At 49.6% G+C, this 60,948-nt stretch overlaps 1 protein-coding gene across 1 annotated transcript; it reads right to left on the reverse strand.

Moving 5' to 3' along the window:
• Positions 1 to 7,251: 7,251 nt before the first annotated feature.
• Positions 7,252 to 38,961, reverse strand: NOL6 (nucleolar protein 6). The gene is given in 31 exon segments (XM_066986962.1): positions 7,252 to 8,103; positions 8,704 to 8,799; positions 16,822 to 17,019; positions 21,282 to 21,320; positions 21,322 to 21,372; positions 21,519 to 21,643; positions 22,897 to 22,934; positions 23,327 to 23,490; positions 23,727 to 23,863; positions 24,090 to 24,207; positions 24,510 to 24,650; positions 27,915 to 28,049; positions 28,051 to 28,068; positions 31,756 to 31,831; positions 32,551 to 32,699; positions 33,135 to 33,257; positions 33,636 to 33,801; positions 34,164 to 34,279; positions 34,797 to 34,898; positions 35,025 to 35,083; positions 35,409 to 35,441; positions 35,444 to 35,522; positions 35,680 to 35,804; positions 35,807 to 35,836; positions 35,960 to 36,094; positions 36,420 to 36,588; positions 37,179 to 37,312; positions 37,315 to 37,359; positions 37,618 to 37,711; positions 38,566 to 38,639; positions 38,880 to 38,961. Coding segments are annotated over 31 exon segments (3,162 nt in total). The 3' UTR covers positions 7,252 to 7,992.
• Between the last annotated feature and the right edge of the window lie 21,987 nt (positions 38,962 to 60,948).

Consider the following 60,948-nt stretch of genomic DNA (forward strand, 5'->3'; position numbering starts at 1 on the left):
GCCTCGACCGGACTTCTCCCACACCAAGATCAGTTTGTCCTGAGAAAAATAACATGAGAACCTTTTAAACCCATAATAAAATTGTGATTAGTTTTTCCAGGAGCTGGATCACCCTGAAGGGCTGAATGGTAACACAAGCTCTGAAAGCGGGCCCAACCCCATGATTGAAGGCGCTTCCCACACTCTCAAGACTGGACGGCGAAAAAGGCTTATAATATGACAGGTCGCCAAAGAGAACTGAATTGTGACTGTAAGTGGAAACCCAACGTGGGAGCTTGGAAGCGTGCATATACGAGTACAAACGGGGCAGACATCGTAACAGGACCACTCGGTAACAAGGACACTCTGTATTATCACGCCCCAAAGGGTAAAGATGGATGGGATGGTCATTTTCCAAACGGGACGTGGGCCCTAAAGGGACATTATTGGGTGTGTGGCAAACATGCTTACAAGAGGCTACCCGGAAACTGGTCGGGAATATGCTATGGGGGGTACATAAGACCCTTGTTCTTTTTATTGTCACAAACACAAGGAAATCATTTAGGAATAAGATTATATGATGACCTGAACAGAGTGAAACGATCTATTGATACTTCCTTATCTGGGGATAGTGCCCAAAAATGGGGAAAGGATGAATGGCCTCCTGAAAGAATCATACAGCATTATGGGCCAGCTACCTGGAACCCGAATGAGTTGGTATCAGGAGCCCGAGAACCTATTTATAATTTGAACCGAATAATTAGGTCGCAAGCTATCCTCGAAGTTGTAACCAATTAAACAGCGACGACCTTGGATCTTCTGGCTGATCAATCCACTCAGATGAGGAATGCTATCTTTCAACGTAGAATGGTCTTAGACTATTTACTAGCAGAAGAAGGGGGAGTGTGTGGAAAACTGAACGATTCTAATTGTTGTTTACAAATTGATGATAATGGAAAAGTGGTTAAGCAGATAACAAAAGAAATTAAAAAGCTAGCCCACGTCCCAGTACAAACTTGGAAGGGTATGGATTGGGATTTCTTTTCATGGTTGCCCGGTGGACCATGGGTTAAAAGGATGCTATTTTTATTTTTATGTGGTGTAATGACATTATTGTTTATACCTTGTATGATACCTTGCTTTACGTTGTTGATACGGCGGATAATAAATAGCACCCAGTTTGTGATGACTTTGGGAGAGAAAAGGTGATGTGTCGATAATGATGCTTAAGAAATGGACACCCTGAGAACTGACTGATGAAATCCAACTGCTACTAACAAAAGTTGAAGAAGAGACACGAATTGATGATATTAAAAAAAAAAAAAAGGGAGGAATTGTAAGGAATAGTCCAGCAATTCGTGCCACTAAGGGGTGTGAAGGGTTAACATTGAGGCCTGGGTTTAGGCGAGAAGAGAACAAAGGGATTTCTTCAGAGAAAAACTGCTGACTTTGCACGGACGTGCAGTAACTTCTGACAGCCGGCCAAGAGACCACTAGATAAGGAGGAAGAATATGAGCCTCCCTGTCCGAGCGGCCCCCGAGAAACTAACAGAGACTGATAAGCAGGCGCACCTGGGAGGACTTCGGATTCGGGAAACCAATTATAATAACCCTGCCTCTTCTAGAAGTAGTAATGAATATGTATTAGCCTAGGAGCATAAAAACCAGCCGCCTTACGTAACAGGTATGCGTCCTGGTGGAGCAGAGACTCCCGGCGCACCCAGCGCTGTTTGCTTGCCTCTATTCATTTAATAAATTGTAAACTTTGATTGTAATCCTATTTGGGACTCAGTCATTTATAACAAGATAATTTCTCTACTTAAGAAGAAATAGAAACGAAGACTGTTTCTGCAAATGAAAGAGTCCACAAAGCCATGAACTGAAAATTTCAACAAGTTAAAATCATGAGAACACTGAATCATTGTGAGGACACTGAGGGAACATACCATCTTGCGTCAAATCCAGACAACTATAAAAGAATTGCATTTTTTCTTCTATAGGTCTTCGGAAAGAAGTAACTGTAAAAAAAACCCTCTGAACTGAGCATGGAAGTGTGTCCTCTATCCTCATCCCTCAGCACTCAGAATCACAGAATCATCTAGGTTGGAAGAGACCTCCAAGATCACCTAGTCCAACCTCTGACCTAACACCAACAAGCCCTCCAATAAACCATATCACTAAGGGCTACATCTAAACGTCTCTTAAAGGCCTCCAGGGATGGTGACTCAACCACCTCCCTGGGCAGCCCATTCCAATGCCTAACAACCCTTTCAGTAAAGAAGTTCTTCCTAATATCCAACCTAAACCTCCCCTGGCACAACTTCAGCCCATTCCCCCTCGTCCTGTCACCAGGCACGTGGGAGAATAGACCAACCCCCACCTCTCTACAGCCTCCTTTAAGGTACCTGTAGAGAGCGATAAGGTCGCCCCTGAGCCTCCTCTTCTCCAGGCTGAACAATCCCAGCTCCCTCAGCCGCTCCTCTTAAGCCTTGTTCTCGAGACCCATGACCAGCTTCATTGCCCTTCTCTGGACTCTCTCGAGCACCTCCATGTCCTTCTTGTAGCGAGGGGCCCAAAAGTGAACACAGTACTCGAGGTGCGGCCTCACCAGAGCTGAGTACAGGGGGACAATCACCTCCCTAGACCTGCTGGCCACACTGCTTCTTACACAAGCCAGGATGCTGTTGGCCTTCTTGGCCACCTGAGCACACTGCTGGCTCATATTCAGCCGACTATCAACCAATACTCCCAGGTCCTTCTCTGCCAGGCAGCTTTCCAACCACTCATCTCTCAGCCTGTAGCTCTGCTTGGGGTTGTTGTGCCCCAGGTGCAGGACCCGGCACTTGGCCTTGTTGAACTTCATACAGTTGGCCTCAGCCCATCGGTCCAGCCTATCCAGATCCTCCTGCAGAGCCTTCCTGCCCTCGAGCAGATCGACACACGCACCTAACTTGGTGTCGTCTACAAACTTACTGAGGGTGCACTTGATCCCCTCATCCAGGTCATCGATAAAGATATTAAAGAGGACTGGCCCCAGTACTGAGCCCTGGGGGACTCCACCAGTGAGCGGCCTCCAACTGGATTTGACTCCATTCACCACAACTCTTTGGGCCCGGCCATCCAGCCAGTTTTTAACCCAACGAAGCGTACACCAGTCCAAGCCACGAGCAGCCAGTTTCTTGAGGAGAATGCTGTGGGAAACGGTGTCAAAAGCCTTACCGAAGTCAAGGTAGACCACATCCACAGCCTTCCCCTCATCCACCAAGCGCGTCACTTTGTCATAGAAGGAGATCAGGTTCGTCAAGCAGGACCTGCCTTTCATAAACCCATGCTGACTGGGCCTGACTGCCTGCTTGCCCCACAAGTGCCGAGTGATGACACTCGAGATAATCTGCTCCATGAGCTTCCCTGGTACTGAAGTCATACTGACTGCTTCCTTTGAGCTGTATGGTATTTCCAGGATATGTCTGGGAAGTTGAAGTCCCCCATGAGAACAAGCGCTGACGATTTCGCAACTTCTGCCAGCTGCCTGTAGAACTCCTCATCTGTCTCCTCATCCTGGTTCGGTGGTCTATAACAGACCCCCACCAGGATGCTTGCCTTGTTGGCCTTCTAGCTGATCCTAACCCATCGGGACTCAACCTTATCATTCCCAGCCTCGAGTTCCTCAACATCAAAACACTCTCTAATATAGAGAGCCACACCACCACCCCTTCTGTGCTGCCTGTCCCTTCTGAAGAGCCTATAGCCAGACATTGCAGCACTCCAGTCATGAGAGTGGTCCCACTATGTTTCTGTGATAGCATCGAAGTCATAGCCTGCCTGCTGCACGATGGCTTCCAGCTCCTCCTATTTGTTACCCATGCTCCGTGCAGTAGGGTAGATGCACTTCAGTTGGGCCGTTGCCCTCTGCCCCAGCCCTGACATCATTCCCCCAGGCTCATGTCTAATGAGCCTCATTTCATCCCTGTCCCCCTTCTTACCTAGTTTAAAGCGCTCTCAATGAGCCCTGCCAGCTCCTGGGCTAGGATCCATTCTCATTTTCCCCTTAGAGATAGGTGGGACCAAGCTGCAGCTATCAAGCCCCATGGTCAAAAAAAAAAAAAGATTTCTGTGTTGGCACCAGCCTCTGAGCCACGTGTTAATCAGGTGGGCTTTCCAGGTCCTCTCTGTACCCCTCCCTGCCACTGTAGGGATGGACGAAAACACCACCTGTACTCCCACTCCATCTACTAACCATCCCCATCCCCTAAAGTCCTGTTTGATAGCCTTCAGGCTTCTCTCAGCAATTTCATCACTGCCAGCCTAGACTATCAACACAAGATAGTAATCAGAGGGGCAAACCAGGTTAGGAAGGTTTCTGGCAACATCCCCGACTCAGGCCCCAGGGAGGCAGCAGACCTCCCTACGGGTAGGGTCAGACTGACATATAGGGCCCTCTGTTCCCCTGAGAAGGGAGTCACCTACAACGATCACCCTTCTATCTTTCTTGGTGGAGGCAGTCCTGAGGCGTGGAGTCGGCTTCCTCGCCCTAGGCATCCTCCTGGGTAGACTTTCTACCTCGCCCTCACCCACCGGTCTCTCAAGCTCCAGGGCCTCAAACCTGTTGTGTAAGGGCACCTGGGAAGGTGGGGCCGGTGGGGGGGGGTTGCCTGTGACACCAAGCAAGGGCCTGTTTCCATTCCTCCTCATCTCCTAGGTACCCTCCCTCTACCTGACAGTGACAGGGCAGAGGGTCCACCACTGTTTGGGGTGTCTCACCCCAGTGCCTTTCTTTCAGGCCTAGCAGGGAGTTGCTCCACCAGTCTATCTCCCGCTCACACTCCCTGATGGTGCTTAACCTCTCCACCTCCTCCCTGAGCTCTGCCACCAGGCTGACCAGGTCATCCACCTGCTCACACCTCACACACATGGTGCCTCTGCCACCCTCAGATGGCAGCAACAGGCCCAGGCACTCCCTGCACCCAGAGACCTGAACTGCCGCATTTTTGAGCGGGCACTCAGTCTGGGTCGCCACAGACTTTCTAGGAAGAGCTTTCTGCCTAGTGGAGACCATGGCAGTTTAGCCATAGGTAGACAGCCAGTAGACGAGCTGTTCTCCTGAGTGGGGCGGGATGCTCTGTCCTGTCTGAGCGCGCCCTGCCCGCGAACTGCTGCGCCACGTCCTGACTGACGTGGCGCGCCCTGCCTGTCCATCCTGTTCTCCGCACTCCTGGTCGCTCACACTCCCTAGGGGCTCATCACACCCTCTGCAAACAACACTTGCAGGAGGAACAACAGAAATAAAAGTTTATCTCATAGCACAACTGTCAGACTCAGCAAAATGACATATCAGAGACTTCTGCAGTATAGGTGGGGCAAAGCTTTTAAGCCACTTCCCAAGAATCATCCTGACACCTTTTTATATGTTAAGGTGTTTTTTGTTTTTTGTTTTTTGTTTTTTTTTTAGACATTCCAGCTATTTCAGTATATTCTTGTTAAATTCCTGATTGTTTGGGACATGTTTTCCTGGAGGTGAAACAAACAAAGTTTCCATGAGAAAGGAAACCAGTAGGATTTGACTGCTTTGGGTGGTTACTGAGGTTTATTATCGCAAAAGAAGACTTTAGATAACTTTTTCCTCAGTAATAGGCTAGGAGAACTTCTTTGATTTCATAGGGTTGATTAATAGCACTTGTGCTTGTCCATCGAACCTAAGAGTTTGTTATCCTTGACATGCCCACAAGGATTCTCCAGCAAGGAAGTGTTACTGCTGTCTGTGAACCCTCGTATCTGCTGATGACACCATGCAGCAGCTCTTCTACTAATTTGGGCAAGAAGGTGAGCCTGCTCAGAGCTGTAAACCCTGCAGAGCCTTTCTGCAGAGTCATTCCAAAGAGATTGCAGCCAGTAGGAAACACTTTGCTTTCTATCTACTTTAACAATAAATCACCCTACAAAATAACTTTACCTTTGATCATGTGCCCCCTAAGTCTTGGGCAAAGATACCCATGAAACCTTCTGGAGTGGAAATCCCATCTCCATGGATCAGAAAGGAGAGTCTGTTAAGAAAAAACAGCACGTGGAAGTGCCTTGGGTGGTGTCCACATTGAGGTGAGATCCACTTGCACCAGTGCTGTGAAGTTAATGGAGGGCAATAAGTTATCGCATGCTAAAGACATAATGACTACCCCAATTCTAAATTGTGCTTCAGCTTCTCAAAGCCTTTCAGACACAGCAGTCAAGGACTGGAGAGACAAGAAGCTTTTAAAACTGCAAAGGAAATGCAGTGAATGGAACTGGGATAGAATCAAAAGAGCAAAGAAAGCAAGCTCCCGCCCTTGCACTGTAATTACAGAGGTCTTGAATCTGCCCTTGTGAAGTGCAAGTGTCTCACCTCACCTGTCTCATCCCCATTCAATACTCTGTCCTCAAGCCACCTTCCAGATCCATCAGTTCTTCCACTCTTTCTCCTGCCTCTTGGTAAAGTCTTTTGCAAGAGGTGCTACCTCTGTAACAAAGCTACATGAACAAGAATGCTTTTACTGGCTTTCAAATAGCTTTCCTCACTAGCAAATACAGATACTGCGAATAACTGCATCTTTTGCTTTCTTTAAGCTACAGCAAGTTGTTTTTTTTTTTTCTCCCCCCTCAAGGGAACTTGTCTTTGGCAAGCAACAGCAGAAGCATCACAGCCAAGGTTTCTGTCTGCCCTTCTTGGAATCACATTTTGTCTGACATCTACCAGGTAAAATTCAAGACAGCACAGATCAGAGAGGTGGATGATGTTCAAAATGTTTGTTTGTCAGCACTGTGAAAAGTTAGCCTCAGATCTGAGACTGTAAAAAAGATTTTCTGAAGCCAGATTTTCTCGGAACCAATATGCCAGTCTTGTGATGCAGAATTATAGAAAAATAGATTTGGGGAGATCTGCCTAGCAATTAGTCAATACTGGGGGTTAGATTAGTGGATCAGTGTTGCTCAATATACTTTTGCTAATCCAGAAAAGGAAGTGAGCAGTTAAGTGACAACTGGATCATTGCTCACTTCCTTCTCAAGAGTGTTTATGAATAGATTGAATATCGGAGACCATAAATTAGCACTACTTATGAAAACAGAGGATTGGGGTGCAAGGTGACCTTGAGGGAGCCAAGAGGGGTCAAGCCCTATCCTTGTGACTGCAGACAGATGTTTATCTATCCTGTTATTTGATATTCCCATACTGGGAATCTTCAGCCTGCCCAGATGATGCATTCCAGCACTTCACAATCCTACTGTCCTTAAGATTTTGCTCCCTACATCTCCATTGCTACAGTGCACTCTCCTAACTTTCTGCACCTCTGAGAGAACTTCTTCCTTCAATTGTAATTCACACATTCAAAAACTGGCACCGGGCCCCTTTCAGTCTTCTCTGCAACCGCAATAGTTTGCTGTCTCTCACTTCAGTGTTGGACCCTAAATAAGTTCTCTTGCAAGTGCAGACTTTTTTTTGGAGACATTATATCTGCAGACAGCTCTATAGCACATAGAAATGTACTTTTAGTCACCTCTCCCAGACCGTTTAAAAACAGACCAGAGGACAATAGACCACAGATCAAAAAATCTCTGCTCTAGACTAAACAATCTGTTTCTTCAGTCTTTTTCCATGCATCATGTTTCCCACCCTCCAACCACTTCAGTTGCATTCCCCTGGACACTCTCCCACTGGCACATATCTTTCCTGAAGGGCAGTGCCCAGAGCTGGTCACATTACTGCAGCGTAGGCATTGTTTACAATAATGGATTGTTGGAACTATTTCAGGTGTCCTACAAGCAATGCTGCTGTTTATATATCCCAGGGATGTTTAATTTTTCCTTTCTTTTTTGCAACACCATGACTCTGTTGACTTATGGTCAGCTGATAATTACCATAGCCACCTGCAAAGCCTTCTCTATACACAGCTGCAGTCTTCCCAACTGTTTGTCTGCCTTTCCCCTCTTTGTACAGAAGATGGTTCTTGCATCCGTACTAAACCCTGCACCACCCTCCTTAAATCATATTCCTTCTCTAATGAAAATGGTGAGCAAAGAGCTGACAAGGCTGGGTATGACAGCTGTACAATGGTCACTCCTCTTAGAAAGGCAGCTAGAAATCCACAATGACATCTATGAGGAAAAAAAAACAGCATTGGAATTATTCAAAACATTGCTTACTTCCACCACTCCACAGAGACCTGACCACCACAGCAGACAGCTCACTGACAACCTCTATCCCATCTGCAGTGAGTCACATCGTTTTTTATTTACATTTTTACTTCCAAGTGGGAAATTCTCTCCACACCTCCTGATTCCTTCATCTTTGGAAGATGAAGCCCAAAGTGACCATGTTTCATAACAACCTGCACAAACAAGTGTGTGTTTGCGATGCTGGCACCACACAGCTTGGGTTATCTTCAGGGAACACGGAAGTTCACACAGACATTCCCAGACTGACTGACAGGCCCTGACTGACGTGCCACACCCTGCCTGCCCGTCCTGACGTGCCACCGGGAGCTGCCTTCGTACAGCCAGGTAGGGGGCGCTGCTGGCTCCGCCTACGCCTCGTCCGCCTCCCTCGCGGGGGCTGCCGGGTCCCGGCGGTTCCCTCGAGCTGCCTCGATGTCGGAAAAAAAGCCCTGCCTGTCCCGATCCCCCGCTCCGCTGCAGAACGCGTCTGCCCCGGAGCCGATCGCCTCGGCCACTCCCCAAGCAGAGTCAAAAACTCACCTTAAAAGGCTGAAAACTTAAAGGTTTCCACAACACTACAATCACTTCGCCACCATGCTTGTCATAAAAGAACAAGGCGAGATCACTGAAGGCATCCTGGGGAGAAAACAAAGAGGTTGTGCCAGACAGCCCAGAGGCAGAGCCAGAGCCCATCCCTTCCAGTGACACACAGTAGCTCTGCACAAGCACAGACCAAACCTGCAACACGCCCAGTGCATTTCCAAGAAGGAAAGCAGCATAAGGACAAGTCCTGAGTGCCTCCTGCTGCCTCTTCTCCTTCAGCCTTGATGTGCAGAGCCTCAGTTCTGCATGCAGATCTGATTGCTAGCTACCTCCGGCTGTCACAGAGAGCAGAAACATGTCATCACCCCCCCACAAGCCTGCAAGAGCACCCAGAGAACACAACCAGATCTAGGAAGTTGGATCCGTTGGGTGAAAACCCACTGAGGGTATTCCTCACCATGGTCCCCTTAGTAGCTCAACCTAGCACCATCAAGCTGCCCCAACCCAGGGTCCAGCAGCTGCATCCAAGACTGCACAGTGCAGCACATGGCAAGAGACAGGTCCTGCCCAGCAGGCGATCCTTCCACAGAAAGTTTTGCTACAAGGCAGCAAAGACAAACCTCAGTCAAAGGCCTTCCTGAAGGTCAGCATCTAGAGCTCTGCAATCTTGTGCAACCAGAGCATCAAAGCTCCTTCTTGGACAAACACCACATGAGCTGTCAATACCCAGCATCCCAAAAGGACACTTAGCAGAAATCTCAAGTTACACAAAGTCCTATGAGGTGTAAATAAATGTTTGATGGAGGCACTGAAGTAATCTGCTCTCCTTGCCCCTATGTTTCAGCAGCTATGTCAACGAGTGACCTCTCTGGACAGTGCTGGGCAGGAGAGCTCAAAAGGAGCTTGCAAGAAGAGCTGACTGAAGCCCACAGCCTGGCTTCCCCCAAGCCCACATGAGCTGGATTCCCAGCGCTGCAAGAAGGCAGGGGATGAGCACTGCAGCAGAAGTAAACAACACTGCACACAAGCAACTTCAAACCCAAAGGTCTGTCCCAAAAGCTCAGCACCCAACATGCTGGTACCTAGATACACATCCCAAGGGCAGCTGAGCAAGCAGCCAAGAAGCTGCTCCCTGATACCCGTTCATCACGGTGCAGACTTGCATCAGGCAATGCACACGCTTAATGGGCTGAGCAAAGACACCCCTGCAACACCAGTGCATGGCAAGTGTCTGCACATGGCCTTGCTAGTTTTGGAGTAACCTATTGCAAGAAACACAGAACTCTGTTCCCTCTTCATCCTTCTGATGGTCAACAGGACCACAGCAACCGCGTTCCCCTAGTTTCCCCAGCTTCATCTCTGTCATGCTCTTACAAAAAAAGGTCTCCTCTGGCATCATTGTATCATGAGGTTTTTATGATGACACGCATAAATAAAAAAAGGCAAGTTTGGAAGGCACCAAACATGGACACGGCGGAATTGCGGTAGGAGGAGGAAAAGGTGGACTGAGTTGGTATTACCACTGATCCCAAAGGGAGGGGTGGCATTTTAAGTGTAAGGAGCCGATAAGCAGGGAGGAGCAGCGTTGTCTGCAACCTTCACAACCAGATTTATGAGTTCAGATTTGAAGCAGCACAGAGGGCAACACGATTAGGCCAGCAAGCTGGGAAGGTCTGGAGACCTGCCAGCTCATCCCACTGCATGGGACCTTCAAGGGGGCAAGGCTGGTCAGGGAATTACCTGGTTTTTCAAGATATTTTGGCCACTTTCTAGAAATACACTGAGGAGGCAGCAACCTACCCTGGTGCTTCTCAGCTGAGAGCAATGGACAATGCTCAGAGCCCGATCAACAAGAAAAACTCCTAGTTGTGCCAAAAAGCAAGTTGCTGAGCTTTCCTTCCTTCCTGCCAAGGGCAAAGCACATGGCATGATGACTGCCAATGCACAGCTCTCTGAATCAAAGGGGACCAGAGCATGTTACAACCTGAAAAGGCCTCGTTAGTCTACGGGGTGAGGTCTTGAGTGCCATGTGATGCACCCTAGAAGTATTTTTACATTGGACAGGAACCAGGAGCATTTGCAGGAAAGGAACCCTCCCAGACTCAGCTCATTTCCCAATAAAGTCACTGATCTGCCTGATACCCAGCACCTTTTGTACATCCAGGAGGGAGCAGATAGCTGACATTAAAACCACAACATCCGATTCAAAACCCCAGCGAAGGGCGAGCTTCTGCTCCTGTGCTGCTCCCAGCAAGGTCCACATGACAGTGCTTCAGGCCGGCTTCCCCAAGCTGCAGAGATGCACGTCCAGCTCTTGGGAAACTGCAGCATTAAGAGGGTCTGGTGCATTAGTCACTGCGCTTCTGTTTGTACAGAGGCTTGGGAAGTAAAAGCAAACAGTTCACCTCCCTTTCCACATCCCATACTCTATGCCCTGTGCCACTGGGCTTGTCTCAGCTTGCAAACACCTCCCGCAAGGGAAAGTTTATGAGAAAAATGGATAAAGGTGGGGACCACCACTGAACCCCTACTCCCTTCTCAAGCTGCCATATCTTTGGTTGCAAGTCAGCTTTAAAGACCCAGGGAAAGCTCTCCCTGCTCAGAGGGATCCTGACCACCAAACCCTACACCTGGTTCCCAGTTTGTACAAGGGATCTGCAGGCTGTGACCCACAGGGGCCTCATCATTCAGCCAAAGGGCAACAAGTGCCTGGGAGAAGATTAGCCCAAGGTCTGTAGGGAGCCACCTGGGTAGGACTGAAGGGATGCAGAAAGGCGGTAAGTAAAACAATACCCTCATCTAAAACAGGATTACTGGATTAAGCAGCTGGGGCTGAAGCATGGATTTAGCTATGAGGTAAGCACTTGCTAGTTAAGCAACTACATTATTGTTGTTTAGGGGTGGGTTTTTTTTTTTTTGCCTAATCATTTATCCACCAGCTTTTCCACTGTGCTTGCTTACACCTGAAGATCAGGCTCTCATTGCACCACTTCTGCTACAAAATTAGGAGCCATTTGGGGAGGTCTCTGAGATAGGCCTAGCAGCTTTTCATAGCATGATGCAGTTGACGAACACACTGGCCACTTGAAACGTTCTAACCACTGAGCAAATATTTAAGTGCTCTCAATGAGGAACCTGACAGTATAAAACTGTTAAAAGCTACATACTTCCAACAAACTACAGGCGTGGTTAATGCTTTTAAGTCTTTGTCATGCTACCACAACCTGGCCCCAATACCCACGGTATATGATACACATGGAGCCCACAAACACACAGGAAGGAGTACTGCCAAAAAAAACAAACGGCTGGGGTTACTTTTGTATCACAGGAGTTTTAAAAGAGAAAAGAAACCTGAGCATTAGGTTTGGGATTTCCCTGGTAAGATGTTTTTTTTCAACCTATCCACGCTGTTCTACCTCCTAGCGCCTCACCAGAGCCACACGAGCATCCCCCTCCTGGGGGTTCAGGTTAGTGGCAAGTGTGTGTGGGGGGGAAAACAACAACAAAAAAAAAAACACAAAAAACACACACATCACCACCAAAACCCTACACCCACAATCTCCTGGCTGTATTAGTAAACATGCCTCATCCACTGGTCCACCAAGCAAAAGTCCCTTCCTATGGGAGGAGGAAAGCATTCCCAACACAGAGTAAGTCCAACCAAAAGCACCCTCTGAGCTCAGCCAAGCAGCACGAGGAACAGATGCTTTGATACACACCGGTGTACCCGTGTGCATACACACACCCTGACCCTGGGCACTGTGGTAAGGGTCACGGAGCTGCTCCGCAGCTGTAAAGGCAGGGAATTTCCTGCCACCTCTGTAGAGATCCAGTCAGGAATGTTTCCTCTGTGTCACAAAAACCAAAGCTTTTCCATTTTGTCTTTGTTTCTTCTGAAAGATGCTGTAGGAGGAGTTAGGCCAGTCAGTCAAAGCAGGAAGGGAGCTGTCTGACCTGAAAAAGATTTCACCAGTTCCAGCTACATCCCATAACCACAACTTGTATGCTGTAAGAGACAAGAACTTTTAGTATCATTAATTCCTTCTCAACATGCACTAGCAAGACACACATTCCTATACTGTGGGAGGAAGAAAGGAAAGGGCTGTAAGTCCTCCAGGTAGGTCTTGTCCAAAGGTGCAAGAAGTACAAGACATTGCTTTAGAGGAAGGGATGTTTACAGTAAAGCAGGAAACATACTCCTGCTCATCCACACAGGAAAGATCTCCTCTGTACAAGATGACATGAGCTCTGTAACAGACACATGCAACCAGAGAAAGCTAAGTCTCAGAGTGCTTCATATCCAGTAAGACCAAAGACCTTGTAAAAAAAAAGTCTTAACAACCATTATAGACACAAGGACTAACTCATTCAACTTTCCCTTCCATGAAGGAACAGTTCTAGACTTTTGCAAGACATCCAGAGTCTTTGGGCTTCCTGAGCTGCTGAATGGATGCAGATGGACATAAGCATAGCCACAGGGCTCACTGGATGCAGGCGGAAAGACTTTCCCTTAAAGAGCAGACACCCAAGCCACCCTGGAGCAAGAGCTGTGCTGACTGACCCTTTATGCCACATCCCCAGCAAAGGGAGCAGAACTGCAGGCGCTGCTCAATGGCAGCCACGACAAACCTGCGGTCACGATGGGGATCCAAAGGGAACCTTGGTTGAATCACTTAAAAACTTGATTTAGTCTTGCTGGAGAATCCCCAAGGACCTGACGCAGGGATTGTTCACCAAGGTGTTTGGGACAGTAGGCACTGGGGAGCCTCTCTGTGGGTTGTCTGGCACCTGCTTTCCTTCAAAAGCATCTGTCTGCAAAGCCTTTTCATCTGGACCAACTCCCAGAACAGGCCTTTTCCATCAAATCTGTCCTGGAATTTAAGAATTCACTGTCTGAATGCCATGACCAGGCTTCTATCTTTACCCAGAGCCTCTCAGGCACCAGATCAACTCAATCAGACCAGTTCCTGTAGCACATCTCCTTGAAACAGGAAAAGTTAAAGCAGTCAGGGCTTAGCACCTCCCCTCCTTTTATTTTCTCCTACTGGGGGAAGGTGTGCAGCAATCCTCCAGCTCCAGAGCACTCCTGCCTTGCCTACCCCTTTGATTTGAGAACAGGGTATTTCTCGGTGCAAACAGGTTGGGCAGGACAGAAGTGGGTGTCCTGGTTACTGGGCCAAGGTCATTGACTACTCCTTGTCCCTCTCAGCTCAATAACATGCCCAGACGCTTAAAAATCTGACCTTGCCACGTTAAAAGGTATTTCTTTTCCACCCATAAAAGAGAACAAAATCCCACAGCATCACTGCATGGCAGATGTCTCCCTCTGTTGCTGGGAAACCACCACAGCTACAACCCTGTTGCTCGATTCTGTGGTTTGTGCTATTAAGGCAGAGCAAATTACTCTGAGTCAAAGCCAGCCACTTCTGTGTCCAAAGGCATTCTCATCCAAAAATCTTCTGTAAGAATTTGCTGCTGCCACACTCCTTTCCGGTACCAACATCTTGCTGCATTCAGATCAGCCCCAGGGCTCCCAGCCTCCAGGACAAGGAGTTGAATGGAATGCTGCTCTGAACAGTAAAAAACAGGGTAGGGAGAACAAAAGGATGCTGGAGAAGCTACCAACTGAAGCCAGGTGAAAGCACAGCAAAAGCCTTGCATCAGGACCCCAAGACACAAGGCTGGGTGATTTCTGATGGGGTAGATTCTACCGACAGCTCTGCATCACCTGCTTGTTGGTGTCCATGCAGTGCAAAGTCTGCTTTTGAAGCCTTCTGGTATTGCTGAGCAATCCGAGAGCAAAGGTGCCCAGTAACAACTCTTTCACATGCAGCTGTTACCTCTTACCTGTTACCTTTCCCAGAAAAAATGCTTGTTTACCCAGAGATATTTGTCAGTCCTTTCAGATCTGCCTGTTACTGACCTGGAAGCTGCAAGAGCCAAGTGCACTGGTACTGCAGGACACCTCCCACACAATGGCCATGGGGTAAAACACAGCCATACCTACCTCAGAGCCTTCAACAGGAGGAAACGTCCCCCAGAAAAGGCTGCCGAAGCAGATTTCAGGCTCTCTACTCCAAAGCTTGCTCTTCTGAGAAACCTGTCATCAACTCCTGGCTCTGCATCCTCCCAAGCACCCTCAGACCAAAGAGAGACACCAACAGCATGATTCTCTCTGGGAGTGTTACACTGCTTCCAACAAGGCAAGGTGACCTTTGCACGTACCCGTGTTTCTTCACTGGGATGTTGGTATATTGGATTTAGGGCCAGCTATAATTTGTAACCCAAACCAAACCCTATTCCAAGTCTATTGTTACCTGTATTAGAGAAAACAGGCAGTAGAAATTCAGACACTTTGGATGTCGTAACTGAATGGATCAAGTCAACTTCTTAGGATAATTAAAACTGCTTTCCAGGAAAGATCTGCACTCTTTCCTTCTGGAGCCACTGCTGACATCTCTTTGAAGACAGCAAGTTGACTAGAAGCACAAAGAAGTGCTTTAACTGCAACACACCCTGATGAGTTTCCTGACAAGTGCCTCATTACACTGCCAGATTTGCTGCAGGTCTGTTAACAGCCTCCCCAGGGAGCCTGCTTTCCCCACTGGCTCTTCCAGGGGTCTCCAACTCCCCTTCGAGTAAGAAGTCAGCCTCTTTCCAGGTCTCCACAAGAGTCGCTCAGCCCTGACCTCTCTGGAGGTGCAGCAACTCTGGCCCCATGCACAGACATCTCCAGCATCTTGGCAGCTGCTGAAAGACTCCATTCAGCTCTAATCCTCCCTTCCAGTATGGGTTAGAGAAAGATTTCAGGCTTAAACTCCATTTCCTACCCAGGGATATGCCTTGTGTCCAGGTTTCATAGTGGCAGGTCAAACTCTAATCATTTAGAGAATGAAGAGGAGCCTGCCCTGATATTCCATCTCAGATCCAGACACCAGCAGAGAGACTGAAATACTAAGTTGTTCCCAGTCACTGGGCTTCCTCGTGCAGGGTATTCCTCCCCCTCTGTCTCACACATCCTGGACCCCAAGAAGTCTCCCAATGGTCTCTGCAATCTGCCTGGGGGACTTGCAGCTTCTCAACCACTTTCCTTCTCAGAAGCAGGAGGCCTCCCACTCTGCACTGGGCACCTCCTTTCCCTCTCCTCCCCATCCTTCCAGGCAAACAAGCAGTGCGCCACTTACAGTAGAACTGGGGGAGGATTTTGATGTCTTACTCGAGGTATCTTTGAATTGAGGACCTGCCTTCCAGCAAGCTGCCCCAGCACAGTTGCTGTGGTAGACTGAGCAATCAATGCACGTTGCAACAAGGGAAATGCCATTCAGGTATTAGGAAATAAACTTTCACTATAGCAGTGATCAAACATCGAGACAAAAGCGGAAAAATGTGGGAAGTCTCCATCCCTGGAGATATCAGCATTCAACAGGACTGGGCTCTATGCAACCTCCTCTAATGTCCAAGCTGGATCAGCTCTGAGTGGGGAACAGGACCAGAGATCTGCACAGCACCTTCTTTCCAGAGCAAGCTCCTGGCTCCTGTGTTCTAATACTGCTTTCTAGTACTGCTCACAACACCTCTGCAGGCAGGAGATCACTTGAGAGTCAAGCCAGTTTTTGATGAAAGGGCATCTCTGCCCCTCATCTCCACACATTAACATTTATTCAGCTACTGCAAGCACAGCTAGAAAGCCCCAAAAAGGCAGAGGCTGCACATCTGCTGCCCAGATGTCACATGGATCCCACTGCCACCCAGCTCCTTATGTTTCACTCTAGCTTGCTGAGACTTCGACATGACCACACCGTGGAAGAGCACTGGGCTGATGACTTTTGGATACTGATGTTTTCCATTTAGCCCCTTTACTAACTTCTCCTGCCATTGCGTGAGTAACCAGCCCCAGAGAAACAAATCTGTGACCAGTATTTGGCCTCAATGGTGCATGCATGTGTTGGCCTTACAGCAGCTTCTCTGGGCAGCCTGTGCCAGTGCCTCACCAACCCCTGAGTATGGAATTTCTTCCTGAAAATCTCAATCTACCCTCACCTGCAACAGCAGGCACTTAATGACCTGAATTAATGACAGACAACCCCCTGTAGCTCCCCAAAGGACTATGCTTACTCTCAGCTCCTGGAGGTAGCACTGTACAAGGTCATAATCCACCACAGGAAAGAGGACATTCACTCCTGCGCTGTTCTTCACCACCCCCCGGGAAAATGACTTCACTGGCCAGTCCACGCTCTCCAGGTGCCGAGGAATCTGGTTGGAGTTCAGGTGGATGAGGACATCGTAGATGTCCAAAGGAGGGCAGAAGACAATCTGCATGGAAAAAAAAAAACAAGACTGGTGCTATTTAATATAGGGCACAGGCAATCAGGAGAGATGAGACAGATTTCCCAAGTCATTGTTTGTATTTCATCCTCTTCTCCTTAATGCAGTAAAATCAAAGATGCAACCAGGACATTGTCAAGAACAAGGTGGCAGCACCTGTGGCCATCTCCTGGTGGATAGGCTACATGCTCCCTGCACCAGAAAAGGGCACCAGGAAGGATACACCTGATTGCTGCAGCGCAAGTATCCAGTGAGCTAAGCCCTCTGCCAAGGGAGCTGCTCCCTACCCACACCAGACACCCAGCCTGAAGGGCTGCCTTTTCTACCCCACTGGGTTCCCAGGTCTGCAGAAAAAGCTAACTGGTATCCCTGTGACTAAGAGACAATCCCTAGAGAAGAGCTTTCTGGGGGGCAAGGTGGTTCCCTCCAGCTACGATCACAGACCCCGGGAAGGAGAGAATCAAAGGAAACCCCAGGGGACACAAGGAGCTGCAGGACAGCAGGACAGTCCCGTCTGTCCAAGAGATTGTCCCAAATGGCAGCAGCATCTTCCAGCGAGCAGAGGATGAGAACAGGCCCCATTAGTGGAAGAGAATCCCAGACACAAATATTTGGGCAGGAAGGATCTAACACTCTGGATGCAGTTGTATTAAAATGGAAAACTTAAAACTGCCTGTTGTACATTTTTGTGGAGTAAATTACATGGGGACACAGAGCCACTGGACACTGCTCAGCACAGCACTGTCAGAAAACCCACTGCTTGGAGCTGACTTATAGCCAGGTCAGGGAACACACACGAATAAAGTCAGTGACCAGCATCAAATCCCAGCTCTAATCTATCCAGAGCAACCTTCCCACCCAGATGAAGCCTGTGGCTTATTGTATCCCTGTGACAGCACAGACATGGAGCTCACAAACCCCTCTCTGCATCCACATGAGAACAGGCACATCCCCAAGTGACCCAAATATAAAAGGTGAAGAAAAAAAAAAAGCAGCCTTGGAGCACACTGGTAGACATGTGAGAAGCAACTCCAAGTTGCCTTGGAAAGTTTTCTCCCCTCCTCCCAGCCCCACATTTTGCTTACAAAAAGGTTAGCAGCTCAGGAAACACTGACCCAAGTTTATCCCTAAGGAAAATGAAGGACAGCTATAAAGGCCAGATGGACGGGAAAGAATCCTGCTGCAATGAACAAGAGGAACTGGGTTGGAAGAAGGACCAGGGAGGTCAAGTTGAGGAGTTAAGAGGATGCTATGGACATGCAACAGCTCCTTTTGGGAGCTAGAGCCCTCCGGCTCACCTCAAACCTGCAGTTTTGATCACAGGTCCCCATTACAACTGCAGCACACCGGGCACTTCTCACCCATACAGCCAAGCCCTCCTCCTCCTCTTCCTCGCCCCCTCACACCAGGGCTCAGACATCCAGCCCCAAGCAAAGCCCAGCCCCGGGGCAGCTCAGGCCCACCCTAGCACAGCCTAACCCCAGCCTAAGGTAAACTTGGCCAAGCTGCCACCCAAAATAAGGGTTTGGGCCTGACCAGAGGTTGCAGTGACACCTCTCCCTACCTCTGGGTTGTTTCTATTTCTCAACTCAATTGAGCCCAAGACACTTGACAAGCAGCAGGTGGCTGGGGTGAGTCTGAGCCAGGGAATTAATGCTCCCTGAGACCTTTTCCAAGGCCTTTTCCCAGCCTCCAAGCAAATGACAGCACTGCTTTGTTTCACCACATGACTCCTCAAGTAAGGGCTACTTGAGTGAACGTGCTGTTTTCAGCTGGCCTGGAAGCATTCACACAACAAAGCAGTGAGATCAGCAAAGAAAAAAAATCATTTTACAGCCCTGTAGCAGACACTGCCCCACCTCAAGTAGATCTCACCTCTGTAATACTTCTAGCAAAAAAAACACAGCAGAAGTGAAAGCCATGTCAATAAGCCCTTTTTTCACTGCCTAAACAGGAAAGAAAAAGCCCCTCCGAAATGTGACTGTCATATCTAATCACTGCTTGGCTTTTCAAGTTGTCTCAGCTTCAGCTGGCTAAGTTCGGACTTGGCACGCCAGAACAAGCTCCCCTCAGAGGCCGACATACCTCCCTTCAAAGGGCAGGTAAATGTGCCTAGATCTCCCTCATCTATTTGAGTAAAGGATGTTTTAACCTGGCCAGAAAAAAAAAAAAATCTCAGAAAATGAAGAGGGATAAGATGTGTATGGCCTTTCTCCTCTGCTCAAACTAAAATAAAGCCTTCCTGAAGCATAAAGCCTTCCTGAAGCAGCTGCTGGCATCCTACCAAAACCTCCACCACCCTGGGTTCAGTCTCAGACTCAAGTGCAGAAGCCAAAGTCACTTAGAGGTGCTGTTGGACATTACTGTAAGACCAGGAAATTTTGCCTTTTTTTAATAAGTTTATTTCCTTCTTCACAGGCTATGGCTGAAGCTCTGCTCACCACAGGCCAGCCCCCTTTCCTGACACAGAGGGCCCAGCAGCTACAGAGGATCTACAGAGGGAGCTGAAAGGGCTGCAGCTCCCTCCATCGACAACAGCACTCGACTCCCAGAGAAGCCTGCATTATTTTACCCTGAGCAGTTTAACTAGGCATGAAGCCTGATGTTAAAAGCCTACTGTTTGGAATAAGGAACTCTATACGCAGGGGCTGCAGCTAGGAAGGAGAAGATGGAATAAGTGTCCCTGTGCTTCCCAGGACACTCCCCTACAGCCAAGCTGGCAGGTGAAGGAGGGAGGGAGCTTTGTGGGGTTTCTCATTTGATTCACTTCACACAGACAGTTTGCAGCTCAAGAAGAGAGCGAGCAGCCTCCTATCACAGCATGATTAAGCGATGTGGCCAGAGTGAAAGCATGAGCCAGTGGTAGAGCCAGGAACTGACCTTAAGCCACCCCAGCTCTCAGCCCCCATAAAACCTTTTCCCTCAAGCCCCCCCTTGGCCAAAAGCAGATCCCTACATACACTAGGGTTAAGGACACCCTGCTGACATCCTACACAGAAGGAAATAAACCTAAAAGTGTCACTCTTGTGGCTGGACATGGGCCACAGCATCACTAGTGGCCTCATACTCACTATTGAACTGGAAACACTACACTGGACACGTCTACTTCCCAGCCAGGCCAAAAACCTCTTTTCTTCCCTCATTTAACAACACTCACATTTTTCATAGTACAGGGAGTGCTGCAGATAAAGCCATCTTTTAAAAGGCATCAGGAGCCAGCAGGTTTGTTTCCTTCAGTAATAAATAATAAGGCAAGGAACAAGAAGCTACTAGCAAGGGCTTCCCCCCAAGGGGCTGCTCAGAGACACCCACCCCTGTCCTGGGAACGTGACCAAAATGGACATTAGAGCCCATAAAGATACACAAGGGCTGCCAGAATATCACAGCTGGCCATAATACTAAGGCCATAATGCTAATTCCAGGGAAAGAACACAAAGGAACAACGAGAGGGTCCAGGCAAATCTGGGTGGAAAGCAACATAAGGATGAACACAAGCCTGAAATAAACCAGCCCTGCAGCTTCCCCTCTCAATCACCAGGGGAAACATCACCACCAAGGCTGCAGCCCATCGCTGCAGCCTCAGCCCTGACCCTTCTCAGCATCCAGCTCAGGTACAGGCTGTCACCCCCAGGACAGACAGACAGTATCCCGAGGTCCCTGTCCCTGCTGTGCAGGAGCAGGAGGTCCCACCCATCCCAGCCGGGAGCTAAGTGGCAGGCAGCTGCAGATTCACACTGAGGACAGCCAATAATCACCCTATCACACAACATCCTGGATCCTTTTCAAGCTGGATTTGGCCTGGCCATGACACAGAAAGGAAGAGTAGTTACCGGCTGTTCTGCCTGTTATCATCTTCCTCTTCCTCTGTCCCACAATAGGCTCCCCAAACCTAAATGCCATCGGAAGAAGTCCTGCAACAGCACCTGTTGCTGAGCTCAGCTCAGGTTAAACTAGAAGGGTGAAGGCTAGGGAGAAGCAAATGATGTTTTGCAAAGCCCCAAGGCAGGCTGGGAGCCAGGATGAGCCGTTCCCCCACTGCAGGAGGCGAGGAGAGACAAGATTTATTAAATTGCAACTGGGCAGGAGTTTGGGAGCTCAGGTCATGCACGCATGCCTGCGCACAGGGGCAGGACTGGAGGGGACAGTCTCCAGCCCATATGATGATGGCTGGAGCTCCTCCATGTCCAGCTCCTCTCCCATCTGCTTTGCCAGAACCCAAAAAACCCTCGTGTGGGGCCCCAAGTAATTACCTTCACGTCCTGTCTGCCAAGCAGGTCCATGAGCTGCTCCCTCCAGGGCTCAGAGAGACTCTGAGGCCAGCACGAGAAGGCGCTGCAGGATCTGGGGAAGAAAAAGAGCTGGAGGGTGAAACTCCTGGATGCAGGGGGAACCCCAGTCACCCATAGGGCTGGTGGAGCTCCCCCCAACACCGGGAGCAGGGAAATACCCCAGGCACCACGAGGCATGGATGGGGAGCCCCAGCTCACCTGTGCCGAGGGTCGCTCTCGGGTCCACACCGAGCTCCACTAGTCTTTGGGGGTGGTGATGAATGTGACAGGGAGGCGAGAGCGAGCGGCCATGAACTTGTTCTTGATCCCTGTGCACTCGGCATCTACAGAGGGCAGGCAGCTGGGTGAGATGCTCTGCTGCACCCACAGCCCTCCACCAGCCTCCTTGCCCATGTATCACAGTCCAGAAAAGGGCAGTGGAACACGCTTTTAACCTTTCCCACCCTCTGATCCCATGCAGCCAGACCTCAGCGCCCTGCAGACCTTACAAAACAAGCTGCAGAGGGATGTGCTGTGGACCACGGAGAACGTGTAGAAGTATGAGGGCAAAACTACAGCCATTCACATAGAGACAGGAGGCCACTGAAGAGAAGAACTCTCCAGATCACCTTTCCTCCCCCACAGCCACACCACCAGATAGACCTGTCATAAAACAAGCTCCCACAACATTTAATTCTCCATAAGAGTTTGCAATAAACCTTTTCTTCCTTGCAACCCCAGCCTGGGTACTTCCCAGCACATTTTAGACTAGGGGCAGGATATTTGCTCTTTTTTCTCATCTGCTAAACAGAAAGGGTGCTGATACACAACTGCTTGCATCTCCCCAGCTCTCAGCACACTGCTAGCTTGCAAAATATGCCAGCCCGAGAGCAGGCCAGAGGCTGTGGAACACACAATCCCTCCGCATACAGAACCAGGGCATGCTATGAGGGTGGCTGCAGCCCAAGAAGGTTTAGAGGTGGTGAGCCCAGCAGCACAGCTGTCTTTTGTCCCTTCCCACCACGCCTCGGCCCTGCTCTGCTGCCATACAGAGCCGGATGATCCTGGGGTTGAGCCCCACCACCAGCTCTGTAGGGAAAGCAGTGGGTAGCACTCACCAAGCCCTCAAGGACAGGCCTCCGCAGCAGAGAGGCGAGCACCAGCAAATGCTGCAAGTGGCTGGGAGAGAAGCAAGAGGAGCATCAGCTCTGCACTTGCACTTCCCTCTGCATCTGCTGATGAGAAATTTTAGAGACAGGATGCGGGGCTGGGTGGACCTTGGCTCTGAACTCATCCAGGTGCTCTCATATGGGCCTAGACACAGCTCAAGGTGCTGGGACTAACAAGGGCTGGGAGCTCACATCAGAAGCTAATGAAAGGAGTTTGCACCTGAAGAGTCTTCTGCTTTGCTTTTTAAGTGGAAAAAAGAGCTCTTTGGCCAAAAAGACTTCCCATTTTATTCATTAGAAAAATCTGGAGTGCAAAAAAATATATCAGTTTCCAAAACCCATTCTCCCAAACTCCCAAAAAAGAGAAAGTTGGGGGAGTGCTGAAACCCACAGAAACAGCTGCTCCCTCCATGAGCCTGCCAGCCTACCCAGCATTTGGCCAGCCAGCAGGAGCTGCTGCTGGAGCCTGCAAGAAGGCAGACATATCTGTGAGTGTTCAACAGATACATCCCAGGACCCAAACCAGCCTTTTCACATTCAGCAGGAGAGAAGGATAAACACCTGCTAGAAACATGTGTCCAGCACCACAAGCACAGAGCACTCTGTGGGTGTTGAGATTTTAGAGGGAACAAAGTGGAAATCCTGCTACACGTTCCCCTCTAATCATACTGCTCTTTGGTGTTTGTCTCCCCATGTTGGTGACCTTTGATGTGACAACCAGCTCCCCCCTCACCAGGAGGGGGGAAAAACTACTTCCCACAGCAAGCTCCTCACCATACCACCACCCTCCATCAAAGGGCATCTCCACACAGGCTCCTGGCCCCATTCTGTCTGTCCCACGCCCTCTGCCTCACATACCCGTGCAGGGAGCTGGTTAGATAGGGCCAATGCAACGTCTCCAGCTCCAGCTGCTGAGACTCCTCCGTGTCCTGGTACTTCAGCATCCCTTCCGGGGTGACCACTTCCTTCAAGATCAGGGGCTCTTGGTGGTAGGCAACTTGGAGATGGAAAACATAGCCATCCTGAGACGGGGGTGGAAGCACAAGTCAGGCTTAGCAACAATAAAACCAGGCTGCTGTGCTATGCTACACCCCAGGAACACAACAGCAGCCCGGCATCCGTGCAATCTTCCCATGCTTCTCGCTGGGCCTAGTACCCAAATCCTGGTTGTGATCACCTCCATAACCCCCCTTGACATCCCCCGGTACCATGTCACCCTCAGCCCGCAGCTCTGGAGGAAGCCCCCACGCCCCCTTACCTTGTACATGTCCATGTAGGTGACCGCAGACCTGCAGATCAGCTGGTGCTGCTGCTGGAGGAGCTCGGCCAGCTGGAGGTGGAAAGCTGCCTTGATGCGCTTGATGGCTTCCTTGTCCTGTGGCCAGCGGCTGCTACCTTCCATGTGGCAAATGACCGGATGCAAAGGGACAACAGGAGGCCAGTGAGCCCCATGCAGGGACGGGGTGCTCGCTGGGGGTGGTTGGGACTAGAGGTTATGGCAGGGGAGCAGGAGGAGCTGGAGCTCTGGTCCCGCTTACAGGACACAAATGCAGCAGTGACAAAGTCAGCATCGTTGCTTCCCTCACCAAATCATCTCCTGCTCACATCTCTCCCCACTTACTTTTCAGAGGGGCAATGTAGGCTGGGCAGGGCTTCTCCTCCGAAGGAAGCAGCAAGTGCTTGGCCCTGATTTGGGTATGGAAGGAATAAATTGGCTTCATGGGCATAGGAGAGAAGACCTGCGAGAGAGCAGCCACCAGGTCACTGAGAACAGGGAGCAGAAACCCCGTGGCACTGCACACCCCAGCCCCCAGACCTCCTGCCCCCAACACAAAATGCTTAGCAACTTGCGTGCTCAGCCCTAGGGGTGGGACAGCAGAGGAGACACTGCACCACCCCGAGGGCTCTCAGTGGCTACAAAAGGACGACTAATTCTCTGTCCCTCTTCACCCCAAAACCCAACAGGGTCAGCTCTCAAAATCCAACTCCCCCAAACACCTTGCAAACCACCCCTATGCAGGCCGTGCCTAGGGACACTCACATCAGTGTACCGGAGGGCCAGGTGGACGCCCTGCACAGCTGTCACCGTCAGTGGCAGCCCCTCCAGGTTCCACAGCTTGTGGCTCAGGTCATCGTAGGAGCAGACAATACTGACCACGGCCTCCTCACCTGTCCCCAATTCCTGTGGACACATGGAGAGCACCTCTGCAGTTGCCTCTCCCACTTCCATGGCACAGACGCCCACCCTGCCTCACTTGCAGCTAGCACTGAGGCCAAGGAGCTGGGACTTTTGTCCCAGAGAGCAGCACCTGGCACAGGTGCTCAGCAAGGCAAAAAGGTAAATGAGTGAAGACAAGTAAATCTGTCTGCAACTCCCCAGCAGCTGCAGGCATCCTAGATGCATTTCAAGAGAGAGGTGAAATGATTTCCTGTTGCTGCCTTACTGCCTTGCACAGGAGCTCTACTGCCAACTTTCTGCCTAGAAAGGGAGAAGCTAGGAGTGATTTGGGGGTAAAGAGATCATGTTGGCAAGGCAAGAGCTCTGCTGCCACCTCTCGTCTGGTTATTGCAACATCAGCAGAAGCAGCAATTAACAGAAAGCTGCTCTGACTACACCCTTAACCAAGGCAGAGCCTTAACCAAGGCAGAGCTGCGAAGCATGACAAAAGCAAGGACAGAAAACATCCAGAGCATCTCAAGAACCCTGGGGAATGCGTATAAGCACTGAAAGAAGAATTGCTGCTGTCCTTGCAGCTTCCACCAACCTGAAGCACAGAAGAGCTTGAAATGAGAAAGAGACATCACTGATGCCAAACAGCTCAGTTCAGACACAGCTGAATCAAGTTGCATGCATTTAGCCTGCCCAGGCTTTACGGCAGAGCAGCAGCACCCTCTGCAGGACACACCACAAGTGACAAACCCTGGCCCAGGGGAAGCTGCCTATCCCTAGAGCTAGCTGCATCCATCTCCCCTCATCCACCACATCCCTCGACCACCCCAGGCTCGCCAAGCTGCCTGCACATGAGCAGCTGGAAGAGCAGAGATGCCCCTACCCACAGCCCTGCACGCAAGAGCAAATTTCTACTTGGTTCCTCAAGGACTGGTTACAATCAGACTCCTAAAAGGCTTTCAGGATCTGAAAAGTGCATCCTCTCACCCCTGGATTTATCACCCCTGCTCGTCCCAGGCTAGCTTGTAGGGACATGGTGCAGAAATTTTGCTGCCTTGACACAGCAAGCTGTCAAAACTATCATTTTGTCCAAACTGACAGGTGGCTCTGCCCACACTGCAGCTGAGTCTAATTTCACATGGCCAAGCTGGACTTAGGAATGGTCCCCGTACAAGAGACTCCTTCAGTCATATCTGTTCCCCTTAAGAGTTAAGGAGAAGAAAGAAAATTTCCTCCTTGTGAGAAAAATCTCAATTTTCTTCAGACAGGATCTTCTGTGAAGCTATTTTATTCGCGATTGCAATGGCGGGCGTCCTGCAAGCAGGAGTGCATTTTAGTAAACATATCATCACCTTTTATTCCCTATTACCTGACACCTGATCACCTCCCCTATTTCCTCATTGGCTGAGTACTACACGTTCACAAGCTACTCGACGCTCCTCTATACCATATATGTACAATTTTTCTTTTTTTTTTCAACCCTTTAATTTCTCCTTTCTTATGTTTTGAGAACTTGTGATCTTTGTTTTACTGTTCTCACACTGCTCATCCTGTTTTTCTCAGTCTTCTACCTTATTTTGGAACAGTGAGGCCTTCTACTGTCCACTTATCTACTTAGCATTTCTCCTTGTTATGACTACACAACTACCTTGGAATGCAGAAAATTAGTTCTCTACTGCAAAAGCACAACTTTGTTTCTCACAATTCCCCCCTCTTCTTTTCTTACTCCTGTTGTTGGTTTTGCACCTCTTCACATACCGCACTCTTGAGTTTTTCCAACATTAAGGTGCAATATTCTTCATCGGATGTCACGGGCGATGACAGATATACAATGCCATTATTGTTACAATGCCAACAAATGGTTGTTTGAGCCAATTCTATTCAGGTAATCACAAAATCAGTTTCTCCCAAATATTTTTGAATGCCCAGGAAGTATCACCTTGAGCTACTCTATGTAGGATCTTGTTCCCCCCCCAATTTTTTTGAGATCAGTCAAATTCATCCCATTTGATCTACACATATACAGCAACTACTATTAATTACAGTGCACGCTCCTCCTTGTGAGGTTATTAATAAATCTAATACTATTCAATTCTAGAGTACTACTTCCGCAAACTAATCTAACTTATTTTCTAGTTCTTCAATTATAGCTGAGATATTTACAATAGCTTTTTCTAATTCACTCACCTCTAACCAAGGTACAAACCACCTTGCAAAACCATGAAATGCCCTGTTTCTTTTTACTAGAGGATTATCTGGAGTCCGCTTAATTCTGCATGTGGTCTCAAGGGGGCTTTGGCTTTGTGGGTCTTCAATAATAGTTACATTTGGAATTATTGTCTCTAGGGTGCAATCTCCCTTCCATCCTAGGGGCAACACCTTCCTGGCTTTATTGCCATATAGCCAGTACCACCCCTTGCCATTTGGGACAGGCCATCCGGTTACAGGATTCTCATGTTGTACCTGGTGAGCATTATGTATATTAGCATTCCCATGGCTACCATATTCGGTACAGTATGGATTATTCCCTACTTCATGGATAATATTAATACACCCAGGGTCAGTACTATTGTCCCCTGAGTTTCTATCAATGTTGTTTAAAAGGCACCTTTGATAACACAGTATATTGTAGCCAGGATTATGTGTAGGGAGCTCAACTTCAAAACCTATTCCTTCCCAGGACTGAGTATGATCTGTCCTTTTTTAGAAATCTAGAGAATCCAGACACAGTTGCTGCTGGAAATAGCAATCAGGGGCAAGGCCTTTTCAGTCTTTCTAGGCATCTGGGTGCAAATCCAACAATTATTTCGAGACAGGACTCGAGAGATGTTCTGGATTAACTGGAAATGCTGATTTTTCCCTCTATCCTACCACCAATCCATTGAGAACAGGTATTACTAAGAGAAACTTAAAATACATCACTTTTATATATATATATATATATACACACACACACACACACCTATAATAGTTAAGAAATAATAATTAAGAAAAACAAAAATCACAAACTAATAAGGACTCTTCTGGTGGGGATTGAATACCCCCCTTTCTCCCACTTCCAGGGAGTGTTCCCTGGAAACACTCCAGTTCTGTGTAATTCAATCCCTTTTACTCATTAATTCATTAAGAATTCCTCTAAGGAGAAGTTAAAGGTTTACAATAGATAATTTCAACAGTTTTAACCTTAAAAGGCTTTGTTAATGCAGTCTCTCTGGTATCAAGATTAACTGATGCTTTTACCCAGGAATGAGTCCACCCTTTCTCAGCCGTTCTTACTGTCATCTCAGTAGTCAGGAGCACCTGGAAGAATCCGTCCCACTGAGGTTGCAGCTTTGATTCTCTCCATGTTCGCATCAAAACACAATCTCCTGCTCGGAATAGATAGATCAGGGCTTCCAAGGGTGGGGTTTGAGCTAATGATCCACAGGTCCTGAGAGAGGACAAAGAGGACGACAGCCTCAGTATATAGTTCTTAAGAAATGCGTCTTTTGTCTCAAACTGAGATAATCCATTCCCTTTGTCCATGTACAGCAATCCAAATAATATTTCATATGGTGAAACTCCCACATCTTTTCTTGGTGCAGTTTGAATTCGGAGAAGTGCCAAAGGTAAGCACTTCGTTTGGGGAAGCCGAGTTTCCAGAACTTAGTCAATTGCTGCTTACTGTCTGATCCTCTCCACCCTTCCAGAAGAGGAAGGAAGCCAAGGAGTGTGAAATTTCCACTTAATTCCTAGAGTCCACATTAGCCCTTGCAATATTTCTGACAAAGTGATTTCCTTGATCAGAGTCAATATTTTCAACAATTCCATACCTGGGAGTTATTTGTTCTAGAATTACTTTAGTTACTATGTTCGCAGTAGCAGGTACTGAAGGGAAAGCTTCCACCCACCCTGACAAATGATCGACCAAGACTAATAAGTATTTACATCTACCTACTCTGAGGAGTTCTGTAAAATCCACCTGTACACTTTGGAAGCGTTGAATTCCTGGTTCTCGCACCCTCTTTGGGCTGACTGCAGATAATTTTCCTATTTACCTTTTGACATACTACACAACTCCTGCATACTTGTTCAGCCAGAGTACATATGTATTCCTACACATACATATTTCCATAGCACAGCATCACACGTTGCTTGAATTCCGCAATGACCCTCTTGATGTAAAACAGTTAATATTTGCCTCATTAGCACTTTATTCAGCATTTCTCTTCCCTCAGGGAAGATCTGTTTTCCTTTGGACTTTGTGACTCCTCATTCCTTAAAAACCTCTCTCTCTTAAAACTTTTACTTCTTTTTAGTTTTGGGTAGGGGTAGCTCAACAATTCCCTGAATCCCCTCTGGATTTATTCTTCATCCCCCCTCAGACACTAGATGCCCTAAATACTTGACTTCTCTTTCTACAAGTTTTAATTTATTTTCCAGTCCTTTCAAGCCCTGCTTTCCCAGAAAGTCGAATAGCTTGTTAGTGGCTTCCTTCACAACTGTTTTCTCCTGTGCTGACAATAAACGATCATCCACATATTGTAACAGTAACACCTCCTCTGGAGGTTGGAATTGCTCCAAAATCTGTTCTAGAACTTGCCCAAATAAATTGGTGGCCCTGTAAACCCCTGAGGTAAAACTGTCCATCTGTATTGTTGCTTCTGCCCCCACTTCAGAGTCTTTCCAGTCAGAGGTGAATATATCTTTGCTCTCAGGGTCTGAGAATGCCTCGTTAATAATACTGTTATTCCAGTCTAACAATTTACTATTTGAATGCCCAATTTCATCATCAAATCCCTTCCCAACAAGTTAGTCCCTGCCTCGGGTACATGCAATAATTGCCCAGAGATCATTTTATCCCCTTAGTCTCAGCTTGGTGTCTCCAAGAAGTGGCACTGTTATCCCAGTCCCTTCTACCCCCCATCACATTTAGGGTTTCATTAGTTAATTTAAGCCCTGATACTTTACAGGCCAGTAATGACCTAGCTGCCCCAGTGTATCGGGTTCACATGGCAAGGTTCTGGTAGCAGAGAGTGCTGCGGTGGTAGCCCCTGTGAGAAGATTCCAGCAGCTGCCCCATGTTAGATAAGGGCCAGTTTCAGCCGGCCCCAAAGGGGCCCACCACGGCCCAGAGCCAAGCCCCGAGCAATGCAGTTTGTGCCTCTGTGAGAGCACACCCAAGAAAAGGAAAAAAACTGCTGCACAACAGCAGCTGGGAGAGTGAGGAGTGAGAAACCTCCCTGCAGACACCAAGGTCAGTGCAGAGGAGGGGGAGTGCAGTGCAGAGGTGCTCCAGGTGCCAGAGCCGAAGCCCCCCCGCGGCCCACAGAGAGGCCCCTGGTGGGGAAGGCAGACCCCCACAGCCTACGGTGTACCACAGCAGAGCACATCTCCACGCTGCAGCCCATTCAGGAACAGCCCAGGAAGGTCGGCACCCCACACCAAAACAGGGGGGAGAGTGACCGTGAAGGAGCAGTGGAAACGAAGCACCACAGACTGACAGCAGCCCCCACTCCCGCTCCCCCCCCCCCCCCCCCCACCACCACCCAGAGCAGGGAAGAGGTGGAAGAGAGTGGATGGGGGAAGGTGCCCCCAGCTTGTTTCTCTGTTTCTCACTGCTCCAGCCCGTCAGCAATAGGTAATAAATTTCATTAATCTTCCTATGCTAAGTCTGTTTTGCTTGTAACGATAATTGTAGAGTGATCCCCACTGAGGTACACTTGAGGAGCCCTTGAGGTACACTGTTTCATTTATCAGGGAACTAGCTTTCTGAGAAGCCCTGACTCCCCTATTCTGAATTTATAACAGCCATCTCTCCTCCTTCTTCCACTCCGGATATTCCTATTTGAAGTGGCCGGCCTGGCCACACTTAAAACATCTTCTCAAAGCCTGTCCCTGCTAGGATTTAGGCTGCAACACAGGTAGCTTTCCTTGTCTGCCATTCCTTCATCTCTCTTCCTCTCCTTTCCATCCTGGGCCCGACTCCTCCCGAAAGTCCCTCTTTCTCCAACCCTCTGCCTCACTACCTGGTACGCTGTGAATACCATTTGTTTCTTTCCCATTCTTGCATAGCTGCCTGCCAAATCATTCCCCTCTTAAACATTCTTCTCTAGTGAATAACATACTCAAGATTGACGTTTCCCCCCCAGGAATACAAATTAGGGCTTAGAAATGAATTTGACTGTACTGCTAGGCCCTCAATTAAAGACTTCATTTCCTTCTTAAAACTCCTAACCTCTCTGCTGGTAAGGGGGGACTGGCACCGGCCCCGCATCAGCCCTGCACGGCCCTGAGGCCCCACCAGGACCCCCCCCCACCTCCGCTCCTGCCGGGGGGCAGGACTTCTCCAGGGACAGCGTCAATTGCAGTCCCTGTCTCCCCTCCTGGAGCACCTGCAACTGCCTCCGGTGCAATATTAGGATTGTAGGGAGCATGATGCGATTCCTCCTCCAAAAATGGAACCTTATTGTTTACATACATCAGCAAAGCAACGCCAAAGTGCCCATAGCTCATCTCCAGGCTTTAAGCTTTCACAAGCTAGAGAGAAGTACAGGTGGAAACATTTCCCAGCCTACAAGACCCATCTTCTTCTGTCTCAAAGTGATATTTCTTTGTTTCAGGTGCCACAATCAGCTGCAGCACTAGGGAGCACTAGGTGTGCATGATCAGGACTTAGCACGAGGACAGGAAAGATCTATCTTCTGGATTTCCCAGGTAGATCTGCAGGATGAAGGCACAGGAGTGCCTGGCCAGTGCCCTGAAGGATGCAGGAGGTGAAAAGGTGCAGACAGAGCACAGCAGGACCACGATGTATCCTTAGATGATGTGGATGTAGTGCACACAAGCAGAGAGGAGGCCAGAGGGATGCTTGCAGGGGAGAACGAGGTGTGGAAGCTTGCCAGAGCAAGAGCACTTCAGCAGCTATGCTTTTCATTCGCAGGAAGGACTCTACAGATGGACACACTGCCTGTCTGGGCACCTGAGGACAGGCATTTTCCTTACACTTGGTTCCATATCCTGAGAAGGACCCAGGTGCCTCAGGTCCACACAGCTGAGCTGACCTCCCTACAGCTCTTCCCATACCTCCCTTCCCTAAAAGAAGGAAACGCTCCCTGCATTTGGGGAGCAATAGTACCTCTTTCCCACTCTTGATCACGGAGTCCAGCAGCGCTCCTGTGTAGCAGATAGACGACTCAGGAATATCAACATGCCTATATGAAGGGAGACAACAGAGCATTGGAGCTGGGGCACCTCACCCCACCCACCCTGACACTGCTGGCTGTGCCCACAGGCAAGGGTCAGTCCAAGGCCACGGAATCCCTCTGTACAGGAAGGCCATGGTGAAGACACCTGTATCTTTGTGTTCCTCCTGTACCCAAATTATCAACTCAAAGCAGCACAGCAACTTGTGCAGCCTCACAGGATCCAAAGGTAAAGCTGCCAATGCAGCCTTTCCTTGCAAAACCTCTCCTTGAGTCAGGACAAGAGGCCCAGACAATCCCTTTTTCCTATGCAAGAGGGTCTCATTTTTAGCAGGTCTGAAAATCGACAGCAAGTGCTCTTGGGAGACCCAACCTTGTTAACTACCCCAGGGTGTTGGTGTCATACAATGTCATGAAATGTCCAGGGAGGAGAAGCCATTGAGACCTTGCAGCTCTGCCAACAACAAACATTCAGAGGGATGCTGGGACACGAAGGCAGGACGTCACTGACTCCTTGCATCTTCTCCTAGGAAGCAGCCATCAGTATCCAGACCACAACGCTGAAATGACTTCCACATTTCACTGAGCTCAAGTGACCCACAGCTTCCCCCAAAGCACACGTCTGATGACAGGATTACCACAGACGTGGCAGAGACCAGGGAGAACAGCAGCGGCCCCCCACACAGCCACACGTCGCCCAGCCCCTGCTGCTGCTCGGTGCTACTTACAGCCTCAGCAGGTGCCTGACAATCTGCTCAGGGATGAGGCGTTTTTGACAGACAGTGCTGGCCTCCCACACCACTGCCTCGCATATGGTGCCATCCTGGAACCGCCGCAGCTCAGACTTCTCCCCCCAGAAGTTCCGGAAGTCCACGGCCTGAAGGGAGACATTGGCCAAGACAGGCCGTGGGCATGGGCCACCACGGGGACTGGCCAAAGCGGTCCCATGTCTGCCAGCACCACCTGCAGCCACAGCAGGGCGCCAGGTCTGCTCCACTCCTCGGTTCCCTTAACCAAATGGAAGCCCCAGGATGAGTGGAACAACAAGCTCAGGTCTCCCACTGCTTCTTCCACATCCCAGTCCCTTCCCACTCATCCCTGCTTGGCCATCACCCTTCCCAGACCAAGGGGCATCCCAGGGGCCAGGATATCATGTTATCAACATCTCACAGCCAGCACCAGCAGCTCAGCAGTCCCCTCATCCTTGACCCATAATGGTTTGTCCACAGCAGGCACCCAGCATCACGTATGGCATCCCCAAAACCACCAGTGTCCCCCACCCACTGCCACCCCACACAAGAACTCCCCTCACCTCAGGGCAATCAGCTTGCGGTCCCTTCTCTGGTGTGCTGGCAGCAAACTCAGGAACAAACAGGAGCCCAAACGTCAGGGGCCCGACATCCTTGTGCTTTGGGGGTTCAGCATCAATTGGCCACTGAGAGGAAACACGAAATATGAAGCACGTGGAGAGATGACATTGCTGGAGCAACGTCTGCCAGGGTAGGTAAGCTTCCTGCTACGCAGGACATGCTCTCAGGTGCCCAGATAGGCACAGACAGGAAAGGTCTTAACAGGTCTCCTGGTGAGAAAGCTGGTTGCCTTCACCTTGCCCTAGTGTTGGGCCACGACTTCCGCCTAGACCAAGCCTCCCAGCCACACTTCATGCCCCAGGTCCTACGTTCTCACACAAAGGGGACAAGCCCACCTCCTCCCCTGTGAGTAAAAATGCTCTCCCTGCACCCAGCAGTGCCACGAGGGATGTACAAGACCCCACAAGCAGCAAAGGATGTAGTGTCACTGCCCACTGTGTTACCTCAGGGGTCTGAGGCAAGGAGTGTGCCACGAGCAGCGCTCTTCCAGCCAGCCCATGGGCCAGCAGCGAGACGATGAAGGGAAGAGCTGCAGCCATGTAGTTCCCACCGCGATCCATCAGCTCTATCTTCTTGCAGGCACTTTGCAGCTTGGAGACATGCTTCCGGCTACAGGAGAATAGCCAGTCACCCACCTCTGCCTCCTTCACCAAATCCCTTCTGCGAGAGAGATGCTAGAGGATGGGTAAAGTGAAGGAGCAGAGGGTCCCTGCACAGGGTGGGGGCTACAAGAAACACTGCACTTTGGCATCTCAGGCCAAAGCACAGCTTCCCAGGAGTAGGGTAGGGTAGCAATCTAGGCAGTGAAAGTGGAAGGGCCAAATGGAAGATGCACCAACATCTATCCCAGAGCTAGCAGGGCCATCTCCCGCTAGACAGGTCCAAATCCACCCTGGTCAGAAACCAGAAGCAGCCCGCTCCTCCCTGAAGAGGCTCCCTCAGCACCACCCCACCGGCACGAGGAGACTCACTGGAAGACGTGGTCAAAGGTTCTGAGCATGGGCTTCGGGGTCATGAGCAGCACCTGGAAGCCATCCACCATCCTGTCATCCAGAATTTCCATGGAGCGCTTGGCTTCCGACTGGACCTGAGCGAGGAGACAATGCAGGAGCATGAACAGGAGGGGAGGAGGAAAGCAAATCCCTCCAACAGCTGTCACCAGTGTCCCCCAGTGAACCCCAGCTACCCCAGCTCTATGGTCCCCAGCAGACCCCAAGGTGAGACAGCCTCCACCCTCATCTGCTGGTCACTTGACTGCACACTATGCTGCTGGCTAGACACCCCTCCTTGATGTCCCTGCCAAAGTAGGTTTTTTTGTTCCAAAACGTGTTTTTTTTTTTTCCTGCTAAACAGCTGTTCGGCTTCACCTGAAGGTACCCACACACAGGAAAACAACTTTCTTCCACCATCCAAATGCAATAGGTAAATCCGAGTCTTAAAATTAACTCCTAAAATTCAGAGCCAAGGAGAGGCATTAAAAGCTTGAAACGCAGAACTGAACCCACTCCCCACATCCAACAGCCTTCTGAGACACCCAACCACTCTGTGTGCCTCAGCTCTCTCCTAAGGCAGCATCCTAGGATGCCCTGACAACCTGCCGGTACCTGGTGGTATTTGCTAGCAGTCATATCCGCACAGAGGCTCACCAGCCCAGAGGGATCCACAAAGACCACTTCAAATGCCTGGTGGAAGTCAGCCAGGGCAGGCTGGAAGAGCAGAGACAGCCCTCAGAGCCACAGCACAGACACCAGAGCACCAACCACCACCTCGCTGCCATTCTACAGCATGCACTTCCCTGCCCTGGCTGTGCTGGTGGCACTGCTGTTGCTCACCAGGGAGGCATCCACATCCTTCATGAGGCTGATCCCCATCACGCTCAGGTCAGTGGTGGCTGTGGGCAAACAGCAAGGAACAAGTCATGCTGCCACCTGTGTCTCCCCCACTGGTGAGGGTGGTATAGCCATTTGCCAATGCCACTGTGTTCTCAGTTATGTCAAACAAGGCCACAACAAGGTGCTAGGATCTACCCTCCCCTCTCCAGCATGCTCTGCTACCACATCCCCTCCTGTCCATCCTGCCCACAGGGGCTCAGCAACAGAGGGAGAAGAGCCATACCCCCCCCCCCCCCCCCACTTTCCTCTACTCTGTTCAGACTTCATGCAGAGACTCTGCTGACACCGGGCTCCCCCTGCCCAGAGAGGCCCCTGGAAACTCACCCAGGAACTGCAGGACATTTCTCAGTACCTGCTCATCACCCTGATGATCTTGTGTTTCATCAGCAGGTACACAACCAGCATGGAGACCAAGAAGCCACTGAAGCACCCCAAGCCCTGTGGAAACAAGCAGCCGAGTCAACAAGAGCTCGGTGAGGCACCACAAGCCAAGCACACCACCCAGTGGGGACAAGTCATCCCCCTTCCACCCCAGGAATGGAGAACAGGCCAAAGGCACGTTGGCCACATGAACAAAACCCAGCCCAGCCCTTACCTTGCTGAGCTGCCTCTGGTTCAGCCACACTTTGAGAAGGGCAACATCATCCTTCATACCCAGGAAGTCGGTGGAGGCGGTGGACAAGAAGAACAGGTGGGACAGCAGCACCGTGTCGCAGAGTTGTTGTAGTGTGGGGTGGGCGGCTCAGGGGCTCCTGTGCCAGGAGAGGGTAACATGTTGGATCCAACCACAAACCTCCCACTCGCAGAAAAGGGCTGCAGCAAGCCCAGCTCCAGGTGAAACAAGCAGCCTCGTGTTCCCCCAGCCCAGGCCCTACCTTCTTTGGGGGCGCTCTGCTCCATGAACCAGGCTGTCCGGATGTTGTTCTTGCTTGTTTGGAAGTGGCTTGGCTTGAAGAAACCTGGGGCAGGACAGGTGTGAAGTCAAACAGTAACCAGCTTCTCGTCCTTGCCTGTAAGCACCAAAGGGGGAAGATGATAACGGGAAACAGGGGTGAGGAGGTTGGACAAGAAGGGCAGTGCCAGACAGAGCCATGTTTCTGTAGGGTCTGCTTTGCTCCCTGAGGTGCCCAGAGGGTGGGCAAGCCAGCAAGGCTGGGGAGCCTAGACAAGCTGCAGAGGAAGGCTCAAAAACCCTAGGAGGGGAAGAGACCTCAAGGACGAGGATGGGTGAGGGATGAGGGGAGGGAGAACTGGGAGCAAAGCTCCAACATGTATCACCAATTGCAAGGACAGCCCCAAACTGATCCCTCTGCTGGAGGAAGGGGCAAGCTCTACCTTGGGGCCTGAGGAGCAGGATGGGCTTGAGATGGTTGCTGTTCATGTAGGCAAACTTCACGCTGCCAAAGAGCCTCTCCTTGGAGAAGTGGTGGGCAATGTGGGCCAGATACAGAGCTCTCTTGCGGTGGTAGCGCTGGTTCAGGTTGTCTTTGTCCTGGAAGACTTCCTGCAAGGAGAGGGACAGGGGAATCTCAGCTCTCCTGCGGGCAGAGCCTGGTTAAGCCCAAGGCACCACACCCACAGCTCCCCCCATCTCCAACACACAGCTACGGCCCGAGAGAGCTCCAGGTCAGCGAGGAACTGAGGAACACCACCTTGCTGATTCACCAGGCTTTAAGATCACAGAGCGGAACTATGCAGCCTAACAGGACACTGTATCTTCCCAAAGCCCATCAGAGCCACACTGAACAACAAGAGGAGGCAGCTCTAGGCCAGTAACAGCCTGCAAACATCAGCCTCCCTCTAACACAGACTTGGCAGTAGGGGCAGAAGTGCAATGGCATTCAAAGCCAGACAACATTCTACTTTCCCAGCAACATAGAGGAGGTTCAGCCCAGGCAGGGGGCATGAAGACCATCACAAGGAGCTAAAACCAAAGCCACTGAAATCCCTGAACCAACATCAGCACTGAAGTCTCACTCCCCAGCTCCTCACAGAAGTTGCCACACTGTGTGTTTGTGTCTGGAATTGAGGACAGGAACAGGACCACAGGGGACAGGAGAAGATGGGGCTCAGCTCAGACACAGCCAGACTCACCCATGGCACCGTCATGGCCACATCCACGTTGATCTCAGGCTTAATGCAGGTGCCCAGCAGGTAGCTGCCCACCACGCTCAGCTGGGCCGGGGGCAGGAAGCGGAACTTGCCCTTCACACCAAAAGGCACCTGCAGAGCGGCACCTTCATATCCCCAGGGAGCCACATCTGGTTGGTGAGCTAGGGACAGGCAGGAGAAATAAAGGCTTTAAGCATCACCAAGAGCAGATGGGCACAGAACAAGACCCCTCCTCCCACACAGCGCTGCCCTGAGCTGGCAGGCACCCACAGCCAGAACTTCAAGACCCCCTCCAACATAAAGCAAGGCAGTATTTTTTCTGTCCCTAAGGGAGGTTCCCATGGGGAACTGGCTCTGTCATCAGCAGAGCCTGCTCCACACAGGGGCCTCGCTGCCTCCTCCAGCCCCCTGGGACCTATGTCACTTCCTGAGGTCTCTGGAATGGCACTCAGCAGGCCGTTAATTTCATGGAGGAAGGCATCAATCTTCTTCATCTCCTTCAGAAGTTCTTCAGTCTGCAGGGGAAAGGGGACCGTGAAAAGCAGCTACAATACTAGAACTGCACCACTGATGGCAAGCCAGGTAAAGACACCAAGTGAGCTGGGCAATGCCTGGGTCTCTGCAAAAACTTATCTCAGAGCTGAGAAAACTGTCAGTCCTCTGCAGGAGCTCCTGCCCTCTCCTGTGAAGTGCTTGATGGAATTCAGCTCTGTTCCATTGACTTCTGTGTGAGTTCCAGCCATGAAAAAACTGGTATGACACCCATAGGCTTTGCTCTCAGAGAGGTTTTTGCATGACAAAGTGCCAGCTCCAGGAAGCAACCTTGCAGGTTCACATCGTGAATGAGATCCTAGAGATCCTGCTACCAAAACTAACAAGTGGTCAGGAAATCAGAGCTGCTCCTGGTAAAACCCACAGATGTGAGGGCCACCAGGTGCTATTTAGTTAGCACCCCCTCCTAAGACAGGCTGCTTGTTTCCCTAGAACACAAAAACCCTCCTGTCCCACTCAGAAGATTTGCAACAGCCAGGTACACATGGTGGCGTTACCACCAACCCTGATAAACAATAGATCACCGCACAGCAAGATGCAGCACTCATACTTCCAACACACTGCAACCATCTGCTAGAAACTTTCAATTTTAAAGCAATAAATGAAGCAAAAAGCCCGGGGTGGCAATAACAACTACAGCTGAGATCCCAAGAACACACTGTAAGTCTCATGAAGCCTACGCTTTGTCCCTACACCATGCTCATTGTCCCCCAACCCAGCTCCCACAAGGGACACACCAGGAGAGCTCCGCAGCCTGCTCACAGCCTGACACTGCCCCAAAAATCCCCCCCGGGCCTTAAGCACAGGTGGGGCTCACCTGCAGGCGGAGCAGGCTGGAGTGAAAAAGATCCTCTGTCTCGTTAAAGCGGTTCAGTTCCTCGCTGCTCGGCCCTGCTCAGCCTCCCCACCAGGGCCAGCCTCTTTCTGCCTAGGAGCTGCGAACCCTGTTCCACCTACCACTGCTTCTGCCGGCTCCTTAAACCCCTGCGAGAAGAAAACGGCCCCGGCCCCCGGCCCCCGGCCCCCGGCCCCCGGCCCCCGGCCCCCGGCCCCCTTCTCCCTGCCGTCCGCCACGGCGCAGCCCACCCCGCTTAGCGGCCGCCTACCGCCCGCCCATTGGCCCGCACGCACCTCTTCGGGCTCCCGATTGGTCGCCTCCTCCTCCCACCCCGCCCCCGGCAAGTTTGTTTGAGAGGGAGGGGTAGCTCTTCATCGCTTTGCGGCAGGTCGTGCCGGGGTTGGTGGTTGGCGGTTGTGCGCGCTTGGCGGTTGTGCGCGCTTGGCGGTTGTGCGCGCTTGGCGGCACGGCTGAGGGGGGTGCAAAATGGGGACGTTTGGGGGTTTCACCTTGACACAGGCAGCACCCAGCCTGCGGGGCCGTGTGGCTCTGTGCTCCAGGCCTCGGGCAGGGCTGGCGCTGCGGGGTGTGTGCTTGGGGTGTCACAGAGTGGGGTGGCTGCAGAGGGAACGGGGCTGAGGGCAGAGCTGTGGGAATTTCGTGGTCTCGTAATGAGACACCACAGCCACTCAGCTAGGGGAACCACAGAGTCAAACTATAGAATAACAGAATCAGAAAGGTTAGAAAAGGCCTCCAGGATCATCTGGTCCAACCATCTCCCTATGCCCAATATCACCACTAAACCATGTCACTAAGTATTGTAAGGAATAGTCCAGCAATTCGTGCCACTAAGGGGTGTGAAGGGTTAACATTGAGGCCTGGGTTTAGGCGAGAAGAGAACAAAGGGATTTCTTCAGAGAAAAACTGCTGACTTTGCACGGACGTGCAGTAACTTCTGACAGCCGGCCAAGAGACCACCAGATAAGGAGGAAGAATATGAGCCTCCCCGTCCGAGCGGCCCCCGAGAAACTAACAGAGACTGATAAGCAGGCGCACCTGGGAGGACTTCGGATTCGGGAAACCAATTATAATAACCCTGCCTCTTCTAGAAGTAGTAATGAATATGTATTAGCCTAGGAGCATAAAAACCAGCCGCCTTACGTAACAGGTGTGCGTCCTGGTGGAGCAGAGACTCCCGGCGCACCCAGCGCTGTTTGCTTGCCTCTATTCATTTAATAAATTGTAAACTTTGATTGTAATCCTATTTGGGACTCAGTCATTTATAACAATTGGGGGCTCGTCCGGGATGGTCTTGGTTCCTGAATTCTGACTTGATCTAGGAGGGGCGCCCCCACCATTTGGTGGCTCCTGTTCGAGTCAGGTCGGGGCTAACGCCATCTTGAACCTGAATAAGGGCAAGCAAAGATTTAGATTTTTTTATGAGCTCCCTTTGCCAGCTGCAGCACTATATTTTGCCCGTAATTCTGCGCGCGAAGATCCGAACGAAGACGACGGAGTCGTAAGTATTTAAGGCGTATACCGTTCGGTTGGGTGGGATTCGGTTGCCTGTGTGTGTGTGAGAGTGTGACTGAGACGGAACGTAGTTCCGAAGCGATTGTGGAGGTCTTCTAACCGCGGTTCCAATCTCCCGCGAGGGACTTGGCCGGTGAAGGACCGAAGCGATTCCTATAGGATTCGTGGGTGGGTGATAGGTCCTAAACCCCCTGCAAGACACTCTCACTAAGGCAACCAAGGGCTGTAGGAATTGCCACAGTAAAATTCCTAGATGGGTCAGACAAAATGGAAGACCCGGGACCAGAGAAAAGGGAGCAAATTACCAGACATACCACCAGAAAGTCCATTAGGGATAATGATTAGAAATTGGAATGATAGGGGCCCCAGAAAAGGAAAAAAGTAAATTAAAAATGGTCCAGTATTGTATGACAGAATGGCCAAAGGAGCCTTTAAGACCACATGTCTTTTGGCCCGTTTTCGGATCCTTCGAAGACTGGGTTTGCCAGGCCTTAAATATACATGTTAATTCAAAGGAACCTTTTTAGCCAGGAGGAAAGTGATTATGCAGGATTATGGATCAGGATCTCACGTCCTTTTCCAGCCTCAATATTTACACTAAAAGCAGACGAGAAGTTTGACGAAGAAGAGAACAAAAAAATAAAAAATAAAAAAAAAGGAAAAAGAAAAAGATGATGAATGGGAGCCATTGGATAACCTACCACCTCTATATCCTAACAATCCACCCCCGGTGGTGCATCTTGTAATCCTATTTTGTTCTTAAATGTTTTGACTGTGTCAAGGAGGAAGGTGGGAGCATTATCTAAGTAACAGTTTAGAAGTTTGGGTATATTCGCGGTGGTGTTTGGTCAGTTTCCCAAGTATCGGGGGAGAGGGGCTGACTGATTATCAAAGTGGTAGAACGGAGAGTCACTTCTTTGGTGGTTCGGGCCTGAGCCCTGGGAATTCGGTAAGAAGGGGGAGAGTGAATTTATTTAGGCCTCAATACCTTTTTAAACCCCCATCTTGACGGATACACAGGAGTGATTCCTTGTTTTGTGTAGGCTTACTAACAAAGTGCATGAGAAAAATTAGCATTTGGCTTGAAATTCGGTCTTATTGAAATGTAAATTTTGTGGAAAAGGTGTTATTGTTTGTCTAGAAGACAGAAGGCTGAGTGCTTCAGGTGTTTTTCCGAAGTCCTGCGGATTTATGATTGGAATGGGGCTCATTAATAATCTGAAATAGTAAAGTTTGTATGTGGAAAGAAGAGTTTAATCCCAGAGAATTGGGACATTTGGGAAGAAGATTAGGAAAAGATAGTAAAAACCTGCAATAAAAAGGTTTGCGTGGAAATTGAAACAAGGGACAGTAAGTAATATAAATAAATAAAAGGGAATGGGAAATCAAGGAAATGGGTAAAATCCAAAACAAAGACGTCCTAAAAAAAAAAAAAAAAAGCCTCCTTGGGTGCATATTGGCACATTGGAAGGATATTGTTAGAAATGGGGGCACAGAAAGCAATAGGACTTTCACTAAGTATTGCAATCAATGGTGGCCACTATATAAGCTAAATGGCCACTTTATGGATCAATCGACTATAACAGTGTCTTGCAATTAATGTTTTTGAGGAGAGAAGGAAAATAGGATGAAATGTTGTATAGTGATATGTTGTTTCAGCATGTTGCAGGGAAAAGGTTTGGAATTAAGTTGGCCCCTGACTGAGCCTTTGGTGTTGGCATTAGAAAAGTACAGGCTGGAGAAAGATAAAGGAAGTGTTAAAAGGGGTGTTGGAGGTGTTAAAGGCTGTGTGGCATGTAGTATTTAACAGAGCTGTTTGAAGCTGAATGAGCAGGGAAAGAGGATGTAGGAATGCTAATAGTTCCGCCTCAACCCGAGGCTGAGATCTCTAAATCGCGGGTGCGAGCCCTCTGGGGCAGGGGGACCGTGATGGGTCCGAGAGAGTTGTCGTGGAAACAGAAAAGCAGCTAACTCTTGAAACAACCTGAGTTCCTGTGTGAGCTCAGATTGCCAATGGGACCGCTCAGGGAACTGTCAACGATTGCATTCCCCTGACCGACCCCCCCACTGAGACCCTAATCACCCCGGAAATTATGTAAATACCAAAATCTGGTTAAATTGGCTATTGGGGATTGAGAATCTGTTCCAACAAGGTCCAAAAGAAACCCCTATGGAATTTATGGAATTTTTGAATTTCTGGACCAACTTTGAAATGCAATGAAAAAACAAAAAAATGGACCTGGCTTAAAAAAAAAAAAGAAAAAAAAAAAGAGAGAGAGAGGCAACTGGCTAACCTCTTTCCAGGGCAATCGGCCCCTGATATCAGAAAGAAATTGTCTTAGGCTGCAGGACAAACTTACAACAGTCAGGAATGACGGGGACCTGGGGCATCTACCCTAGCAGGTCCACTAGTTGAAATAAAGCTAGGAAACGAAGACAGAGGCTTGAATTTTTGTTGGTTATGGGAGCTTCTTTCTCTGTGTTAATTAGGCTGTAAATGTAATAGGAGCAACATATTCAGTGTTAAATAGTTTAAAAGGACGATTAGGAACTAAGACAACTACAATAATTGGAGCCACAGGGAAAGAGGAGGAATGGTCATTCTTACAACCCCTTGATTTGCGTTTTGGGGGTAAGGAACTAACCCATGAATTTTAGTATGTACCAGAATGCCCGATGCCACTCTTGGGACGGGATCTATTAGCCAAATTAGATGCAACAATAACCTTTGAGGATGGAGAATTAATAATGAAGGTACCTGAGCCCAAAGTAGGCCAAATCCTAATGATCAAAGATAAACCCTTTGTTAATATTCCAAGAGAAGTAGAAAATGCAGTTATAGCAACAGTACGGGAAACAGATGTACCAGGGAAGTCGAAACTGGCACAACTGGTAAAGGTGGAATTAAAGGAAGGAGCCAAACCTGTTTGAATCAAACAATATCCGCTTAAGATAGAAGCTAGGCACGGGAATGGTGAAAATTATTGACAAATTTCTCAAATATCAGATTCTGGAAGAATGTAAATCGGAATACAATACTCCAATTTTTCCAGTAGAGAAGCCCAATGGCGAGTATAGATTTGTACAAGATCTTAGAGCAATACATGAAATAACAAAGGATATTCACCCGGTAGTAGCTAATCCTTACACATTGTTAACATCTGTGAAAGGGAAATATAAATGGTTTACCGTGATAGATTTAAAGGATGCCTTCTTTTGCATACCTCTTGATAAAGATAGTAGAAAATTATTTGCCTTCAAATGGGAAAACGTATTGAAGTTTTTGGACCACATATGGTAACAACCGTTTTGGAACAAAGTGGGGGGGGGCACTGGTTATCACCCAGCCGGATGATGAAATATCAGGCAATCCTAACTGAACAAGATGACATAACCTTGAAAACGACTAACCTGTTATATCCAGCAGTATTTCTAGGAACTGTTCCAGAAGAAGGACCGTTGGAACACAATTGTGTGGAAATAATCGAACATACGCCAGCCACAAAGATTTGAAGGATGTACCCCTTGAAAGGTATTCAGTGGGAATACCACACTCCGTGGCACCCACAAAGCTCAGGGAAAGTAGAAAGGATGAATCAAACAATAAAACAACAATTGGCTAAGTTAATGATGGAGACACAGCTGCCCTGGACGAAATGCTTACCATTGGCACTTTTAAACATAAGAACTAAACCACACAGTGAGACTGGATTATCATCATATGAAATGTTATATGGTATGCCTTATTCTCAAGGGATGCCCCTAGGGAACAATGTAGTTGAGGATCATAGTATCCAGAAATACATAATTACCATTGGAAGGAGATTACAGGAGATAAGAGAAATTGGGATGATGACTCAGATACCACCTTTAGGATTTGCTATTCATAAAATACAACCAGGAGACAAGGTCTTAATAAAAACCTGGAGAGAGGAATCATTGAACCCCCGATGGGAGGGACTGTACCTTGTTTTACTTACTACTGAAACAGCTGTGAGAACAGCAGAAAGGGGTTGGACCCACGCATCCAGAATAAAAGGACCAATAACTGCCGAAGCCTGGAGGGTTGAGTCCACTCCTGGGGAACTGAAACGGAGACTAAAGAGGAACTGATATCCCAGCAACGAGGTTCTGCATGAATTAAGGGCACTGGATAAAGAGGACAAGGCTGAAGGGAGGAAAGGGAGAAGGCAAGACCGGGGTAGGACCCTCCACTGCGGCGTGTATGGTCTACCGAGGGAGGCAACCCCTATGGGTATTGACCGCCGAGTGAGAGTGCCTCGACCGGACTTCTCCCACACCAAGATCAGGTTGTCCTGAGAAAAATAACATGAGAACCTTTTAAACCCATAATAAAATTGTGATTAGTTTTTCCAGGAGCTGGATCACCCTGAAGGGCTGAATGGTAACACAAGCTCTGAAAGCGGGCCCAACCCCATGATTGAAGGCGCTTCCCACACTCTCAAGATTGGACGGCGAAAAAGGCTTATAATATGACAGATCGCCAAAGAGAACTGAATTGTGACTGTAAGTGGAAACCCAACGTGGGAGCTTGGAAGCGTGCATATACGAGTACAAACGGGGCAGACATTGTAACAGGACCACTCGGTAACAAGGACACTCTGTATTATCACGCCCCAAAGGGTAAAGATGGATGGGATGGTCATTTTCCAAATGGGACGTGGGCCCTAAAGGGACATTATTGGGTGTGTGGCAAACATGCTTACAAGAGGCTACCCGGAAACTGGTCGGGAATATGCTATGTGGGGTACATAAGACCCTTGTTCTTTTTATTGTCACAAACACAAGGAAATCATTTAGGAATAAGATTATATGATGACCTGAACAGAGTGAAACGATCTATTGATACTTCCTTATCCGGGGATAGTGCCCAAAAATGGGGAAAGGATGAATGGCCTCCTGAAAGAATCATACAGCATTATGGGCCAGCTACCTGGAACCCGAATGAGTTGGTATCAGGAGCCCGAGAACCTATTTATAATTTGAACCGAATAATTAGGTCGCAAGCTATCCTCGAAGTTGTAACCAATCGAACAGCGACGACCTTGGATCTTCTGGCTGATCAATCCACTCAGATGAGGAATGCTATCTTTCAACGTAGAATGGTCTTAGACTATTTACTAGCAGAAGAAGGGGGAGTGTGTGGAAAACTGAACGATTCTAATTGTTGTTTACAAATTGATGATAATGGAAAAGTGGTTAAGCAGATAACAAAAGAAATTAAAAAGCTAGCCCACGTCCCAGTACAAACTTGGAAGGGTATGGATTGGGATTTCTTTTCATGGTTGCCCGGTGGACCATGGGTTAAAAGAATGCTATTTTTATTTTTATGTGGTGTAATGACATTATTGTTTATACCTTGTATGATACCTTGCTTTACGTTGTTGATACGGAGGATAATAAATAGCACCCAATTTGTGATGACTTTGGGAGAGAAAAGGTGATGTGTCGATAATGATGCTTAAGAAATGGACACCCCGAGAACTGACTGATGAAATCCAACTGCTACTAACAAAAGCTGAAGAAGAGACACGAATTGATGATACTAAAAAAAAAAAAAAAGGGAGGAATTGTAAGGAATAGTCCAGCAATTCGTGCCACTAAGGGGTGTGAAGGGTTAACATTGAGGCCTGGGTTTAGGCGAGAAGAGAACAAAGGGATTTCTTCAGAGAAAAACTGCTGACTCTGCACGGACGTGCAGTAACTTCTGACAGCCGGCCAAGAGACCACTAGATAAGGAGGAAGAATATGAGCCTCCCCGTCCGAGCGGCCCCTGAGAAACTGAGACTGATAAGCAGGCGCACCTGGGAGGACTTCGGATTCGGGAAACCAATTATAATAACCCTGCCTCTTCTAGAAGTAGTAATGAATATGTATTAGCCTAGGAGCATAAAAACCAGCCGCCTTACGTAACAGGTGTGCGTCCTGGTGGAGCAGAGACTTCCGGCGCACCCAGCGCTGTTTGCTTGCCTCTATTCATTTAATAAATTGTAAACTTTGATTGTAATCCTATTTGGGACTCAGTCATTTATAACAGTATCATGTTCAACCTGTAAATGAGGAGAGCCCCTACATGCCCTACAATTTTCACGAGCTTACATACAGTTTGCAACAAACCATGCCCAGTCACATCACTGCAGCAGTCCTAATACCACGGGTCATCATGGGATGGGGGCAGCCCCAGGTTGGCTCCAGCCCTCTGTTTGCATCCCCCAGGGGCTTTGCTTATCTCCAAAATTCTCTCACAACAGGATTTTTGGTGTTTTTCTCACATAATTGTTTTTTTGCTCCAGTACATCCTGCTAATGTGCTCAGGACAGTGTTTGCAGCTCTCCGTCATTTCCTAGCTTCCAGGCAAAATGGCCAACTCCTCCTTGCAAAAGTCAGCCCACAGCAGCTTTCAACCCAGCCTGGAGCAGGAGGTGAAGCCAGGGATAGAAGAATGGGGGCTTGCTTAATCGTATTAATGATTTCTAAATAAAACAATCGTAATTATGAAAGCCAGGAAGAATGGGGGCTTGCTTAACCGCTTTAAAATAGATATTGCTGGGTGTCTTTGCTTACTACTGTGCAAATTAACCGAAACAAGGAGTCTCGGGGCCCCTCACAGAAGATGTTTCCTGACAAAAATGAGGAAGCTGTCTCAAAAACCAGCTGAGACCGACCTTGTGGTTTGGACAAGAGCCAAGGAGCAGCTGAGTCTGTACAAAGGCAGGGGGTCAACTAGTGGTGATGAAGAGGAGTTATTGGACTTCATCCCCATGACCCCCCAATGACCACCACCAGAAGGCACTGCGCAGGCGCAGATGGGAGGAGTTTATGGAAATGACTTATTGGAGCTAATTTTAATACAAAGCGGGGATAGGTTATGCATATGCATAGGCGTATTGGGAAACTTCATGCATATGTAACTCTTTACTGCATATAACCAAAGCAAGGTGCGCATGCCTTTGGGAGCTATCCCGCATGCGCCCGGCGCCGAAATAAACCACATACCTACTTTATGACTCATTTGCTTTGAGTTATAGAGTTCTTCCACGAATCAGAGGCACCGTAACATTTGCACCCAAGCAGCTTGGTCCCCAAACAGCCCCAAAAACAAGGCCGAGGAGTGATCTAGGGCCCCCCTCTGATCTGCCTGGCAGACAGCAGAGATGGTTTGCTCTGTCCACATGGACGGGCTCTCCATGGTTGGGTGTAACAGCCCTGTCCTACCAAGTGATGCCTCAGGTGGTTCAGCAGGAGCTGTGCATGGCTTCTGGCACGAGGATTTCTGACCAAACTGAGTTACTGCAAAAATACTATGCCTGAAGTTTTCAACACACCCAGAAAATAGCTTTGTTTCCCAAAGGAGCCAGGCCACAGGCAGCATTGCCAGTGTGCTCCCGGGTAGGACAAGCTCAGAGCAGCCAGGGGAGCACTACTTCACAATTTGTCAGGGTGGGCATCCCACATGTAACCTGCAGAGTGCACAAGACAAAACTGCAGAGCCCAGGTTGCATAGGGAAACTCCTGCAAGGCTGGGGTAAGCAAGGGCAGCTGGTTGAAGCCTACAAGTGGGTTACTGGAGCAGGAGAAATATTCCCTTTAAGATGGTGCCTTTGCAGAAACAGCTCCAAACCTCAGGTCCAGCTAGATTCAGGTTGTCAGGGTATTTAAAGGCCCATCCCATGTGCATCCCCTAGTGGGAGGTCACAGATTTGGGATTCGGATAATTTTATTTCTATTTCCAGCTCTTCGAGTGCTCACCCGCATGGGTGCCGCACATATGGGTGCCACTCAGCCCATTGTGCTCACCTGAGCACACACTAACCCGAGCAACACTTACTCGAGCATGCTCTCACCCGTGTGTATATTCACTTGGGCGCCTGATTATCCACCTGCCTTTGCTGCATCCGGCTCAGGCTCTCAGGGAAGCAGAGCAGTTCCATCTCCACCAGTGCCCTGAAACGCCAGGGTCCCCTGGTCCAGCTCAGTTCCTCTCCCAAATTTCCAGTTCACTGTGTCCTGACCCCACTGTGCCATGATTCACTGCCTGACATCTCTAGCTGCTATGGGCATACCTGTGGGGTCGGGCCCCCTCTGATTCAGGTTGAGGGTAATTACAGCCCTGCTCGGGATTTTTAGGAAGGCTGGTAAAACTCGTTTGATCATCACTGCCCACAAGGTCACATCCCTGTGCTGCTTGAGAGCGACAGGGGATGAGGGACTGCCACCAGGGAGCGAGCAGCAGCTCTGGGTGGGTGACCGGGATGCCCACGGGTGTCACTGGTGAAAGCACCTCAGCATCCCCTTGTAACACCCGCCCCAAAACAGCCTCCCTTTGGAGGCACACACCTACACATGCACATACATACACACACGCACACGTATACACTTACGTATACGTACATACGTGCTGTCCCGGGGTGACCCGGCCAGCCCTGCAGCAGTGCCGGTGACGCCTTTCCTGCAAGAGGCTATTTAACAAAGTATTTCAGCACCTAGCGAGTCATTAATTAGGCCCCATTCTTAAATGCTAATACTAATAATCATCATCAAAAATTACTTCACAGCATGCCACTCCCTGTACCCGCCCTCACAGGCACTGCTCGCCTTCCACCACCACCTCCCACTTGCCCAAAAAGCCACAGGATCCTGTGTCTGGCCATGCCCCGGCCCCACACCCAGGAATGGGAGGGATCCGTTCCCTGGCTCCATCCCCTGGAGCCTGGCAGTTTCCTTGGTGTGGTGTCCCTGAGCTGATGCTTTCCTAGGAGGTGCAGGTGGATGGAGAGCTAGCATCAGCATGCCCCTGGGGAAATCCTTCATCGCCACCAGCTGTCCGGACGCCGTAGTCAGCATGGCATCTTACAAATGACAGAACTCCCCCAAACAACATGCATACTTCCTTAAAAACAGCTAAATTGCACTAAAGAAGCCATGACACAGCCCCTGGCTATCATCACCTGTTCTCAGCCAAGTCACCCAAATACCTGACGCTGTGTCCTACCCCAAATCCCAGAAGGTCTGTGGCCGCCAGCCCTTCCCAGGGCAACCACAGCCCATCTCTTTGTTCTACCCAGATAGAAATTGCACAGGGGCACACAGCCTCCTGCCACACGCCAGGATAAGCAGGAGGTACCAGAAATATCTCCCGTGGAATAACAGTGCTGGTGGGACCAATAACTGGGGCTGAGTTTTCCCCCCTGCCTATTTGGGTTATTTCTGTTTCCGCCTGTTTCTCACTGGGTTCACCTGTGCTGGTGGAGCAGGGCTGTCCTCTCACGGTGACTTTCCCCTGGGGTGCGAGGAGGGCAGTGGCAGCACTGAACCACACCAGGGATCTCTGGTGTCCAAAAAGGGGGATTTGCAGGAGATAAAAGGGGGCTGGTGTTGCCTACCATCCCTTTATGCTTTGCAAAACAAAAAGGTCATTTGTGGCCATGGTTCCTAAGTTTTTCTTTCAAGGGGACCCAAGTGCTCATGTTTTCCTGCCACCAGTATGCAGGTACATAGAGGTGACACCAAGAAAGGGGATGGGGCCCCCGCCAACACTGGATGGGCTGGGACCTGGGGGCAGCATCACCCGCAGATGTCCCACGCTTCCCACAGGCAAAGCCAGCTCCTGCCCAGGGCACTCCCCACCAGAGCTTTGCATCCAGCCCCTGAACCCCTTGGCCATGCCATGGCCACAGAAAGCCATGGTCTGGCCACCCAAGGACCTTGCTTCCTCTCCTGGGGAGAGGTGGGGTCTTGGGGTCTGTCTCAGTGCAGCAGAAGCTGCAGTTCACTGTAGGATTAAACAGGCCTCTTTTCTTCTAAAGTAATTTCAAGTGCTTTTCTAAAGTCGTTTCAAGTGCCCAACCCCGGGTCCCCTTCAAATGACAGGCTGAAGGGCTCAGGTCCCTATAGGGAGGATGGGGTGCTGGTCCCCTGCTGCATCTCACCAGCACCAGCGGTCACACGTGGCATGGCAGGATGGTGACCTGCTTCGTGAAGCCTCACCTGCCCGCTCTGCTGGAGCACACGCTTTGCAAATCTCAGCATCAGCAGTGCTGGAGCTGTACAAGGTCCCCAGCACCAGGGTCCAGGATCCCACAACATCCAGAGCCCTCCCGAGTGGGTTGTGCTCTGGGAGAGTGTGTTACATGCTCCACTTACAAACAAAAAAAATCCCCTAAAAGGTCATAAAATCAGAGAGGACTTAAATAATCCATATGTACTGGTTGTGACTGCTCGAAGCCAGCAGCTCTGACAGCTTTATTGCAAAACTTGGGTGACCTGAATTGTACAGAGAGCTGATGGGAAGCTCACACGTTTCATAGCACACTAGCAGCGTCTGCCTCCTTTTAAATTGCCGGTTTGCTTTTTGCGTAGATGATTTTGCGTCCTTGTTTTTATTTTCTGCTTGCTTTTGGCTTGCTTTTTGTGACAGGCTAAAGAGTGAGTCTGCCTGATTTCCCTGCTGTTGCTGTGGGCTTTACACATAGCAACAGGGAGGAGAACCCTTTTCTTTTCTTTTTTCTTTTCTTTTCTTTTCTTTTCTTTTCTTTTCTTTTCTTTTCTTTTCTTTTCTTTTCTTTTCTTTTCTTTTCTTTTCTTTTCTTTTCTTTTCTTTTCTTTTCTTTTCTTTTCTTTTCTTTTCTTTTCTTTTCTTTTCTTTTCTTTTCTTTTCTTTTTTTTTTTTCCTTTCTTTTTTTTTTTTTTTTTTTCTGATCTTAAGAAACAACCTGCAGCCTCCAAAAATCACACCAGGGACACCAAGGGAAGGGAAGGACCTGTGAAGCTCGGACCTCTCGCATTAGTGCAATGCATTATCAGTGATGGTTTGTTTGCCACGATCCCATGAAAACAGCCCTCGGCAATCTCCCCCCTCCAGCAGAATATTGCTCCATTAAAAAAAAAAAAATCAATCTCCAAGGCAGCTCCTGAGACTAAATGTAGTGGAGAGAGCCAGGAACATGTAAATGTGGCATTTATTTATCCATGGCTTAAACCTCCCAGTGCCAAGGCACCTGGTGCCCCCTCCATCCCTCCATCCTTCCCTCACTTCATGTGGCGCTGGCTGTCACAGAGCCGGGAAGGGCAAACGGGGCTGAGATGGAGCGAACGGTGCCAGGGCAAAGGGATCACCTGGGCAAGAAGGGAAAACATTGGCAGGGTGAGGGTGATGATGATGACTTGCATAGCGGAAGGCATGCCTAGCTCAGATTTAACCGCTCTGGCTCTTTTTGTCTTTGTCCCAGCTCCCAATGACCCTTCAAGACCACTGGGGTCCATTCTCTTTGCTCACCCGATGGGGAAACTGAGGCAGAGCAGTGTCAGGGTTTACCAGGGTGCAGGAGAGCTGATCCGGGGCTGGCACGGGCGGTCAGGCAGCTCCCTCACAGTTCCCATTCTGCTCTCGCTTCCCACAGAAACAGAGATGATGCAACCACGCTGCCTGTCGCTGCCAGATCCCTCCTCACTCCTAGCTTTGAACCAATGGGGGCAGCTTCACCCCCAGATGCTGGCATTTCGGAGATGCTTTGTGGGATCAGGCAGCTTAACTGGGAGGAGAAAGACCAAAGTCGGACCAAACTCATTACTAGCCACTGGAGAGTCCACACAAGAGGGTGCTAGCAGAGACCAGGCATGAAAGCTCTGCCTCTGCAGAAACAGCTGGCAAAAGTCCTGTGGGTGTGGAGGCTCTTGTCCTGGGCTCTCGCTCAGGTTCCCCACAGAAACCCTAAAGCCCCCAGGACACAAAGTGCCACTGTTCTGTGTGCTCTGCTGTCACTCAAGGGTTTTTTGTGTCCCCTCTGTGTGCAAGCAAACACAAAGAGATGGGTTCCCCCAGTCCTGCAGTCTAGGTTAGGACAGCAGTAGCACCCAAGGGAGAAAATACAGACAGGGGAGAATTTGAAGTCACCTTGGTGGTGACATCTCATTTTGGGGCATTTTCTTTTGTTTTGTCTTTTAGACAATTTTTGGAGGTGCACCTGAGACTTGTGGTGCTTGTCATGAAAGGGATGAGGACCAAAGGGAAGTCGTCTTCAGGTGATCATAACAGCTTAAGGTCTCAGCATCCATAGAAGGGACAGCTGCGCGGGATGGGACTCTCCTGTCCCCCAAAAATGTGCATGGGAAACGTTATGGTAGAGCCTGTAAAATAATGAAGGGCGGAAAGCACTTGGGTAGAAAAGGACTGGTCATCATCTCCTCCAACGTGAGGATAAGGGCATCAAAAAAACTACCAGGTGGCAGGATCAAAACAAACCAAAGGAAATGATTTTGCACCCAAACAGGCCATTAGACTGGGAAGCTGTGTGCCACAGGATGTTGCAAATGCTTAAAATTTACTCAACTTCAAAAATAACCAAATAAATTAATGGGAGAAAAATCTGCTGAAGACTATTACATACAAAGACACCTCTGACTCAGGGACTCTGAGTCACAGAAAATTGTCGGAGGACAGGGAACTATTCTGGGGAAGTATCGCATCTTCTGACATCCTTCCGTGGTTGTCCAAGGGTGGACTTTCATGAAGAGTGGTACTGGGCTTGATGGACCATTTCTATAGACAAGAAAAGGAAGGTGATTGTTTTGGGGCTGGTTGTGATTCCCTTCTCTCCCCGCTTGCCATTGCAAATGCCTCTCTGTACTGTAAGAGGAGCCGGGATCAGATAACTGCAGGCAGTGAAGCGGTCCCAGTTGCCCAATACTCAAACACCACGTCGGTCCTGATAAGTTTGTTATTCACTTGCATGAATCTGGCCCTGGAGCTCAGTCCAGCACGGCTGGATGGGGCACAGAGCCCATGGGGATGACCAAGGGAAGCCTTTCCAAATAAACAGGGCACACAGAGAGATGCTCTGTAAGGGGTGAAGAGCTGGAAGAGCAAAGAGAGGGATGAGGGATGTACTTTTGCACCAGCAAAGCCCCAGCAGTAGGGCCAGGATCACAGGGCAGCCCAGGACATGATCTGGCTGCAGAACTGTGCAAGCATCTCCCAGAGGCACCCAGCAGGTGGGGAGAGGAGATAGCGCCCATGGGAGCCGCTCGGGCAGGCTCCGGAGATAGGGCGATGGGGGGAAATCGCTCGGTGCAGGGCCTTGATAGAGCACCAGCTGCAGACACACTGAGCCTGAAGGCCATGAGATAAGGTGAGAGCAGAAGGAGACCAGCACAAGACCTGTCGGTGGGAATTTCCAAATCTCCCCTCTCATTCCTGTGATGCAGAACATGATAGAATCGAATCAAATCAAATAGAATAGTTCAGTTGGCAGGGACCTACCAAGACAATTGAGTGCAAGTGCCTGAACACTTGAGGGCTAAGCAGACGTCGAAGCCTGCAGATGAAGGCATTATCCAAATGCCTCTTGCCCAGTGAGAGGCACAGGGCATCAGCCTTGCAGTGGTTGAGCACCCTCACAGGAAAGAAAAGGAAGTGTTCAGAGCAATAAATATGTGCCCAAGCAGCTATAGCCCACCTAGGGCTGCCCCAGACTCTGGCAGAAAGCCTCAAGGTTTCTGGTCTCTGTCTGTAGCCACCTCCAATGTCAATAAAATGCTGCTGCCCACATTGCCAGCCTGGCACCCAGGAAGCAGCCAATCCATGAGAAGCCTCTCGTTGGCTTCTGCATTGCTGAACCTCTGGAAACATCTCTGAGAATGAGAAGTGCTGGGAGTGTCACAGGTGATATTTATTCCTGTATCTTGGGCTCAGAGAACCCTAGATAAAGTATTACTCTGGTTTTTTTTATTACTATTATTTATTAATCATCAGAATATTAAGAGAAATAGGAAGGTATTTTCATTGTGCTCTTGTATCACTCTTTGACAGCTACCACGAATTTTTAGCCAGCAAGTGGATATGAGAGAAGCATGTATGTATACATATTTTATACATATAGGAAAGACATGATGTTGATGAGGGTAAATGAAATGGAGGATAGGCGGCAGAAGCAAACAGGAGAATGAATGGGACAATATTTTCACGTATATGAAGACAAAAAGAGCAAAATGCCTTATAACCACGTCAAGCTCAGCTGGAGATGGCTCTGGAAGAAACAGCTTTATCCCGTTAGAGGACAAGCAAGGCACGATGTTACCAAACTCTCCCTTCTAATTTCTATTGCTCATAATTGATCAGGTAAATGAAAATACGTCTCACTCTAGGGAAATCTCTGCTTTTCTGAAGCTGAGCACGTGTTGTGCTGCCAAGGGAAGGAACTGAGTGCCCCGGCAATGCTCACCAGCATTGCACTTAGAAAGAAGAAAAAAAAAAAGAGAGGGAACTCTATTAAAGATGGATGCCAAGAGAAGAGCACATTTGCGATGGAGAAAAGGTTTTACCCAAGTTGTGTGCCCTTTGCAGTGTTTTTGCTGCTTCTTCACAACAGGAGGGATTTGGTCCTTGTGAGATGCTCACCGCTCCACGTGGTTCCTGCTTTGCAGCCCCTGCCCGATGCAGTTTCTCCCCACTCAGTTTGCCAACCTTCGCTCCACGCACCGCTGCTTGCCCCCCTCGCTCCTCTCATCCAAGAGGGAAACAGCTAACGCTTGCCTTTTTTTGGGTCCCTCCCACCAGCCAGCAAGTACATTCAGAGGTGTTTTATTTTCCCCAGGGTGAGAGCAAGGAAAGGCCCCTCAATGCTCTCGGAGACAAGGACAGCGCAGACCAGCCAGGGCTGGGCTGCAGCCAGCTCAGCCAGCTGAACGCCTCCCCTGCGGCGTGAGGGAACACATCGGCCTCTCTCACCTGCTTCCCAGCCTCCGTCAGAGGCAAGAACAAGGGCGTTGGGGCTTGTAGCAGCTGGGCTGCGGAAATGAGGGTCTGGATGCAAAGGCTTGAGTTGGCTCCCTCCTCCGCACCCTCGGGACACCCATGCAAAGATAAAATAAAGCTGTCTGAGATAAAATCCTCAGCCTGCCATTCAGCTGATGGTTTTGGCAGCATCGGAGCCTTCTCCACCTTTAAAAGGAGGGTGCTTATGTGGAGGGGACCAGCCCTGGTGCACCCAGATTGGGCATGCAGCCTGGCACTGGTTCCCTCCACACTCTGCCAGCCCTTGAATCCACAGCAGAGGTTCACAGAAGGAGAAGAACCCATCCTGCAGGCCAGGCAGAGGACCCCAAGGATGCTGAGAGGTGCTAGGTGGGCCACGGACATGGGATGTGCAAAACCCATCATGCACTGACAGCTTGGAGTTGGTGCAGCCAAAGAGTTTCCTGCAGGATGGAGAACCACGGTGGTAATTCATGAAAATGCCCTGGCAAGAAAGCGAGTCTGGAGGAGATTTACCTGCCCCTGGGGGCAGCTGTAGATGGGGAATGAGGTAGCAAATCACCTACAGGGCACAGCCACCTTCTGCTCCACACACAGTCCCCCAGGGACCCTCTTGTAGGGCTCAGCCCCCCAGCCACAGCCAGACAAACAGGGCAGGGATATAACAGGGGTGTCCGCAAGGTCTGCAAGAGCCCAAGGTGCTGGTGGAAAATGCGGGACAGACACCCCATATCCCCTACAGCCACCAGCGACAGGTGTTTGTAGGGCACATGGGATGCAGGGGAGCTGGTGGGGCCAAGGGTTCAACCTCCAGCTGTTGCCTCCTGAGCCCTTGTCCTTACATGCTTGTGATGAGGCTCCCATCCCTTCATGGCCCTCCCATCTCCAGGAGGGTACATGAGCACTGCTCTCCCAAGTGGACAACACTGGAGGGTTTAGGCCATGTGAGATCAGACCGGTGGTTTTCTGGTCGATTTCTTTTCCAGACCCCTTAGAAGCTCTTCCTAAATTTCCAAGGGACTGCAAGCCCTGGGGTGAAGATGACTGCACCGTTCAGTGCGTTCAGGCCAGGCAGCGAGGCTTCTCCAGACTTGTTCACCTGTTTGGGAAATTTGCATTAATTACCTTGGTGGTGATTCAGGCTCTTGCGGGAACGTTCAGCCTCCTCCCAGCCATGCATGGACGCACAGAGAAATGTGAGAAGTGTGCAGGGCCATTGCAATGATCTTCCTCTTTATCCAACCCAATGCTTCTGAGCAGGGCTTCACACCCCCCACAGTGTTTTCCAGAGCTCACAGCCTGCTCATGGATGCAGACGAGTGAGATATTGCATCTGCCACATGAGCCCTGCAAACATTTTTTAGAAGAACATCTCATTTTAGGAATTTGGAGGTGGACTCCCTAGGGGAACACCTCCTGATCCGTCTCTGGACCTTCTTGCCCAAGGGAGTCTCTCAGACATTTGGCCACCCAAGCCTGTTGCTTGCACCTGGGGCTTGGTGCTTATGCTGCAGTTTGCTTTCCTTCTTCTGAATCTGTTCATATTTGTTGTGACAATGGTCATGAAAAGGCCAAAAAGTCCTGGGCAGGACCTGAACCGTGCATCTTCAGCTAAGCCTGACTGGCATTGCATTTTCATGGAGCTATTGGCAGAAGATGACCCCATCTTCCCCTCTGTGCCTTCACACCCACCCCTCTCACCTCCTGCTTCTGCAGCTGCCATCTGCTTCAAGTTCTCCAGGTGGCCAAGTGGATGAGAGAGTGGATGGCCAAGCAAAAGCCATGGTATCTTCAAAGAAAACCAGAGGTCATTAATTGGAGGGAAGTCAGCACTGGACCCTGACATGCCATTCTGCTCAGAGAGCTGACCCTGCCCACACCTTTCCATAATTTCTGGGTTACCGGGTGCATTGCTGTGCTGTGGCACAGGCATGGGACTGATGCTGCTCTGAAGGTGGAAGTGGGGTCTGACAGACCCAGGAGCCCACCAAGCAGCTGCCCCATGAGTTCCAGCCCCTCTCCCTCCTCTCCCAGCCCAGCCCAGATCACTCATCCCCAGGGACAGGGATAGCCAGGAGGTACAGCCTGATGGCCACCTGCCCTCAAGGAAAGGTCAGTCCTTCCTCAAGGAACCTAAAAGGCCAGTCCCCAGCACAGAAACTGAACTACATGGACACCTCAGTTACATTCCCATCAGTAAACCATCACATTCCTCATGTTCAGCATACAGCTAAACAAAAACATCATACGATGGGTGAGCAAGTGGCTGACGAGCAGGGCTCAAAGGGTTGTGGTAAATGGGGCCACATCAGGCTGGCGGATGGTCACTAGTGGGGTCCCTCAAGGCTCCATTTTAGGGCCAGTCCTCTTCAATGTTTTTATAAACGATTTGGATGTAGGACTAGAAGGTGTTTTGAGCAAATTTGCCGACGACACCAAACTTGGAGGAGTTGTGGACTCGGCTGAGGGTGGAAAGGCCTTGCGGAGAGATCTGGACAGATTGGAGAGCTGGGCAAACACCAACCACATGAAGTTTAACAAAAGCAAGTGCCGGGTCCTGCACCTGGGAGGGGGCAACCCTGGCTATACATACAGACTGGGTGACGAGACGCTGGAGAGCAGCCCCGCAGAGAGGGATCTGGGGGTTGTGGTTGACAGCAAGCTGAATATGAGCCAGCAGTGTGCCCTGGCAGCCAGGAGGGCCAACCGTATCCTGGGGTGCATCAAGCACGGCATCGCTAGTCAGTCGAGGGAAGTGACTGTCCCGCTCTCCTCTGCGCTGGTGCGGCCTCACCTCGAGTACTGTGTGCAGTTCTGGGCACCACAGTACAAAAAGGATGTAAAACTGTTGGAGAGTGTCCAGAGGAGGGCGACGAAGATGGTGAAGGGCCCAGAAGGGAAGACATATGAGGAGCGGCTGAGGTCACTGGGCCTGTTCAGCCTGGAGAAGAGGAGGCTGAGGGGGGACCTCATCGCAGTCTACAACTTCCTCGCGAGGGGGAGTGGAGAGGCAGGTGACCTATTCTCTTTAATCACCAGTGACAGGACCCGCGGGAATGGAGTCAAGCTGAGGCAGGGGAGGTTTAGGCTGGACATCAGGACGAGGTTCTTCACCGAGAGGGTGGTCGCCCACTGGAACAGGCTCCCCAGGGAAGTAGTCACTGCACCAAGCCTGTCTGAATTTAAGAAGCGTTTGGACTGTGCACTTAGTCACATGGTCTAAACTTTTGGGCAGACCTGTGCGGTGCCAGGAGTTGGACTTGATGATCCTTATGGGTCCCTTCCAACTCGGGATATTCTATGATTCTCTGATATGGCTGCTGGGAGGGCAGAAATCAGATCAGGAACCTCTGTGGACCACAACACGTGCCACCACAGCTGGAGGACTGTCTCCACAGCCAGCAGGTCCAACAGACTCAGTTATCTCTGTGCACTGAGCCCAGAACAGGAGGTGTAAGATGACCCGAACAGTGGGTTACACAAACTCTTTGGAAATGCAAACTACCATCTGACAGGCATAAGGTCACAGCCGTCACACACACACACACCCCCCCGGGCCCGGGAATCACAGCTGAAATAGCATTGTAATGTGCTTATAATTTATTCATCAGCTGAATGAGAGCAGCAGCAGGCATTTTCATGGCACTCTTTTATCAAACCCCTGTGATGGACTTCATCCATTTTAAAAGAACAAACTAGAGTAGAAAGGGAAAAAAAAAAGGAAAAAAGACAACTTTATTCCATTCAAATTTAAACAAGCAGGAGAAAGGGCAAATCAAATAGGTTAAAAAAATACCGAAGGCCTTCTTTTCCCTTCAGTTTTTCTTTTGCTTTGTTCTGAATCTTTCGAACTTTGCATTTCCCTGCTGGTGGATACTTTGATGCATGAGGCTCCTGTTAACCCAGGTGCTGCTGACTGCCTATTGAAAGTATCTCTTCATCTCTGTGATGAGTTCTGCCTGAGGATCCGCTTGCCCCATTTTTAGGTGAAACAGAGCCAAAAGGTGAATTGTGGACAGACTTTTATCCTCAGAGATTCACAGTCACTTCCCCTGAGCACTTGGACCTGCTCTCCAAACCCAGTCCCTATGTAGGTGATGATTGCACGTTGATTCCCCTCACTAAATGCTTGGGGAGCTTATAGGGAAATATTTGTTTGGCAGTGGGGCCTTGCTGCCTGTCTTGAGCTCCATCACCATGATGCTGGGCTGCCCTCTGGTCTGGGACCAAGGTTTCAGGTGCAAACAACAGAAGAAATGCCCATATTCCTCCATGACTGATTTCTCCTTGACAGAGAAACCAGTCTGTGAAGCACGGCTGGAGACCTGCACCAGCTGACAGCACTTCAGGAAGAGATGGAGGAAATAATCTAGTCCCCTCGCTGTCTTCTTTGTACCTACAGTGGCCTAGATTAGAAGAAACACGATATAAGTTGGGGTGGGGGAGACCTAAAAGCGACAAGAAGGAATGCGAACTGGGAGGTGAGGTGAGCCCAGAGGTACGCTGACCTAGAAGCAAGCTGATCTCCAGTTCAGGGAGTTTGAAGGAGCAGGTTGAGCAAATATGGAAGAACTGCTTGGAGAAACATGCCTGGGACTGCTTAGGACAAGCTGATACTGCCTTGGTGCAGGAAGGCAACAAGGTGGACCTCCAGGTGTTCTGCACTGATTCTGAGTTTCTCTTCCCACCTCTTGTCCCCTCTCTCTGCCAGCTCACGGGGCAGTAACCCTCCAGTGTGACACCGAGGCAGTATTCGCATTCCCAAAGCTCCCGTGGCAGACTTCTGCTGTTGCTAAGCAGAGGAGTTAACTCTCAGTTTGTCGTCGTTCATGAATGAGGTGCTCAGGAAGGAGGAAAGAGAAGAGGAAGAGAGATATTAAAAATAGATGATGAGAACAAAGCAGAAAGGGCTTAAAGAGAAGTTTTCATCTCAGATTTACATAAGGTACCAGTGGCATCTGAGGTCCAGTTTACAGAGACCAGCTCTTCATCTGGGAGCTGGCTTAATGGCACGTGTAGCCTTCTCCTTTGCTGCTGAGGCTTCCTTCCTGGAGCCACACTTCCCTACACCAGACCCTATTTCACCTTTTCCAAGGCCAAAGAGCAAAGCTGTTCCTTCAAAAAACTGAGATGGAGAGAGAACAAGCACAGGGTTTGTGGCAGAGCACACCACACAGAGAGCCCCACGTGCAGGCGTGCAGTGCCTGTCTGTGGGAGAGCAGTGCCCGGGCTTCCCAATGCTGTTTCTTCAATGGTTTCTATTTTCTGTGAAAAGTGGATGCTTTTGTGAAAGAGAAAAAAAAAGGTTTGGGAGAAAAAGATCAGTATTCCCTCTAAAAGCAGGCCTGATGGAAAATTTTCAGCCTGCCCTATTGAATACACCAGGGTTTTCTTTACTTTCTTGCATGATTACCTCTTTCATTAACATTTGAGACAGGCAGTAGGTGGAGATAAGTCCTGAATGGTGACAAACTCTGTTTCTCCCATCCTTCCCACCACTGGGCTGCTTCAGCCTGTGTTGGAGGCTGGCTGCAAGGAAAGCTCTTTCAATTACCACAGGAATAGGGGCAAGCACAATCCCAAAAGGGTTTGGTTCTGGCTGTTTGGTTCAACCCTTTATTGTCCTCTGGGCAAAACCATGTTTCTTCAGAAGCTGGGACATGGCGTTAACGGAGCAGTGCAGGAAAATCCTTGTTGTGTAACATCAGTGGGAAAGGGCACAGCGTGGCCCTCTGGGTTGGGTGCTTCTCCGGACTCATCCACGATGAAAGCAGGGCATGTGGAGGGGCAGCTGGAAGTGTGTGCTGAGGCGTTTGGGAACGGTAGTGTCCATAACATTAAACCTGGTCATTTGGGAGGTGGGGACGGAGGCATGAATGGGGCTGATAGGGTTTGGGGTGCAGGGAGATGTAATGAAGCAGTTAGAGTGGGGCTGTTGGGTTGGGAAGAAGTGGGATGAAGCCAGAGACTCGTTGCAGATGGATGGGACATGACAGGCAGAGCTGAAGAGCTTTCTCTCACTGCTGAGAGCACCGTGCCTGCAGCCCTTCCAGATG

This window comes from Anser cygnoides, chromosome 36, assembly GCF_040182565.1.
Source record: "Anser cygnoides isolate HZ-2024a breed goose chromosome 36, Taihu_goose_T2T_genome, whole genome shotgun sequence".
In the NCBI taxonomy this organism is placed as follows: Eukaryota; Metazoa; Chordata; class Aves; order Anseriformes; family Anatidae; genus Anser; species Anser cygnoides.